At 43.1% G+C, this 72089-nt stretch overlaps 1 protein-coding gene across 2 annotated transcripts; it reads left to right on the forward strand.

Moving 5' to 3' along the window:
• Nucleotides 1–1299: 1299 nt before the first annotated feature.
• Nucleotides 1300–40876, forward strand: elavl4 (ELAV like neuron-specific RNA binding protein 4). 2 transcript variants are annotated; one of them, XM_039001912.1, is made up of 8 exons: nt 1300–1308; nt 2921–3007; nt 6469–6709; nt 19989–20092; nt 26012–26165; nt 35078–35303; nt 37632–37670; nt 40549–40876. In XM_039001912.1, exons 1-8 carry the CDS (start codon nt 1300–1302, stop codon nt 40874–40876), a joined length of 1188 nt encoding a protein of 395 aa, XP_038857840.1. The 2 variants fall into 2 exon arrangements, with proteins under 2 accessions (XP_038857840.1, XP_038857839.1); XM_039001911.1 differs by having other exon boundaries at nt 26012–26163; nt 35067–35303.
• The last annotated feature ends 31213 nt before the right edge of the window (nt 40877–72089 follow it).

Raw genomic sequence — 72089 nt, forward strand, 5'->3', positions numbered from 1 at the left:
CAGAGAAGGGAAGAAAAAAAATCAATTTGGCAAAGTAGATGCGGATCGATGTTGGTGGAGTCAGGCGGGTGCGGCGCAAGGTGTTCCAGATTACTTTCCTGATTGATCCGACCCAGCTTCCGTCTGACCTGCAGGATGACTGGAGAGGCAACAAAAAATAAAAAGACAGAGAAAAAAAATCTATAGCATGGAGGGAACTTCACTGACCTGGAGTTAAGATACAAAAATCATATTAATGTGTCTGAATCGCTTTGATAACTCAAGTTCCCTCTTACTCTGAAGCACTTTGAGGAGTTGGTGCATGCTGGGGTTTCAATGGTTGAGTTTGTGACCTACCCTCTCCTTGAAATGAGCATTTCAATTGATCGAGGACACTATGACCTTTCACTGTATTAGTGTACTTGTTAGAGGACAGAATTACAGAATACTTTACTGTACGATGGACAACCCTTTGATTAAAAAATATGAAATATTTAACAGATTGGATTTCATTCCGTGTTTTATGATTGAACATGTCCATGTAAACAGGAAAATCTAAAAGGATAATTTTACTGATAGTCTAATGAGTCAGTGTATAATATCCTGTTGGGGTCATCCTCTGTTCTAGCATATAGGAGAATGCTGGGATGTGGCGAGACATTGAAATCACAAACAACCATCCAACTGACCTCCATTTTGTGCCAGGCGCTATCAGTTCAATTATACTACTGCCGCATTCTGATCCACTGCCGTGTCTCCTCTCCGCATCCATCCCAGCAAAGTCACGGGAAATTGATTGTCTAAGCTCGTTTGGGCAGGGGAGGTCTGCCTGGCAGTAAAGTGGCGCTTTTACAGTGTCACCGTGGCAGAGGAGAGGCTTCTGGTCATGTGAGATTTGCTAGATGACGCAGGCTGCGGAGGGAGATAATGTCCTCTGTGGGCAGTTATAACACTTTCTACATGACTGCCATACCAGACACACACCGCTCACCTCAGGAGCTCAAGGAGATGGGGAGCCCTCACAGGGTGTCAAATATTTGACACACTAGAGAGTATATTGATTATATAATAACTCTGTCTAATGTCTGCTGCGCACAACCAAAATGTATTCCCTGAATAATTGAAATTGTACCCATGAGCGATTGCTCATCTGTTGTTGTTTTTTTAACGTAATTGCAATGTCCCTTCATTTGAATATTATTTGAGATGTTATCAGGAAGTGTGTGTGTGTGTTCATACTGGAGAGAGGCAGACAGACATAGAAAGAGGGAGAGAATCATTATTAGTGGCTGTATTGATACACTTGGCTGCATATCTGTTATGGTACTGGTTATAAAACAATAGAATGTAGATTTCAGCTACCATACGCCTTTATCTAATACCCACTAAAATCTCTCAATATTTCAGCAACTGTATGCTTGCTTGGAAATTGGTTTTAGAATAGATATTTGTTTGCATAGAGTTAATATTGTAGCTACAGTATGTAAATACAAAAGGAACACAAACTACCCTTTTGCTGAAATACTACCCAAAACCTCTCAGTAGAGTGGGTAGTACATCATTTGCTAAAATGTTTTGGAAACCATAGCCAATGTTTAGTCCTACACCTGCTTGCTGCTTTTCACCATGTTTTGGGACCTCATTTGAACATGCTGCATATTATGCTTACTTCGGCAAAATCATTCATTTTTAGACTCGCCCATTTAAAACTATCCATAGCAGTTGGGGTGAAAAATGCTTTTAATGTTTCACCTTTGTTTAACATCTCTTTTCAGGTTAGCTTTCAGAATTTTAAATGAGATTAAAACTCAATGGAAAAAAGGATGTTGCCAGTTCAATATGCCCTCTCCTTTAAAATGGACGTTGGTCCACCATGTTGGGCGACCTCTTATGTCCACTGGGTATCCAAGCCTTGGGGGCATATCTATTTAAGGCTGTCCAGCCCATGCTGGTTTCTTTGGCTAAAAATAGGGGTCTGTGTCATACCTGTATTCACTTTGACAAATCCTGTGTATATGATGGTTCAGGTTGACTCAAGCAGTGTATTGTTTCATCTGAATCCCTGTGAATGGGAAAATCTAGATCATAAGAAAAAGCTGGATCAAAATGTATATTACCATAAGTATTAATCCCCCAAAGATGAATGTGTAATACAGTGTGTTCTTTATATTCTAAAGCTGTAAGATGTTGCTATAACCTTCGGTCTTCACCTAAACTAAAACAGAGGTGGCATCTGGTAAAGGAAATGTACCCATAATGGCTCAATTTACATTCCCCAAATTATCAACCCAAACATCCTGACACACGCCGACCTGTCGGCATACACAAGCTGCCCCAACCTATTCCCCATTCCCCTCTCCAGCTGACAGTCCATTCTCATTTGGAACCCCAATAACACCCCCCAGAGGATGAATGGCCTCCTCCATCACCTGACCCTGACTGGTTACATCCCATTGCATTCCTCTACCTTCTCATCCCTCTGTCTGGGAGAGTAAATGAAGCAAGAGGTCAGCCTCAACATCCTCTACTCCTAAATTGGCTGTTTTAGCTACTGGTGTTACAGCTTCAGCGCTATATTGTGCAAAGGATGCTGCTGCCTGCAGCCCGCAGCTCATTTGAGGAGCTGTCTTTGTCAAGGGGCTTGTTTACTCACCAGGAGTGAGAGGGATATCCACATCATTAATGCTACAGAGGTCACCATAGTTCCCAAGTCAGGTCTATCCTCCTCTCCCCAAATAGACCACGTCATACTCAACACCAACATTACAGTAATTGTCCCTTATCTGAATTATACCCAAGTCTCAATAAGCAGTATTCCAATACAGAAACCAACCCCTACCTGGAAGGAAGCAAAGCCACCTGTGTGTTTTAGTGTGGCTGGTGACCGTAAGGCCTGTGTAGAAAAACAAGCATGTTAAATCTTGACCCTGAAACCTCCTAGGGATCGACAGAGACACAGTGGCGTCAGGCAGAACTCCCGCAGCTACAGGGCTGGGCAGAGAAGGGATTGCTGACACAGCCAAAGATGGTAAGGAGACAGCCACAAAAATGGCTTTTTACCCGACATTACCAATGGTGATGACAGTGCTGCTGAAGGAGCAGGCCTGTCTGTCTGCTAGGCCAGGGGGGAGGGGCCCTGATGCAGGCCGGCCGGGCAGACACACTGCGCCAGCTACTTTTTCTGCCAACCTAATGTACTGTGTGCTGGGAGGATGCTGATTGATTTATTGTGAGTGGAAAAAAGATGGAGAGTAAATATAGCTTTATATATAATATAAATATGTGAATCTTTACTATATTGGATGTAAAATTGTAATGCTTTAACCATTCATCAACCTTAATGTACATGTTTTAGGTTCTATAAATATAAATGCTCTAAAATTTGCATCCAAATGCTTTTATGTCGGCTATATATTTCCCCTTCTGTAATTTTGTTCTTGCATCTGGTGTGTTATTTATTGAATAATGAAGACAGTATAGGTAATGGAAAATGTATGCATTTTGTCAAGTTGTGATGTACGATAAGAGAAAATATTCCAGCCTTGCAAATCACTTCTTACCTCACTCCCAATGTGAGGTACTGTTTCATAGTCACATAAATACAATCTTATTTCAAATCTAAATAATACACAACAAAATCCTCGATAATAAAAACCCATGACATTAAATCACCGGTACATAAGTATTAAGGATAGGCCTGGATGATGTGTTTTTGTCGACTCACTCATCTAAAAGGGTGAACTTTAACCTCTTCTAATGGACCTCTATCCCCTCCGTCTTCCTCCACACAGACACAGCCTCCAGAGACACTGCCTTACTCACGCCTTGCATGACTCACACACATTAGATTCATGAACCAATATTTATTTCCTACACTCTGAACCCACTAAGGCCTCCATTATAGTCCAGAGGAAGCAGGTCCCTCCCACACACCATGCCCAGTGGCATTAATGGAGGCTGTAAATCCAGCATTGTGTTTCAGCCCGGTCAGGGGAAACAAGCTCTAATCTGAAGCTAGTGTTAGCTAGCTAGCGTTCTGTTGAATCAGTAGGCCCGGTGTCTGTCCTCAGGCTGACGCTAGAGCTCCTTTGAAGGCTTTGCTTGTGTGCCGTAGTGCCTCGGCCAGGAACCCAGAGAGACCATGGAGATATTGCCTTTCTTAGCACTGGGCTACTCTGTGGGAAAGCAGAGATACCCAGCCACTGAGGCACAATGGACAGCTGAGCATGGGTAGTGCCGGTGGCAGGAGGTAGAAATTATAATTGGTCAATCTGACTGACGGGTCTTGGGTAATTCAAGGTAGCCATTTTTTTCCCCTGGTGAAAACTCAAAGCACACGTCCCATGGAGTTGAAAGTATTTTTGACAGAATGAAGCTCAGCAGGAAGTGTAAACAAATTTAATAAGGCCCCCCAATCAACTTTGTTACTGCTAGGTACTTTATCCCTTCTTCCTCGCTGTCTCCATGGTCCTTCTTTGGTGGAGTGGTGAGGATACTGTCAAAAGCACAATTTGCATGCAGAATAGATCATGAGCGCTTTTAAAGAGGCGGTTCTCTGTTTGTATTCTGCTGTGAGCTCCAGGCATTATCTTGTGTATTGCTCCATTGTAAAGTAGACTGGTGTGTGTGGAATGAGAAGATGGAGGCTGAAATTATTCACATTCAAGTTTATTTATGATATACCCTCCTCCACTGTAGATAATGTATGTCTCAGGCTTGAGGTTCGTGTTAGAAAACCAAAGGAGAAAACAATAGAGTTGAGATCTACGTGACTGATAGTGATTGTTCAGAATATTGTGATAAAACATTGTCTATTTTAGTTTTTAGACCAGTTTTCAACAACATCATTGCTATCAAAACATTAACTTAGCTACAGTCAGATGGGGAAACCTTTCTAAATATGCTGGCTTTGAATAGAGGTACAAACTTACATGTTATATATATATAAATAAATAAATACACCCAAACCTGTGCTAAGATCTTTCCTTTTCTATGATTTTGATTCACTTTTGATTCAAGCAGCAGGAACATGTAACCTATTTTCCTCATCTTTTAGATCTTTATTTAAATGACACCAAATTAACTACAGTCAGTCATTTTAGAGGTGAGCTTTATACTACCGTTAGTTCATTTTGGTTCACCTCTGGAAGTGTTTACCTGTGTTTTTTTCCCAAGGTTCTTTGTTAAAGGTGCAATATGCAGAAATCGCTCTGCCATTTCATTGTTGGTAGAATTCTAATAGTTCATCTAGTTTATGTGACTAAACAAGCATTGTATAGTGTAGAGAATCATTGTACAATCCAAACCGCTGTGAAATATTTTTTCAATAACCAAAGATATATTTTCAGCTGTTTGAAGCTGGTGTACAAAACCTTAATTAAAAGACGCAAAAGCGAAACTTAAGAACGGGAAGCATAGAAATAGTGCACAGAACAGATCTACCGTTACTTAGACTTGCGTTCAATGAGAATGACAGATATAACTCACATTTCTGTGTGAATTTGGTCAGGTCGCCCAAAAAGTTACATTTTGCAGCTTTAATGATTTTGTATAGTTGTGTTGTACAGACACTGACAGATTAAACTCAGAGTCTACACAGCCACTCCCCAGTGTCTCTGGTACAGACTTTCAATAAAACACAGAAAAGTAAATCAGTGCTCTGGCTGTTGTTCACGCTGCTACATTTCCCTATGTCGTCTTCTTTAGTTAAAAGCCCATCAAGTTTACCTTTCAAAGAACCTTGTTTGGGGTGTTTTCACCCCCATGTGGGGCAGATGCTTTTAACAGCAGGCACCCTGAGGTTCCTATTCTGTCACCCTATATCTCCAAACACAAACACGCCACACCTCACACAGACCTTCCATAAACCTCTTAGGCTCAGCTTCTCTGTGTAAGTGGATGATGGAAATCAACTGACTGTAACCGAGAATCAAATAATACCATTAAACACACAGATTTTATGCTAATGGCTGAATATATTTGGTGGCAGTCTTGGGATCTTGAAATAAGTGTTTGCCAGTAGATAAGCACATCAGACTGCCTTTCCTCAGTGCCTCCTCCCTCAAGGGCCAGCAAGCTCTACTTCAAACACCTGCTCTTAAAGCACACTGCAAAACCAGCCGCAAATGTTCCCTGTGACAGACAGCAGTGCCCCGCTGAATCGCTCAAATTTTTACCGCTCTCTAACTGCACCAGCTATCAAAGCACAGAGAAGAACTCACAAATATCACTCATGTCTCTAACAGCTATGTCTGCATGAATATGTAGGAGTTTAAGTTGCATGTGTACATATAGTGTTTACTTTATGGTCTCATACTATGTGTTAAACTTGGTCTTTCTTTTGTCTGAGTTTTGATGGCCTGGAATGTAGATTCGATGTTTACTGTGTTTATGTGAGGTCCAATAATTAATCATGGTTCTCAGATTGAGACGCCGTACCTCCTACCTCCCCTTTGATTGTTCTTCTTCCCGAACCCTTCCCTCCCTCAGATAATCAGCAACATGGAGCCTCAGGTGACGAACGGCCCCAACGGCACCACGGCTAACGGGCCGTCCAGCAACAGCCGCAGCTGCCCTTCACCCATGCAAACTGGAGGCCCCACCGACGACAGCAAGACCAACCTCATTGTCAACTACCTGCCCCAGAACATGACCCAGGAGGAGTTCCGCAGCCTGTTCGGCAGCATCGGAGAGATTGAGTCCTGCAAACTGGTCCGCGACAAGATCACAGGTACGATGAAACACTGGCCATGGGAAGAAAGGAAGTGGGTGGGTGTGGTACAGGGTGGGATGGCATGGTGCCAGAGGCCTATGATCCCGGACAGTACTCCAGCTGGTTACTGCAGAGCAGGAGGATGGGGCTTGGCCTGGAGCTGGCCGGTGAGCAGCAAAGTGAAGAAACCCAGTGCTATGTGGCACAGGGGTGTTTAAGCAGCACTTCCCAGCTAATCATGCCTCTAATCCCAGCCTAGTGGCTGTGTGGGTGGTATAGCAGATGGATGGGGGAGGCTGCTCTGAGATAATGCCAGATAATGGCTTTCATTTTAGATCCTACTTAGTGACACTTCTTCCTTGATAATCTCATTAAAAAGGGCCAGTGTTGAAGAGCAACATCTACTCTTGACCATGAGAAGCAGCCAGGCTAGACAGTGGCTCAGGCAGCAGCAGGCTGATGGAAGTACAGGGCCATATTTTACAATAATGGCCCCGAGCTGGCAGGAAGGTAATGTGTAGTATATATAAGAATAGCACCTGGAAACCACACTCTCCACTCATTTTACATATATTTTTTCCATATGTGTGATGCACAGTAAACAGTGAGGCCTAACATTTTATATCGGAGAGAGTAAAAAGAGACATCATAGAGTAATAATATATGACATTTAGCAGATGCTGTTATCCAAAGCAACTTAGTCATGTGTGTATACATTTTACGTATGTGTGGCCCCAGCGGGAATAAAACCCACAAAATGTGGTGTTGCAGGCGCCACGCTCTACCAACTGAGGCACAAAGGACCACAAGATTACCAGGAAGCTCTCACTGACCTAAATGGGAAAGTAAGGCCATTTCTGAGAATGTTGAAAGTTCTTCTCTACCATACAAGGTCTCTGATGACTTAGGAACACAAAGTGTGTTATAAATATCCCCCTTCTACGGTGGATGTCTGTGTTGTGCTCCCATGGGTGCAATTTCGTCGTTGAAACTTTTAGACTAACAAAGCGTTTCTCCCTCTCAGTTGAGGGAATGCCAGGAGGCTGCATGCACAACCACTTGGTATCATTATCTGACTTTCGGGGAGGACCATTTTTTAAGCTTAATATACACCTGAGCCCTTTCTTGTGCATTTCCAAACATACCTTTCTAGACATTTGACCAGAATACCATTTAAAACACCACATTCTCAAACACCACATTCGGGACATTAATGCATATGGACCTGCCCTTTCAGTTAACTGTATGTACATTTTTTAAGTACAGAATGTGAAATTCCTTTACACTGCAGTTCAAAGGGAAGGAGGATGTCTGTGATGACAAGGTGACGAGAGCTTCCTAAGTCTGAGCGTTGTAAGAGACAGGCTTCTCTTTTCTCTGGACCGGGTGCTGTCAGCTTTGATGAAGCAAGAGCGGCGTGAGGTACAAGCCCACCCGGCCACTCTGCGCTCGTCTGTCAGGCCCGCTCCAGCTCAGTGAAGTGCCACCTCAGATTGTTTACCCTGCTCCCCACGCCTTTCTTGCTGCGCATGTAATACACCAGGGACCTGCAGGTTCATCTTTTATTGAAGGCAAACTTACACGCACATCGCTAGAGCCCACACATGCCCTCACTGACTCTGGCACATCACCCTCTCAACTTTCTCGCAGGCTGAAGACAAAACTAAAGAGAGACACAAAATGAGTTGTCTTGTGTGGCAGCAGGTTCCACTTTTCAGTGGGAAGGGAGTGAAGGACAGGGTGTTTGAGGTGTTGACTAAAAAAAACAGAAGGTTCTCCAACAGACTTGTGTGTATCTCTATAAAGACGGTATTAAAATCCTAATCCTCAGTAAAAATGCAAACACCTTCAGCCAGAGCTGAAGCATCACCGCCTCTGTCTGCCTCTAATAACATAAACATACACCCTTGGGGAGAGCTAGTGATATTCTTGTGGACCTGGTAACATATTGAATGACAACTTTTAATGGAATGCATTAGGAAAGTTTTAGTGATTCTGGTCATCAGCATACAGAGAATGGAAATGACTGATCAGGCGACGCCAAGGCAGGAATTGGATCATTGTCAGTTGCCCATTTTTCTGGATAATTTTGTGCACTGGCTGCATTTCTTTAGGAAAATTTATGCATTTGTATTTATAACCAGGGAAGCTAAAGTCATTCCGCTACCCAAGAATAGTAAAGCCCCCTTTACTGGCTCAAATATCTGACAAAAAATTGCGTATGACCAGATACAATGCTATTTTACAGTAAACAAATTGACAACAGAATTTCAGCATGCTTATAGGGAAGGACACTCAACAAGCACTGCACTTACACAAATGACTGATGATTAGCTGAGAGACATTGATGATAAAATGATTGTGGGGAATGTCTTGTTAGACTTCAGTGCAGCTTTGACATTATCGATCATAGTCTGCTGCTGGAAAAATGTATGTGTTATGGCTTTACACCCCCTGCTATAATGTGGATAAAGAGTTACTTGTCTAACAGAACACAGAGGGTCTTCTTTAATGGAAGCCTCTCAAATATAATCCAGTTAGAATCAGGAATTCCCCACGGTAGCTGTTTAGGCCCCTTGCTTTTTTCAATTTTTACTAACAACATGCCATGACTTTGACTAAAGCCAGAGTTTCTATGTATGCGGATGACTCGACACTATACACTTCAGCTACTACAGCGACTGAAATGACTGCAACACTCAACAAAGAGCTGCAGTTCATTTCAGAGTGGGTGGCAAGGAATAAGTTATCCCCAAATATTTCTAAAACTAAAAGCATTGTATTTGGAACAAAAACACTCATTAAACCCTAAACCTCAACTAAATATTGTAATAAATAATGTGGAAATTGAGCAAGTTGAGATGACTAAACTGCTTGGAGTAACACCAGATTGTAAACTGTCATGGTCAAAACATATTGATGCAGTAGTAGCTAAGATGGGGAGAAGTCTGTCTATAATAAAGCGATGCTCTGCCTTCTTAACAACACTATCAACAAGGCAGGTCCTACAGACCCTAGTTTTGTCACACCTTGACTACTGTTCAGTCGTGTGGTCAAGTGCCACAAAAAAGGACTTAGGAAAATTGCAATTGGCTCAGAACAGGGCAGCATGGCTGGCCCTTGGATGTACACAGAGAGCTAATATTAATAATATGCATGTCAATCTCTCCTGGCTGAAAGTGGAGGAAAGATTGACTTCATCACTACTTTTATTTACGAGAGGTATTGACATGTTGAATGCACCGAGCTGTCTGTCTAAACTACTGGCACACAGCTCGGACACCCATGCATACCCCACAAGACCTGCCACAAGAGGTCTCTTCACAGTCCCCAAGTCCAGAACAGACTATGGGAGGCACACAGTACTACATAGAGTCATAACTACATGGAACTCTATTCCACATCAAGTAACTGACACAAGCAGTAAAATTAGATTTAAACAACAGATTAAAAAAACACCTTATGGAACAGCGGGGACTGTGAAGCAACAGAAACATTGGCACGGACACATGCATGCATACACATACACATACAGTGGGGCAAAAAAGTATTTAGTCAGCCACCAATTGTGCAAGTTCTCCCACTTAAAAAGATGAGAGAGGCCTGTAATTTTCATCATAGGTACACTTCAACTATGACAGACAAAATGAGAAAAAAAAATCCAGAAAATCACATTGTAGGATTTTTTATGAATTTATTTGCAAATTATGGTGGAAAATAAGTATTTGGTCACCTACAAACAAGCAAGATTTCTGGCTCTCACAGACCTGTAACTTCTTTAAGAGGCTCCTCTGTCCTCCACTCGTTACCTGTATTAATGGCACCTGTTTGAACTTGTTATCAGTATAAAAGACACCTGTCCACAACCTCAAACAGTCACACTCCAAACTCCACTATGGCCAAGACCAAAGAGCTGTCAAAGGACACCAGAAACAAAATTGTAGACCTGCACCAGGCTGGGAAGACTGAATCTGCAATAGGTAAGCAGCTTGGTTTGAAGAAATCAACTGTGGGAGCAATTATTAGGAAATGGAAGACATACAAGACCACTGATAATCTCCCTCGATCTGGGGCTCCACGCAAGATCTCACCCCGTGGGGTCAAAATGATCACAAGAACGGTGAGCAAAAATCCCAGAACCACACGGGGGGACCTAGTGAATGACCTGCAGAGAGCTGGGACCAAAGTAACAAAGCCTACCATCAGTAACACACTACGCCGCCAGGGACTCAAATCCTGCAGTGCCAGACGTGTCCCCCTGCTTAAGCCAGTACATGTCCAGGCCCGTCTGAAGTTTGCTAGAGAGCATTTGGATGATCCAGAAGAAGATTGGGAGAATGTCATATGGTCAGATGAAACCAAAATAGAACTTTTTGGTAAAAACTCAACTCGTCGTGTTTGGAGGACAAAGAATGCTGAGTTGCATCCAAAGAACACCATACCTACTGTGAAGCATGGGGGTGGAAACATCATGCTTTGGGGCTGTTTTTCTGCAAAGGGACCAGGACGACTGATCCGTGTAAAGGAAAGAATGAATGGGGCCATGTATCGTGAGATTTTGAGTGAAAACCTCCTTCCATCAGCAAGGGCATTGAAGATGAAACGTGGCTGGGTCTTTCAGCATGACAATGATCCCAAACACACCGCCCGGGCAACGAAGGAGTGGCTTCGTAAGAAGCATTTCAAGGTCCTGGAGTGGCCTAGCCAGTCTCCAGATCTCAACCCCATAGAAAATCTTTGGAGGGAGTTGAAAGTCCGTGTTGCCCAGCAACAGCCCCAAAACATCACTGCTCTAGAGGAGATCTGCATGGAGGAATGGGCCAAAATACCAGCAACAGTGTGTGAAAACGATGTGAAGACTTACAGAAAACGTTTGACCTCTGTCATTGCCAACAAAGGGTATATAACAAAGTATTGAGATAAACTTTTGTTATTGACCAAATACTTATTTTCCACCATAATTTGCAAATAAATTCATTAAAAATCCTACAATGTGATTTTCTGGATTTTTCTTTCTCATTTTGTCTGTCATAGTCGAAGTGTACCTATGATGAAAATTACAGGCCTCTCTCATCTTTTTAAGTGGGAGAACTTGCACAATTGGTGGCTGACTAAATACTTTTTTGCCCCACTGTATTTAGTAATGTAGATATGTGGTAGTGATGGAGTAGGGACCTGAGGGCACACAGTGTGTTGTGAAATCTGTGAATGTATTGTAATGTTTTAAAATTGTATAACTGCCTTAATTTTGCTGGACCCCAGGAAGAGTAGCTGCTTTGGCTAAATGTGGATCCATAATAAATACATTTATTTTCTCTCGTGTTATTATTTGTATTTCATGCAGGAACAGGAATTGATTGTGCCTGGGATTTTATTCCTGATAAGAGAGAGACTTTACATACTGAGACAGTCATCATGTTCTCCACACAGTAAATAATTACTGCACTGTAATACAAGACCCCTCTTCCTCACAGAGGGGGAGGCAGCGTAGCCTAGTGGTTAGAGTGTTAGACTAGTAACCGAAAGGTTGGAAGATAGAATCCCCGAGCTGACAAGGTACAAATCTGTCGTTCTGCCCCTGAACAAGGCAGTTAACCCACTGTTCCTAGGCCATCATTGAAAATAAGAATTTGTTCTTAACTGACTTGCCTAGTTAAATAAAGGTGTAAAAAATAATAATGTTCTTCCCTTGAAGAGACCGTCACTCGAAGCCCAAGGGGTGGACACAGTTTTTATCCAATGTCTGCTGTGTCCCCTCTCCATTTTAGTTACCCATTTGTTCCTATCATGATTGCACTGGCCATTGTTTGCCAGTTTAGATGCCCATTTTTGGTCACTTTTGGGTGGTGCCATTTTGAGCCTGGCTGTATCACGGGCACAATAGGTTAAGTTACAGCGTATATCAAAGTCTGTATGGACTGACCAACGACAACAATGATCCCTGTACAATCAATGCAGTCACCTTCCCTTAATTTAACAACTGGGACAACTGATGCAAATTATACTGACAATGCAAAAAGAACAAGCAGATGTGTATGAAATATTCATCCTACTTGATGTCTGCTACGACGTAGTAGGCCCTGAAACACCTCGCTGTGCATCTGAGAGCAGAGAGAGTGTGAAGACCTGTGCTGAACTCGTGTTCGAGTCTCTCCAATCCTCTCTGTGATACACACAGCTAACTTATTGGTCTGACAGGGAGGAGATGAAAATTTCACTTTTTCACTCAGTTTACTCTCATCTCTTTGTTGATACTAAAATATACAGGTAACTGACAAAATAATGGAAACACTTGAGTAAATCAGGGATACCAAGTATATTCAAAGCAGGCGCTTCCACACAGGTGTGGTTCCTGACTTAATAAGGCAATTAGCATGCTTAGGGTCATGTATAGAAATGCTGGGCAGACCATTATTTTGGCTACCATGGCTATGCCCCCATTTGTATTTATTAGGGATCCCCATTAGCTGCTGCCTTGCTCTTTTACTGGGGTCCAAACACATTAAGGCACTTACATCACACATAAAACAAAATATAAAACAGTACGTCATATAACATTTTTACACCACTACAACAATGTATGTGTGCACATCTGTACCTTTATGGATGTCTCTTCCATTGGATGACCATGCCCCCATCCACAGGGCACAAGTGGTTACACTTTAGTTATTTAGCAGACACTCTTATCCAGAGCAACTTACAGGAGCAAGTAGGGTTAAGTTCCTTGCCCAAGGGCACATACAGATTTTTCACCTAGTTGGCTTGGGGATTTGAACCAGCGACCATTTGATTACTGATCCAATGTTCTAAACTGATATGCTACCTGCCGCCCCTGTGGTCACTGAATTGTTTGATGAGCATAAAAACGATGTAAACCATATGCCATGGCTGTCTCAGTCACCAGATCTCAACCCAATTGAATACTTATGGGAGTTTCTGGAGCAGCGCCTGAGACAGCGTTTTTCCACCACCATCAACAAAACACCAATGATGGAATTTCTCGTGGAGGAATGGCGCATCCCTCCAGTAGAGTTCCAGACACTTGTAGAATCTATGCCAAGACGCAAGTTTTTCTAAGCTCGTAGGGTTCCATCATTTGGTGTTTTGTTGTTTGGCAGTTACCTGTACATTCAAAGGAGTTCACAGTCAAAGCCAATGCTGTTTTATTTACTTCCAATACATGGTTTGTATTGTTGGTTTGTTGCTGGAATTGTTTGTTTACCAAGCTCTTGCGCAATCAAACGTTCCATAGTGATGAGCATCAGGAATGAATGTCAGTGCTTTGCAGAGTGGAACACAGTGTGTATTCACCCTCCTCCGGTTCACATGAATCTCACTGGTTCATATAACAATTAATATGATGCAAGCGTGCATAAAATAGCTTCCTCCGTAGAACGCTGATGATAAAAACAGTATGATATAAAATACTTAGTATGACAATGAGGCTGGTAGCTCTTAAATTGGACCAAAGTGAAAGATAGAAAAGAAACTCTGCACCACCTTAGACATACTAGCAGATACCTATTGACTTCATTTCAAATCGCTATCATTTGTGAAATCCAGAATACATTAATATGCTGTAAGACAGAAATCATAGAAGGTAAAAGAAGGCATTAATATAGCTGGTATGGGACGAGATTAACACACATCTGACATCTTCCCTTAAGCCAGGTATTACAGACCAGCCAGGCCCATAAGTGCAGATGCCTGGAACTCAAAAACTTAAATGTGTGTTTGCAATACATTTTTAGAATCTCAGGCAGAAAAACACCCTGGCTGTCTCCTTTCTTCTCCCCCCACTCCCTGTGCTGCTTGAGTGGCCCATACATGGGAGAGGGAGAGTGGGCCTGTCAGCCAGTCCCCAGATCTGGAGGACCATCGCACTCCTCCGGCTCTAGCTGCTGCTGTCACTGTTGTCATATCCAGGCCTGACGTCATGGAGGTGGGGGTTCCAGATTCAAAGGGGTCCTCTCTCCTGCTACTCTGCTATCCTCCCAGACATCCTACACATTTTGAGCTTCCATCCAACTCGCCTCAGGCAGCAGCCACCGATTGGGAGGAGGGACTGGGGGTGGGTGGGAGACTCCTGCATATTACAGTTGCTGCTACCTTGGCAACCCCAGAGAACAGCGGAGGGGAGGCAGTGTATGTGTGGAATGTTTATTTGGTCAGCAATTTAGTCACACTAATGTAAGCACATAGCTACAGTAAGGCTGTATTAGTGTTTGAATGCCATTATAGTCAAATGTTTATATTATGACCTAATGTTTGTCAACTGTTCAGTGTTATGCCATTGCTGTATGTATAAAAATGAAATATGGCCAAAAATGCAAATAGAAAATAGTGGCATACAAAATGTGCTTAATAGCTCTGAGTCCACGTTTGCTGTAATCAAATTACTTTTGCTATTAACGGCCAGTTAGAATGAACTGAGCCTCTGTCAGTTTTTCGTACTAGAAGCACTTACCACAGCTAAGTGGTTTATGTAGATTTAAAGTGTGAATTAAAAATGTATATTCAATCATATCATAAAACTGCACATTAGGTAATTCTACTTTCTTTAGGAGATTAGCAAACAAAACCTAACTTCTTGAACTTTAACAACATAATACTGAACTGGGAACTTCTAGAAGTTTGTATATGTGTAGTTTTCGGAATTTAAGTTGGTGACTACTCCCGCAAATATTTTGGAGAGTGCTGGTCCGTCAAAAATAGTTCCCAAGTTGCTGTTGCAGCAAGGGTAAAATGTCAGGGAACCAACACGATGATACACATCTGTTTTGACAAACTGGAATATTTTCTTCCTCCAAATCTTAAATGTGGCTAAATTTAAGACTGACCAAACCAATATGCCTGTTTCTACCTTAGGAACCTGGTGCTATCAAGGTATGTTACCGTCAGCTGTTCATAGCACTGTCATCCTGTGCACAGTGCACTTTCCCCCTCTTCTCTCTCATCCCATGGCATCTTATATGACAGATTGAAGCCATTTTCACTGACAGGGATGGAGTGGGGACTCCGAGACACAGACCGAACATGGAGGCTTAGAGAGAACAGGTTGTCAGTCGTTAATACAGAGCATCGCAATGTTGTCTTAACCATTGTGAAATATTAATGCAATTCATATTTTTATGAAGGGCCCAATCACAGAAGGATATTGTTTACTGCTAGGTTACAGATCATATCTTGTGTACAGACATGCATGTTAATAAATGGAATGGAGGTACTGTAACTATCTACAGGGTACTTAAAGGTAATAAATACAATTTTATTGGTCGAGTACACATATTTTCCAGATGTTATCACGGGTGTAGCGAAATGCTTATGTTCGTAACTCCAACAGTGCGGTAATATCTAACAATACAAAACAATAGGAAGGAAGACCATAAGTGTATGGAAGCAATGACACAGGAGGCTCCAGCGGGCAACTCTCTTTCCACACGGTGTGTGTGTGTCTGTGGTTCTCTGTGCAAGTCACCACATCGGGAGAGGCAGAACACCCGCTGGAAACACACTCATTTTATCATCTCACACATTCCGCAACCTGCTGCTCTTCAGGAAACAAATAATGGCTTAGTCATACTGTAGCACCACCAAGAGGAGCCACTCACTGGAAATAGCAGTGATTTGCCAAGGAAAAAGATTTGGTACACTGCCTATTTCCCCCTCGTATTTATTCTTTTACTGTACGTGGAGCGGTGAAGACCTGGTGAGGTGGTCTCAATTACCCCGGCCCGCTCTCTCATCAGTAGTGGTTAGGGCTAAAACGGGACAGCTGTTATGAAGCATTATGGCACTGCTGTGTTAATGTCACAACTAATGAGCTCAATTATCCCCACGCACGCCTGCTACGAACAAACGCACCACTCTGGATCACAAAGAGGGGGGATCCACTGTCACACACAACTATTGGCCCTGTGCTTTTAGCTCAACTCATCCTAATGAAGGAGCTCAGCACGATCCCACTACTAACATTACTAAGCTGTTTATTTATGAAGAATATCCATTTTAATTGATGTTAAGCATTGTCTTTTTAGTTTGTACATGTTGTTCAAACGCCTCCAGATTTGGGGATGGTATTGGATTGCTGTTGTTAGGAGCTGAAAGTCATGGAAAATGAAGATCTATCCTCATTAAAAGCTAATTAAAACTGCAATGCATCATTTTGGTTTGGAGTTTTAATTGACAATTAAAATGTGTAAGTTAATGTATCCATTAGACAAATTAAACGGCATAGGGATAATTTCCTGTTTGCTGTTCCATTAGAGGGTATTTATTATGCTATCTTAATGGCATTTTCAGCTTCCTGGGATGCCTTTTTTTCCCAGATGTTTGTCTATAATTATCCTTAATGGCATTTGTACAATCCTTCAAAATGGCACTCAGCCTTTCTAGTGACACGTGGATCTAGATTCCTATATATAACACAGTAAACAACCAGAAAATAAGCCTTTATACAAAAAGCTAAAACATTTTAGTGCTAAAACACCTGCGCTATCCTGTACAGCAGGGGTGTCAAAGTCAAATGGACGGAGGGCCAAATAAAAAATTTAGCTACAAGCCGAGGGCCGGACTGTTCGAATGTTCATTGAAAAATTTTTAAATGACGCATATAGTCTAGTGAACCTAATTGAACCTACTGAAAACCTAACAAATATATTCCAATATGATCAGATAAATAAAGCAATATTTTCTTATGGCTCTGTCAGTAATCTTTAATTTTCAACAGACACAAAAGACAAATTTCCTTTATATAAAAATCCCCATAACATGAACATTAAATGAAAGAAACCGGTATTCAAGGCACCATCAGTAGCCTATATTTTCTATTTTAGCAAAAGTGGGCTAAATTTACTTCAAAGAAAAAAACAATAATAGCAATTTTCTATCATCCACTCAACTGAAATATTTTTAAAATATAATTGGATTGAAATACAATAAAATAAAGTGCAAAAATCTAGCCTTTTGTAGCCTTTGTTCCATGTCCATATTCTTGTTTTTGTCCGCGTGTTTCGTTTCATAATGTCGTCTCAGATTATACTCTTTCAGTACCGCCACACTTTCTCCACACAGAAGACACACAGGTTTTCCAGCTACCTCCGTGAACATATACTCCGACTCCCACCTTGTTTGAAACCCCCGGTTCTCAGTGTCCACCTTCCGTTTTGCCATTTTTGATGGGTATCTGAAAGTTAATTTTACTGTGATGCTGACGACTGCTGTGCCAATAAATATTGAAATGAAGCAGCCTACTGCTCGGTGCGTCACCGTTGCATTGTGGGAAATGTAGTATTGGTGCGTGTAAAAGATCTGCGGGCTGCCGGCTTGCTGCGGTCTGCGGGCCGGTTCTAATAATAAATCAAGATCATCCCAGGGGCCGTAAAAAACCTTCTCGCGGGCCGGATGTGGCCCGCGGGCCTTGACTCTGACATATGTGCTGTACAGCTATGTACTGCTCTTAAAGTAGTAGCTTTGCTGTGCTGTGTAGAACAGCGTTGAGGCATGCTGTGCTGCACCGTGCTGAGCTGTGCTGTTCTGAACCGTGCTGTGCTAGGCCTGTGTATTTATTTCAGTCAGGCATCGTGCTGGGTTGAACCTGCTGGGCTGCGTGCGTGCAGAGCAAGTCGTTGTTGTGAAAGGCCAAGACAAGTTTGCCTGCCAATGTTGGCCCACAGTCTGCGCACTACCGCTTTTTGACCTTGTCAGGGTGTGTGTGTGTACACGTTCTATTTACTGTGTACGTTTTAATGGTATATTCTCATCAGCGGTCCATAGTTTGCAACAAAAAAAAGTTTTACATGCAGTATGAGTGTATGTTTCTGTGCGTTGGCGTTGTGTCTCCGGGAAGCAGCCAGCCCATGGACCCCTGCTGTGGGCTACTCTGTTACTGGTGGGTGGAATCCCCTCATGGAGCTGCCTCGTGCTAAAAGCAGCTGCCTCACCCCATTTCTCCACTCACCTAGGGAGTGGTGCCAGGGGGTAGGAGGAGGGGCACACCCAGATCTCCCATCCAGCCTTGCCAAGGTGGGCACAGGGACTGGTGCCAACTCCCAAAGACACACTGGTGTAGACTGCATCACAATTGGAGTGAGGGATCACAAACAGAGACAGGTCCTTGTGTTCATTTGAAATCCATTCACACACGGACACGCGTTTATAGTATGTATACGGTACATGTGCCTACAAACATATACAAGCACACATGTACTTTAGAGAGTTGCTTGGCACAGCGGACATGACAGTGTAGGGGCTCTCATGGCCTCTCAGAGCTGAGCTGAGCACCGGAGACTCTCTCCACACACAGCTCCTGCCTGCCTACCTGCCTGCCCGCCCAAGTGCAATGTAACTGTATCATTAATCGCAACCCAGCACATCCAGGCAGCTCTGCATGAGTGCGCTTCGGAAGCACACTTCATTTCAGCTAACCTTTTGTAAGCTATGCTTGTCGAGCCTCAAGTTCTCCTTGTGAAGCAGTGGAAGGGGGAGGAGGAAGGTGATAGAGAGGGGGGAGCCGCTCTGCAGTTGGCTAATTATTGGCAACCCACATTGAGGAGTATGAGAAGAGATGTCTTTGCGAAGGCACTTTGATATTGAATACACATCCACAGGCCCACGGATGTATTGGCGTTAATGGCATAGTTCTATTTTAGTGTCCAAACTTTCCGAGGGGTGCTGTCAGATCAGTGTCAGCGAGATGAAGGGTAAAAATAGCTGTGAACCACAGAGATTCTCTCCAGGACAGGAGGTTTTTAATGAACAATGGGGAAATGATAATCCAGGGTAATCCACTGAAAGTGAGGGAGAAGCATCGTGTTTGATGTGAGAAATACAGCTCCCTTTGGCCCAAAGCTGCAGCTTGCCTTGGATGCTATTTACTTGGTGCTAGAGCAGCGCTGTTTTACATTTGAGATTCACTTTGTCTTTTCCACTGTGGACTTGCTGCTGTCTGTTTCCATTAATGGCTATAAGTACGTTGCTCCACTTGGACTTGCCAGGCACTTGTGTAGCAAGTTTGTTTATTTTACTATCACACAGCCACAATAGCTTTGGGCATTTGTTGAAAGTCAACTAGTTCATCAAAGCCGGCTCTGCCTGAAATAAATATCCAGAGATGTCAGGAAAATGTTAAATCAAAACAAATCTGGTATTAATGACAATGTCAGACGTTTTTCAAAAACAATGACATTTTTTCGCTTTCAGTTGTGAAGACATTACTTGGACTTAGAATGTATCTGTACCAATTCTGAATGTACTGGGTAGAATTATGTATTGTAAAAATGCTCTTTCTGTTTTACAGGGCAGAGTCTGGGCTATGGGTTCGTCAACTACATAGACCCAAAGGATGCAGAGAAAGCCATTAACACATTAAACGGACTCAGACTTCAAACCAAAACTATCAAGGTAAGTCAGATTGGTAAAAACTGTTCTGTACCCTGAATATCAATTCACCCAGCGGCCATGTGATTAGGAACGCACTGCTTCAGTGCCCATGTAGGTTTTAGGAATGTTGGGCAGTGACTGAGGCTTCTGATAAGCTAGAGAGGAGATTCATACCTATTTAAATACATGCAGAGAGAGAGAGAGAGTGAAAGAGTAGCTGAATCAAAGAGCATTAAAAGCCGTGAGGTATAACTAATATGCTAATTCATTTCTAAAATGTCAAAATGTAAAGGTGAAACTAGAAAGATTTTCAGACAGTAGGGAAAAAACATTTATTACATGCTGCCCAAAGTTAAATAGAGGACTCAAATTAATATTACATTTTATTAAAGGTTGGGAAGTCAAATAAAGATGAAGGGAAAATGGAGAAAGTATAATTTCATAAGTAGTATAGTTTTATTAGTTTACTCAATATCCATTTTATATAGTCGTTTGTCTTTACTTGTTGAGCAGGATTATGATCGCTATCCCCTCATATGGCTCCGTTATGCTGTTCGCTTTAAGCCATACTGTAATCTGCTCTGCTACCATAATCCAAGCCCTTTCAGTAACATATTTCTAAATCTAATCAGATCAGATTACCCTGCCGAGCTGAATGGGAAAAGCCCATACACAATCCCCAATCCCTCGACAGCCCTGAACATGACAGGTCAATATTGTAAAGGGAAACAGCCACACCAGATCAACACAGCCCAGCCTGTTTTTAATCCAGCACAGTGCTTTGAAGTTGGCTCTTGAGAGGCTCTTGGGGAGACAGCCAGAGCTCTCTGTGTATGTCTGTGCATGTCAGTGTGTGACAGTCAGTATGACCCACAGTTACTCTAGCGCAGGTCTCACCCACTGAGCGTAGCTGACAGGCGTTAGGATGAGTCACTGGGTCCGTGTCTGTAGATTCCCGCTGCCACTCTCCCTCACTAATGAACTCTGCTGAGATGGAAAACCAGAGGGCCAAGCTAGCATCCAGGCCCCCAACCCAGGCTACTGTAGCAGTGACGCTCCCCAGTCCTCCCAAGTCCCCACGCATCAGGCTTGTCTTTAGGAAGCAGCCCACTTAGGAATCACCAGCGTGCCATGGCCTGTCCCCTTGGGCTAGAGAGAAGAGCCTACTGCTGTTTCTCATTGACGCTGCCAAAACTCATAGCATATTCAGAGCTACACGCACACTCCTCACTTCCTCAGCTCTTGTACAGCCTCTTCCTCCCACAGCTTGTGTGTAATAAAACGGGAGCGATCTTCCGTGTCTATCATCCTGGAGCACACAGTCCAAAGAGCAAGTACACCAGTGAGCGATGTCCTCTCCCCCCACACGCACTGTCCTCCCCTATCTCTCTCTTACAAATACACACACAGCGTTCCACATCGTTCAGCTTCCTCTGTCTGTCCATCTTATCCAGTCAGACGGAGCAGCATCTTCGACTTCACCCTAGCTCTCAGTGATAGCAGCAGATTCCCTCTCTGCATGAGAGGTTTAGGCCAGCCCTTTTGTCTGTCTCTCCCTTTCGATTTGAGTTTTGCTCTTTTTATTCTTGCCACTGTGCGAAACCCATTATTTAGACTGTGCTACCCATATCAATAAGGCCTTTTCTGAGTAGCACTGAAGAAAATGCCCCTTTTACAACTTCTCATAAGTGTGTTCAAGGTCATTATCTACTTAAAATATCCATGCAGTGCCACAAGCCTTTCTTTCTGCACCAGAGGTTATCTTAAGCAGCCATGAAAATGAAGACAGACTTCCTAATAGCAGCAGACAGCTCTGTCTTGCAGCCGCCCAGTGTGAGGCTCTCTGGTGGGAGAGAAGAGAGAGCTGCTTGCGGTGTCATTGAACTACAGTTCATACGTCGATGTGCAGAGAAAACATTTAGAGCCCTCTTTTCGGGAAGACACTTGACATGAAGAGCTTAGTGTCTTTGATATGACTTTCCAGTTTCACACCAAGCCTCAGCTGATGAAACCTGTTTTTTATGCAGTACAATACTGTAGTTAATATGTAGGCGATCGTGTACAGTAAGCCTATGGGAATATCCATCCATATGTGTGTACACATAATACTCACAGACACATCACTCCCTATTCCATACACACTTTTCCCTTCTAGTACCCTCATAACACTAGTACCCTCAGTGCTCCCTCACTGTAGGGTGTAAACAAAAAGGAGCGGCTCTGTTCGCCACAGAGTTTCACACACACAGGTGGTGTCTTTCTGGGGTATGTTTCTGTCTTTTAAAGCGTGTGGTTTCCTCCTCCATGACACCTCAGAGTTTCTCAGCACAACTCTGCTGCTGCTACCCTGTGGAGGTGTGAGAGGAAGGAGCCCACTGGAGGTGAGAAGAGCAGGGCTACACAGTCTCTCTTCACACACACACACACACACACACACACACACACACACTTGTTACAGCCATTGGGCCATTGGAGGTGTTGATGGATAAGACATCTGGGGCGGGCTGACAGGGAGAGAAGGAGAGAAAGTGATAGAACCAAAGGGGAAAGAAGGAAAGATGGTTTGAAAGAAAAGAAGGGCCACAGGGGAAGCTAACTGCCAATGCTTTTGCCTTCAGAGATCAACAGCATTTTTTGTTATTATGCCAAGATTTTTTTATTTGTACAAGTACATTTTTTAACCAGGCAAGTCAGTTAAGAACAAATCCTTATCTAAATTTTTTTTATTTCACCTTTATTTAACCAGGTAGGCCAGTTGAGAACAAGTTCTCATTTACAACTGCGACCTAGCCAAGATAAAGCAAAGCAGTGCGACACAAACAACAACACAGAGTTACACATGGAATAAACAAACATACAGTCAATAATACAGTAGAAAAAGTCTATATACAGCATGTGCAAATGAGGTAGGATAGGGGAGGTAAGGCAATAAATAGGCCATGGTGGCGAAGTAATTACAATATAGCAATTCAACACTGGAATGGTAGATGTGCAGAAGATGAATGTGCAAGTAGAGATACTGCGGTGCAAAGGAGCAAGATAAATAAATAAATACAGTATGGGGATGAGGTAGTTGGATGGGCTATTTACAGATGGGCTATGTACATGTACAGTGAGCTGTTCTGACAGCTGGTGCTTAAAGCTAATGAGGGAGATATGAGTCTCCAGCTTCAGTGATTTTTGCAGTTCGTTCCAGTCATTGGCAGCAGAGAACTGGAAGGAGAGGCGGCCAAAGGAGGAATTGGCTTTGGGGGTGACCAGTGAGATATACCTGCTGGAGCACGTGCTATGGGTGGGTGCTGCTATGGTGACCAGTGAGCTGAGATAAGGCGGGGCTTTACCTAGCAGAGACTTGGTGACAAAATGGATGGCACTGTGACTAGACTGCATCCAATTTGTTGAGTAGAGTGTTGGAGACTATTTTGTAAATGACATCGCCGAAGTCGAAGATCGGTAGGATGGTCAGTTTTACGAGGGTATGTTTGGAAGCATGAGTGAAGGATGCTTTGTTGCGAAATAGGAAGCCAATTCTAGATTTAATTTTGGATTGGAGATACTTAATGTGAGTCTGGAAGGAGAGTTTACGGTCTAACCAGACACCTAGGTATTTGTAGTTGTCCACATATTCTAAGTCAGAACCATTCAGAGTAGGGATGCTGGACCGGCGGGCAGGTGCGGGCAGCGATCTGTTGAAGAGCATGCATTTAGATTTACTTGCATTTAAGAGCAGTTGGAGGCCACGGAAGGAGTGTTGTATGGCATTGAAGCTCGTCTGGAGGTTAGTTAACACAGTATCCAAAGAAGGGCCAGAAGTATACAGAATGGTGTCGTCTGCGTAGAGGTGGATCAGAGAATCACCAGCAGCAAGAGCGACATCATTGATATATACAGAGAAGAGAGTCGCCCCGAGATTTAAACCCTGTGGCACCCCCATAGAGACTGCCAGAGGTCCGGACAACAGGCAATCCGATTTGACACACTGAACTCTATCAGAGAAGTAGTTGGTGAACCAGGCAAGGCAATCATTTGAGAAACCAAGGCTGTTGAGTCTGCCGATGAGAATGTGGTGATTGACAGAGTCGAAAGCCTTGGCCAGGTCTATGAATATGGCTGCACAGTAATGTGGCTGAGGTGCACCCATGATCAGCTTTTAAACCAGATTGCATAGCGGAGAAGGTACGGTGGGATCCGAAATGGTCGGTAATCTATTTGTTAACTTGGCTTTCGAAGATCCTAGAAAGGCAGGGTAGGATAAATATAGGTCTGTAGCAGTTTGGGTCTGGAGTGTCTCCTCCTTTGAAGAGGGGGATGACCGCGGCAGATTTCCAATCTATGGGAATCTCAGACGATACGAAAGAGAAGTTGAACAGAATAGGGGTTGCAACAATTTCAGCAGATAATTTTAGAAATAGAGGGTCCAGATTGTCTAACCCGCCAGATTTTGCAGCTCTTTCAGAACATCAGCTATCTGGATTTGGATGAAGGAGAAATGGGGGAGGCTTGGGCGAGTTGCTGTGGGGGTTGGAGGGCTGTTGATCGGGGTAGGGGTAGCCAGGATGAAAGCATGGCCAGCCGTAGAAAATGAGGGCCTACCCTGGCCAAACCCTAACCCGGACAACGCTGGGCCAATTGTGTGCCGCCCTATGGGACTCCCAATCACTCCCTATGGAACTCCCAATCACACCCACCTGGAATCAAACCAGGGTCTGTAGTGACGCTTCTAGCACTGAGATGCAGTGCCTTAAACCGCTGCGCCACTCGGGAGCCAGTGTTTAATGACTTATGTCTTTGAATGAATACCCTGGATGGAAAAGGTTCTCCAGTCAGCAATGGTAACAGGATTAAACTCACATTTTGAAATAGTAAAACCAGATCGCAATCTAGAAGCATTCAACAAAGGACAGGAACTGTTTCAGGAGAGAGCGAACATGGCATGACTGCAATATCAATGTCTAATTTGCCAGTTAAAGATCATGAAGAACACCCTGTCAATGACAAACAGAACAGCCTTCAAATAGTAGCTTCCAATATAGTGTAATACTACAGTTTATATGACCTTTTAAAATAAGAGTTAAGGAAATGGTACCATCTAAATTAGACTGAGGGAGGTGAGTGTGTGTGCTCTGACAGAATGAGAGCTGTGACCCAGGCTAACAGGAGAGATGACAGCCAAGCATCGACAGTCTGTGTGAGAGTGGGAGTGTGAGGGACTCCGAGTGTGTGAGAGAGGCGCTGTCCAAGGTGCTGGTGATTGTGGCACACTGAAGAGAGGGTGTTACAGAACTGTGGAGGGGTCTGTGAGAGAAGGCACCCACCTCATTCAGGTTGCATAGTTATAGTTAGTACAATCCATCCCCATACAACCCCCCCCCCCCCCCCCCCCCCCCCACCAAAATAGGATTTCCAAACTACCTCTTTTCATCTCTTTCTCGCTCTCTCCCACCCTCATCCACAGGCTGTAAATACACCTTCTCTCCCATCTACTGTATGTGAGAGTGGATTTGTTTTTATGTAAGAATTAACAAGAGCGATATATTTTTGTCCAATACTTCCATATTAATGATGAGAGTTCGATGGGGATGAGGGTTCGATGGGGATGAGGGTTCATGTGTGAGCCTTTTGCTACAGTACACAAATATGAATGTTATACAACAAATAAAACGGAAGATAAATTGGTGCCTACCTAACTTCCTCACATCTCTTCTGCATGGGGTCTGCTAGGCTAATGTGTAAGTGGCTTTTAGAGTGAATCTGCTGTAACGCAAGTTATGTGCTAATTAAAACAAGCTCAGTAAGGTGAAGCCCTGTGATTCAGGTCATTAAAAACAACTTGCACCGACATCTCTGCCAATGCCTTGGAAAAAATACAAACCAATGCTCTACGCTCAAAATGTTCTCATAGATGCTACAGTCATTTTTATCTCTTACCTATCTCCTAAGGTGTCATATGCACGTCCCAGCTCAGCCTCCATCCGAGACGCTAACCTGTATGTGAGTGGTCTGCCAAAGACCATGACCCAGAAGGACCTGGAGCAGCTCTTCTCCCAGTACGGGCGCATCATCACCTCCCGCATCCTGGTGGACCAGGTCACAGGTATCCATGGGGAGCCTTTTCATTTATATACATACAAACTTACGCATGCGCAAACACACACACACACACACACACACACACACACACACACACACACACACACACACACACACACACACACACACACACACACACACACACACACACACACACTCTAACCCTCTAGCCAGCAGAGCACACATGCATTGGCCTAAACATGATAACACACACAAATATGCACACACACATATATACATAAACGTATGTTCATCTGAGTCATATACACCCTACTCACAACCCGAGCACAGGCACACAAAGAGATTAAACCATGATGCCAAAACATGCAGCATGACTTCCATTGCACAGCTCTTAGATCCATTTCAGAGGTTTTGTCTGCCTGCGGCAGGCTCCAGTGTTATGTGTACTGATGAAGCAGAATGAGTACAACACATTGTAAGCCACACTCATTTGCCTAAGCAGAATAAATCAGCCCTGACACTGGGGCCCTCCACACACAACAGAGCAGGATCAAATTTAGAGCAGGTCTGTTTATTTGCAGCTATGCTTCCACAAGACCTGTTCCACACAGCCCTCGGGATCACAAACAACAGCACAAAAAGTAAAGGCAGTGGAAAACACATCTGTTCATATAACTACAGTACTAGCCAGCTAGATATTCCCATTAACCTTGTCTCATACCACTGTCATAAATAAATCAACCTCTGAATAGCCTAAATGGAATGGAATGTCTGACGCATTCTGTGGAGCAGTATTTAAAAAAAGAAAATGTCTAAATAATTAATGGTATTACCATGCTTGCACACAGTTTGTCTTAATAGACGGAACAGTTTCCCAAGCATGTTCTCCACAAGCCCAATGCTCATCCTGCTGGTGTACCAACAGTCTCTTCTTCTCCATTGTATCCCAACCACACTGTTGAAGGGAACAGTAGGCAGGATCATAACCTTACATGTCTCACAGTGCCAGAACCACTCCACAGAGAGAGAGACAGGCAAATCTTCTGCCTCAGATGCGTGCACACGCACAAGTTCTCTTTCTCCTTCTCTCTCTTTCTCCTTCTCACTCACACGTACACACACACACACAGTGCCTGGCCCACCAGCACATACAGGCCTTACCCGGCCCAGAGAGGCCTCCCCTGAGGCAGGGGGATCTGCTGAAGGAATTTCTAATTAAATTTTAGTTGCTGGTGATTAAGAAACAAGGAGGGTTTTAGAGGAGCCCGAGAGCTCAGAGCTGGCACATCACACGTACTGCCATAAAGAGAAATGGACCGTAAATTAAAACTCTCTTGCGACTCACACAAGTGTAACTGTGGGGTGAGAGAGGGGAAGAGAGAGAAAGATTAGTTTAAAAGCTTTGCCTTTGTCCTTTACTTTTTAGTGGTTAACCATTCATATGTATAGGACAGTTAATCATGCATTGATTTCAACATCATTACACACACACACACACACACACACACACACACACACACACACACACACACACACACACACACACACACACACACACACACACGGCAATATCATCAACATAATTTGATATTCCAAATCAGAATTCCCCTCCATCTGTTCAGTTTCAGACATTACTGTGGCTCAGAGTGAGCACACAAGCTCCAAAGGCCAATCTAGGAATCGGTTTGGTTTGGACAAATGTGCTCAAACCCACTAATTAGGAGATTTAGTTCATTTTCACAGACCATCAACGTGATGCATATTGCAGTCAGTCTCCTGCTCAGTATCATCAGAAAGAACTTTGAGTCACAGTTTGCATAGTTCACAGAGTCAGAGAAGACAATGTTCTGTTACAAATAGTCCAAGGATGGCGGACTGAACTCACATTGACTTGACAATGAGTTGGGACTGGGGAATTATGTTATTACAAAGCCTAAGCCCACATTTATTGCCACTGTCCTGATCATGAAGATTCTGCTGTCCATCAAGAAATAACCCCAATGACCTTTTTAACCAATCAGAACATCACACGGTAGGCCAGTCGCTCATCCACACTGATGCAGGCCTGGCAGTCATTGCATAACACATCAATCATGTAACCAAAGTGTTTTGTCAATATTAGTATCTTTCTCTTCTCTCTTTCTATTGATCTCTGCAGAATGGATATGTGTATTTCCCGTCTATCGGAACAAATATCGCAGAGAAGCATTTTTATATCGCATCACTCTCTCTAACCTTTGGGGAAAGTTGTCGGATCATGATGTTCAATGCGAACAGAAACTCAATGTGAAGGAAATATAATACGGAGAGGCTTTGATCACTAGTTAAATATTCTGAACATCTCTGCAGGGCCCAGGCACACAGCAGTCAGTCAATACACATATCCTCAATAAGGACAATACAATTGATCTGGAGAGCTTTCTATTATAAGTTACGCCTAGTCACACAGACCAGAGCATGCAAAACATTCATACACACTACATATATTAAAACCCCGATCAATCAGTATGTGGCTTCCTCTCCATAGACACATCTACACTTTTACTGTGGATGTTGATGATGAATGTTATAATACATTCTGGCTCATGTAAAATCCCCACCATGTGTGGCTGAAGATCAAGGCTACATACTGTATGAGCAAACCTGATTTATTTACAGATAAAATAAGACCTTGTACAACTCATCTCTTTCCTGGTGTCTCTATAACCCACCAGAACCCATAACATGGAGTGTATTGCATAGTTACCTTGGCCTGCGGTCACACATAGAAGCAGACAGATGGCTTTAACTCTGCTTTTACTGAGCGGAGCAGAGAGCACCTAAGCTCTTCAAAGGCTTCTTTCCCACTGCCTTTTCAAAGACCATCTGTATCTATCCCCACAAACTAAGTTACATAAAACAAGAACAGGTCTTTCTCTCCATCTTTCTCTCTCTCTCTCTGATTAGGAGGCATGGAGAGTTTTTTTTCCTAATGTATTTAATGTGTAAGTTTAACAAACATTCCATACAGTTGGTACAGCCACTTCAAAGAGCGGAATGACAAACGGTAGCAAAGCGCTCAGGTTTGGAGCGGAGAGAGAAGGCTTTCATCAGCCGCCTGGACAGATTCTCAGATCCCTCCAGATTTCCCAGAGGAATGTTTGCCGAGCGAAGTGTTGGGGAGCACCGTGGTAGTGTCCGGGTGCAGTGGGATGCAAAAAGCTTTGTCAGGGCACTGGCAGCTCCTTGCCACTGTCTTCCCTGGTTGTGGTTATTAATAAACCAGCCATTCTCTGTGTTCATGTGTGCTCGGAAGAGATAAGTACAGGTAGAGTTACATAAGCCATGGCTGATTACTGTGAATGAAACTGCCTATAGCCTGTAGTACATTGTGGCCTAATGCTGTATGGCCTGTGATAAGTGCTGGAACCGGCTGAAGCTGCCTGCCTGCCACCGTCTGTTTCCCAGCTTTCCTCAGCCTGCCTGTTTGCGTTACTTTGTTTTGATATGCAAAAAAAACATCTGGAAGCTCATTATGTAAATGTTGAAAAAGCTAGTGGGGGGGAGGAAATACTCCACAATATCAACACTGACAGTAATTCAGTAAAAATTACAGTAAAAGTAAAAAGTACTATTAAGTAGATAACTACTGGGATTGTTTTGTTAGATTTGTGCCTGGCTTGAGGGAACCCCTGATGAAAGCCAAAACGTATACCCTACATTAGATTGTATTCTGAAGCGACTGCTGTCAACTGTCTGACACACAGACCTGTTTGTATGGAGTCTCTCTGCTAGGATATCACAGACACTGGTTCAAAGGTCATGATCACCTGACCTGTTGTGGTGTAATTGCATTAGGCCCTGCTGACGTTACAGTGCAGTAGTAGTGTTTCTCCTCATGCCCAGAAGGTCTATACGGCAGTGAAAGGAGAAATGAGAGGAATTACTGTTAGTGGGGTCAAAGACCCTCACACCTCTCTCCACAGCGCTACCATATAGGCACAGAGACCCTCACACCTCTCCACATACACAGGGACAGACCTAGTTCTCCAGAGACCACTGCACTAGCCCGCCACTCTTTACACCCCTTCCTTAATGGACACCACTTCAAGTCATCACTTCATTCAAGTGGCTGGGGTGTTTTTCTCAGATCCCACCCTGAATGTGGGTTTGCAGCCTTCAGCTGTATGCTAAGCCCTGCTGTAGTGTAGATCTTTTCAAACAGCTGCAGCCTGGTGCAGTTCAAGGCCAAGGGACATACATAGACTACTGCTGCTTGTCTGCTCTCTTCACCAGAGGTGTGGTCGTATCCCTACATGAGATGAGTCCACAGGGTGTAAACATGTATTTCATTGCTCTAGAAACTCAAAAATACTGTAGTCTTTAAGTCTTATAATGTCCTGACTCTTCCACAAGGGGCATTCTTGACATGAGTAGCTAGTGGGTTTATGGAGAAAAAAAATAAACAACTATGCATGAAATGAAGTTGGGAAACAAGGCACAACTATGATTGTATTGGATTGACAAATGTTTATAAAATAATTAAAGTGAAAGTGACAAACCAGGGTTCGATACTGCGACCATAACAGTTCCATTTGCGACCGTTTGACTTAGCAGTGCGACACATTTTTTATTGGTGACAAGGGTGCCGGTGAATTTTTTTTATTTTATCTAGTCCCGTTCGTTTTTGCTTCACTTTTATCATGTTTTATTCATACAGTAATGTGCAATTGACCAAAAATAAACCATATTTCTAAAGAGGCAACAACTGCACGGGAATGCCCCTGTCTTTGTGTGTCACGGCTCGACATACAGGGGAGGTTTCGGAAACTCTCTAAGCCAGGCAATCATCCCCGTCAGTGGCCCGCTTGGGCCAGTGATTTTTTTTTTTTAAAGACGGATTACCAAAACTGTTCGTTCGTTGTGTCGATTATTTATCATACGCGCGGCTGCACACATATAGCAGCTCATAAACAGCTGGTTGTTGTGTAGAGCAACTCACCGAAGACCAACAGCGGTAGTAAATATGTTCTTAATTATATTTACCAGTAAATGCTAAGGCAAGAATGGGTATGCAAACCAGATATTTAAAAGTTCAAAGTCTTGGTTGAATATTTGCGATGTGCAGTTCAGTCATTATAGCCTACCTTGAAAATCAGCCCTTTCCTCTAAGGCTCTCTGGTCCTTGAAAAGTCATTGAAGTTAAGGTAGCCGATTTAGAAGTTCTACTGCTCTAATATAATTATTCCGTGATTTCATTTGTGATCAGTTTGAGAGATGCAGCCGCTTTCGTTTGTTTCAATTGAAGGGTGTTGCGCTTCTTGCAGTTAAACCATGTGCGGTTATTATAAGCAAGATAGCCTCATCGCGAACCATTAGCAGAAATCAGCTAAAGCGCAGTTGGAACCTGGTGTTACATCAGTGACGCCTCGCAACACGTCAAACCAATCAAATGCCTTGCTTGGGCAGAGCTCCAAAGGTGCTCACCAGATTAGTACCGTAGGAGCAACAGTGCGTGAAGACTAAACATGTCAACAAAACCAAGCACACTTTAGAATGTTTACAACACGCTGGTTTTCACAGCATTTATGTTATTTCAAGATGAGCTAAAGCTGCAGCAAGAGGGGAGAAATGGTCTACAATGCTGGCCATATCAATATGTTTTTATTTAGACGTTTCTGAAGTGATATTTGGCTGTAAAGGCTAGCATTACGGACAATAAGTAGCTAGCCACATTGAAGTTCGTTTTGAGAAAAGTCAGCTAACCATGTAAGCTACCTAAGTATAACTAACTAGCTAGCTACTAGCTAGTTCAATTTCTCTCATGTTTATAAAGCCAACAAAATGTTAATAAAAACAGCATATTATTGACCTAAAAGGTTAGCTGTGTTAGCCCAGTCGCTAGCTTATCCAGGGTCAGTGATACGTACAGTAGAGAAACCATATTTTAGAGTGTAAAAATAATGTCAATGCATAATGCCATTAGGTGGTAATGCATACTTTTTCGTATACATTGAGTTTTTTTCTATAGGCTATTACAACAATTAAATATAACATTTAAGTCCTTGAATTGTAATTTCCAAGGTCTGTATGAACCCTGTAGGGGGAAAGGGGGATACCTAGTCAGTTGTACAACTGAATGCATTCAACTGAAATGTCTTTTCAGCATTTAAAAACTTCTTCGGGATCGGTGTCCCATCCATGGGACGGTTGAGCTAACGTAGGCTAATTCGATTAGCATGAGGTTGTAAGTAACAAGAACATTTCCCAGGACATAGACATATCTGATATTGGCAGAAAGCTTAAATTGTTGTTAATCTAACTGCACTGTCCAATTTACAGTAGTTATTACAGTGAAATAATACCATGCTATTGTTTGAGGAGAGTGCACAATTTTGAACATGAAAAGTTATTAATAAACAAATTAGGTACATTTGGGCAGTCTTGATCCAAATTTTTCAACAAAAACATTTCATAGATGATGGTACAAAAAAATACAAAAGCACGGTTGTTTTTTTCTTTGTATTATCTTTTACCAGATCTATTGTGTTATATTTTCATACTTTCCTTTCACATTTCCACAAACTTCAAAGTGTTTCTGTTCAAATGGTACCAATAATATGTATATCCTTGCTTCAGGGCCTGAGCTACAGGCAGTTAGATTTGGGTATGTCATTTTCAGCGAAAATTGGGAAAAAAGGGGCAGACCCGTAAACCCAACCCCTCTGAATCAGAGAGGAGCGGGGGGCTGCCATAATCAACATCCATGTCTTCAGTGCCCAGAGAACAGTGGGTTAACTGCCTTGCTCAGGGGCAGAACAACAGATTTTTACCTTGTCAGCTCTGGGATTTGATTCAGCAACCTTTTGGTTACTGGCCCAACACTCTAACCACTAGGCCGCATGGTTCTCCAACTCTGTTTTACCTCCAACCCTAATCTAGCGCACCTGATTCTAATAATTAGCTGGTTGATGAACTGAATCGGGTTAGTTACAACTGATGTTGGAGCGAAAACCTATAGGAGGGTACTCTCCGGGAACAGGATTGGAGAGCCCTGCTGTATAGGCTACTTGCATAGCCTGTAAATGAAAGATAAAATCACCTGCTATTGGAATTATGCACGCATCATTTGCTTTCCTGTCAGATCTTGACCCGGGACAGTATTTTTTCATCCGGACCAGTAGCTTTCAGTTGGCACTAGCCCGGTGTGCCTCTGGCAAATTTTATCTGAATGACAAGCCCTGCTGTGTGCGGTGCGAGTAGGGCCTATAAGTCTACCACTTTGTGTATCTGTTAGCAATGCTAATGATAGCCTAACTGTTTTTAGGTAGATGGAAAGGTAACTTTTGTTTTACTGTGATATCGTTTTGGTATCAAGTATCCTTTTTCCAGTTCTGCACTCTAGAGGATTTTGCAGAAAACATGTCAAAAAACATGGCACTTTGAAATCTGCAAAAAATACATTTAGCACTTTATTGTAACAGTATCTTTTCTTTGCCATTACAGTAAATCTCTCCAAGTCAATGTAAGAACACAAGGGCATGCTAATTTAAAAGATAGCTAGTCATTATTGGCCTGGTTCTGTATGGAATGCAGGTACATTATGGGACAGGTCATCATCAATTATTGAAAAAAAATGTTTAAACATTTTGTGCAACCAAATCGTGATGGTGCCACCAACTGAAAAAGTTAGTGTAGAACCCTGCAAACAAATCAACATAATGTACAAAAACAGTATACACTTGTTACCACCTAGGAATATCAGTATGACACTATTTTCTACCGAAGCAGCAGTGACCCTAGTTTCACATCGGAGCCAGAGCTGTATGCCAACAATTCAAACCCCTTTGGAATAACAGACTGTGTTTATTATTTTCTAGCAGTGACAACCTAATTATAATGTACAGGTACAGGGAAGGCAGGGAGGGATTGGGAGAGTCTGTCAAGAGCTGCAGCAACCCATAAGTTAAATTATTCAGCATTAGAGTGAATGAAAGCATTCGGCATTGGAGAGATTGTGTGTAAATGTTTGTTCAGGGCTGCACATATCAAAAGAGTCTGATTCGAGAAGAAAATGAGACAGCAGAACAGAAAAACATCAATAAGCGCAAGCGTTGTTGTGAGAGAGAAATGACAATAAAAAGTGTTTCTGTGTGTGGTGTAGAGATGTGCACACACAGTATTATGCAAATAGTCCTGGCAGCGTGCTGTCGCTGAGCGAGTGTCCCCTGGGCCAGTCAGCCAGCCTCATTAAAAACGAGCAGCACGCATTTATGGAGACCAAGAAAAGACCTCCCGGGCAGTACGTCTCTCCAAATGTTACTTTCAGGTGGCGGTCAAAAAACATTGCCTTGGAGACGACTCAAATGTCGCCGGCGACATGGCGTGAGGCCTGAGTGTGTGGCCATCAGCTAGGAGGAGAGCAGTGTGTGCTGAGTCCAACACACCTCACGGAGAGTAGCCTCAACGAGCTGTGCGGAGACACAGCACTACAGCAGCTAGCACACAAACAACACAACAACATTTCTGCATCAGCAGGCATCAGCTCCTCTATATCCTCCTCTCATGCTCTTTGTGAGAGAGGAAGACAAATTCTGTCTCTTTGACAGCACAGGAAATCATGGTGGTGCCTTCGCTTTTCCCTCTGCTCTGTACTGTCTTCTTCAAATAACACAATCCCTCTCTCTATGGAATACAAATCATGTCCAACTCGTTGTATCCCCTTTACAAAACGTTGCTTTCAACGTTATTAAAAGCAACAACAGACATCATCTCTGTACCATGTATGAAAGAGATAATAAGGGCTGTTAGTGTGTGTGTGTGTGTGTGTGTGTGTGTGTGTGTGTGTGTGTGTGTGTGTGTGTGTGTGTGTGTGTGTGTGTGTGTGTGTGTGTGTGTGTGTGTGTGTGTGTGATCTAACCGGAACCACATGAAGTAAAAGGACGCCCCTATGTTTGTGATGTGTTGGCCCCACAGGTGGTTCGCGGGGTGTGGGGTTCATTCGCTTTGATAAGAGGATAGAGGCTGAGGAGGCCATTAAGGGGCTGAATGGACAGAAGCCCTCTGGAGCTGCTGAGCCCATCACCGTCAAGTTCGCCAACAACCCCAGCCAGAAGACCAGCCAAGCCCTACTGTCCCAGCTGTACCAGTCCCCCAACCGCCGGTACCCAGGCCCCCTGCACCACCAGGCCCAGAGGTTCAGGTAAATACCTAGGGCTCACAACAAGGGTCGGGAGGTCAGGTTCAGCCATTGGGCTATTGGTTCAAATATATGTTTCTACTATTATAATTACTGTAGAGTAGAGTATGGCATTTTATTGTCTAATTGCAATGATCAACCACCTTGTAAGTCATCAGTCACCAATACGATGTTTGATTCTTTGTGCATTCAACCAAGAAAGCATTTTTGTTCCAAAGAGTGGGTTTCCTGGAGCTCCACCCATAACTGAGAAGAACTGTTTACAAGAGACAGTGGGGTTCTGTCGTTCACAATGTCTCCATCACATCACCTCATCACCCTCCTTATTCCATAATGCAACCAACTGTCATCCCCTCTTTCCATCCACTGTTCATTCCCAACACATACTTAGCCTGATACTCACCGATTCCAGACTGTAGTCCCAATGAGAATATATGAAAATGATCATCTGAACCCAAAAAATATTTAAGATTGTGGAGCAAATTATTATAATACAAAATTATATATATTTATGAATAGTTAGACCAACAAAGTTAGAAATATACAACATGATTTTCTGTTCAGTAGAATCCAGGGTCTAAGCACTGCAGATCCAGAGCCAGCTGCCTGTAATACACAAAGTCAATTTTCAACCTCCTCATCATTACAACCAACAGCCACAGGGCTAAACCTAATCCACAAACTCAGACAGAAATGTATCACCTATCTTGTCAATGTTGCCCATTTGCCACCAGTCAATATAATGCCTGTTTGTCTGATCCATCTCTAAGAAGGCAATATAATCCTTTAAGCAAAATATTGTAGATTTACTAGTATTGATGCTCCACATTACTAATGACAGTAATCGGTCAATTAGGCTTATAATATTTAAGGTAGGAGCAGGTTTAAATTTAAAATACTTTTTTTAAACGGACGGTTACCATTTACATGCATTGAGAGGCACGACTTTTGTATGCTGTGGGTTTGGAGAGGGTGTGTGAAAAGCTGGCATCCAAGGCAGGTTGTTTTTTTACAGCAGTAGCCCATCAGATGTCTCCAGCACAGCGGCCTGAAGCCCCTCCTCAGAGCTTCCAGTCCAATTGACTAATTTACCCACAAAAGCTGATTGCTCAGTCCCAGCCCGCATAATGGCCTAATTGCTGCTTTAATGAGTCAACAAATTTTTGTTCTTTGTTTAGATTTTTTGGTCAGGTTCACAGACGGCATCTCTGCCCACTGATGACCTGCAGCACAGACAGTGTTTTGAAAGGGAGAAGTACTTTAGAATGGCCCCAAGTTCCCAACCCTTCCATTAGGCTGAAAGGCTTACTAAGACATGAGACAGTGCAGACCCATGTGACAAATGATGGTCATTGCGTGGCCACGCAAGGCTCACTCAAAAAGCCTCTGATTTATGTGGCTGAGTGGCTTCCATCCTTGGCCCACTGAGCACAGTGACTATCTGTCTGCAGGACCGGTCTGATTTTTCCTCCCAGCCAACTGACTAGCAAACACCATTCCATTTGACATTCTACATGGACAGGTGTCAAAAGAAAGCACCTTTTTTTGGTCAGTTACTATTCAGTAGTGTTTTGTTAGTCCAAACCATGCAACATTATTCCCTGATTTGTCATCTTCCTCTCTTAAAACCTTTACCATCTCTCAAAAAATGCCAAACCATTACACTGACAGAACTCTGGAGATGGGGATATATCTATTTTTTTAGAATTATTATACTATTTAGTAGTATAATATATGTTAAATTTGTCTCTCAACCTTCTTGAAAATGACAAGCTTAATGCCAAAGTACCTGAGGGGCAATTGGAATAATGATGCAAAGCAGTTTTCATAGTTTATGACATAAATAATAATTATTTCATTCTGCTGTCAGGATCGACATTGAATTTGAGAAAGACAAGATTTCAAAACTTTCTTTGACATCAATACTATGGTTTAACTCACAATTATAAATAACTTATAAATGATTTGACCTCAACACAACAGCACAGATGTACAACGGAACCACTCTGAAAGCCCCGTGCAGCATAAGAATGTGTGGAGCGTGAGAGCGCTCTCCATAGGGCCTCATGCTAAAAAAAGAAAATGTCGCTGTGTGCTGGCTGATTGGGCCACAGAGTGGCCTCTTGTGTTAGCGCTGTACAGTACTGTTGCTAGCCTGCTGCTTTGTTGCTGTGTGAATGACACCACCCCTGACTGGTGGGGCTCCTCAGTGTAATGGCCCATCTCTGGATGGCTTTCTTCTTTGAGTGAGGCAGGGATGTAGAATTAGTTCCATTGAGTGAGTCAACCATCTGCCTGGCATTAACCCCAGAACCCTCCTTCTCTTTACAGGCTGGACAATTTGCTTAATATGGCCTATGGCGTAAAGAGGTAATTAAAACTTCACCGAATGCCAGATGTCCATGTTGACAAAATGATTTCTATCCTGTTTTCTTCATTTTTAGAAGTCACTTGCATTCGAATCAGTTCAAGGTTATTCTGCCTTGATTTTTTTCTTTTCTTTAGCCTTGTTTAATTTGAATCCACCAACCACTAGTCCAAAAGGAAAACAATCGTCTTTTGTTTTCTAATGTTCAATTTGCTTTGAGTATAATGAGTGCTGACTTTTACATTTCGATTGCTTTGAATAGTTTCTGTGTATATTTCTGTTCTCTTGTGTGTAGCTCCTGTTTTTAGGCGTGTTTTTATACTGGATTCAGGTACTCTAGCCTTACCTCTGTCCAGCTTTAGATGTTACGTTGGGATCAAGTTCAGTTTGAAAACACTAATATCAAAGCAGTGATACAATAACAAACCACCCAATTCAATAGGACTTGCCACAATGGTTGTAATAATACATTTATTACAACATGTTATTACAGCAGTAAGCAGTAGTGATGGGGTGTTGGGGTTAAGGGGTCAGGGGTCAGTAAGGGGCAAGATGGGAGAGGCTGGAGACACCTGGATCCCTGCAGGAAATGCTGTTTCGCTGCAGCCAGCTCAACTTCTGATCACCTCTTTTTGCTCATAACTTTTGCTTTTGCTACTGTTGATGTAACATGAAGTGAAGCGGCTGTGAGACATCATGATATCAGCTGATGACATTTTGTTGCATGTTAGAGTAATCAGTGAGTTCCTTTGATGTCCACTCACTGGAATGGAAAGGCTGTGATCCCAGATGTAGCATGAAAAAATAAGCGTTTGCTTTTTTAAATTTTTAAATGGAATGATTAAATAGCTTTTTCTGTGAAAAGAGCAAATCCACTGAATTCATCGGTTTCCATAGCAGTGATTAGCAGCAATTCTTGCTCTGCAGAATCAGAGAGTGAAGGCTCAACTATAAGACGGTGACAGAATGATGCATGGGAAAGACTCTTTAGCGCATAGCTCTACCTCAATGTCCCAGGCAGCAACTCGTTTGTCTAATATACCTCTATTTGTACTGGGGGCAGGAAACAATTAATTCAGTTGAAGGGGGATGCAAATGTTCTGGCCAAGAAAATGACAACAAAAAGAAGAGAAGACATTTATAATATTCACCAGTATGCTGCAGTGCCTGCTGGTTCAACAACACAGTACCAAGGCAAAGACTTTTGAAAATGTACAAACTGTCAAAGCAGTAGAGTTTTGGATACAGAAATCCAACAAGCCCTGCCTTTAGAACAGCCTCTTGCTTGCTTGGCACATGGTTTGAAGTGGTGATGATTAATGAACAAAGGCAAGCGTAGTAGTAGTCAGTGTGCTTTAGAAGTGAGCAGTGGAGGTGGGAGCTAGGGGAGGGTGGGATGGCTGCAGGTCAGCCAGCCCACCCTTGTTGCTATGCAACTCCTCTCCTTTTCTATGGAAGAACCACACAGTGTGTTTGATCCTGCCCTGTTAGACACCACTGTAGTCTCCTCCGTGGCTCTGTTAGCCAGCCTGATTGTCTCTCACCCTCACACACTCACACATACCTGTATTTGCATCGGAATTACTATGGAGGTGTTATTTCACCCAGACAGAGAGATCCGAATACAATTGAACGTGTTAGAAAGGCCTTGACGTGACTAGAGGTTTTAAGACCCTAGTGAAGGGAAGACTTGCTGTTAGAAAATATACATTTTACACAGGGACTGTAATGAGACATAAACAAGAACCAAAAAGGATATTGTGTTGGCAAAAATGTTAAAGCTCAAGTCGTGGCCAAAGTACTGATGAAAGGTCTGAGTGATTCTTGCCGATACTTAGAGGCTCTGTGGTCTGAGCAAGACTATCGATCACTGTCATCCTCATCCGCCCCACAACAGATGACTGCAGGAGTGGGTGGATGGAAAACACTTTGTTCCTAATACTACTGGGTTGTAAAGTGTTTCCATTTTCCATTTAGTTTGCTCCTTCCTTCCTCCCTTCCTTAAGAAGGGAGGCTTCTCCGAGACAGCTGCAGTAAAGCGGAAATCTCAATTAAAGCATACCCAATAATGCCTATAGTCATTCCGAGAGGTGGCATAAGAAATTAACCTTTTATCCAATTTACCTTTTATTTAAAGTGGAAATTTCCTTTAAGCGGAAAGGCAATTAAGTGAAGTCAACTGAGCATTCAAATCTCTATCACAAAAAGGGAGAAGATTACAAGGCGAATAAGTGCAGATTTACTTGGTTGCATACTCAATCTCTGATGAATTTCAAAATCTTTTAATTCAGCAAGTTCCTGTAATTTAGCTCCCAATAGAGGCACTCAGGAAGACCGAGGGAGAAAAGCTTCCCCTTTGCATCCCTCCCTCCCTCGGATGCTGCTGAAGCCATTTCCCAGCAGGCCCCCCACAGAGCAGTCAGCCTTGAGAAAAGGCCACTCAGTCAATATGGAGGCGCACAGAAGGGAAATAGTCTAGCAGGAGGATACAGTACACAGACAGACCCTTAGTCATAGTGCATCATGTGCACTGGGTTGTACTTGTAATAATCAATGTAGGATGGTCAGGAATGCTAGAACTGTTTGGTTGATACTGTATGTGGGTGGGTGCTTTTATTTGTCCTATTTCATGTGTTTTTTGCATATCGCAACTCTCCCTGAGACACACTCAGAGAGTGGGGTCATGGGGAGGTTCACTTTGGACACTTGGAGGGGAACTTGAGTGTATAGGGAAATGCCTTGGCCTACAATCTCAATGCTTGTAAATCCATGCACACGCAGTTGGTTTTCTATTTCTCTCAATTGGGCATTTGTTTCACTTAACATTGTACTATTTCTCTCCCTCCCTCTCTCTTTTTCTCTGTCTATCTTGTGGTGCAGGTTTTCTCCCATCACCATTGACAGCATGACTAGCCTGGTGGGCATGAACATCCCTGGCCACACAGGCACTGGCTGGTGCATCTTTGTCTACAACCTGTCTCCAGACTCTGATGAGAGCGTCCTGTGGCAGCTGTTCGGGCCCTTCGGAGCGGTCAACAATGTCAAGGTCATCCGCGACTTCAACACCAACAAGTGCAAGGGCTTCGGCTTCGTCACCATGACGAACTACGATGAGGCAGCCATGGCCATCGCCAGTCTCAACGGGTACCGGTTGGGTGACCGCGTCTTGCAAGTCTCGTTCAAGACCAACAAGACCCACAAGTCCTGAACCCTTCCTCACTCCAAATCCCCTGTCACCACTACCACTACCACCTTACAGTCGCCCAACACAGCAACTCTCCAGAAGGAACACAGCAAACAAACAAACAAAAAATAACTTGAAATGGCTTATACTATAACTTTGGAACTATAAGCCAATGTTGCCTAAGTATTACAAAATGAAAGATTAAAATATCCATGATTTGGAACCCCTGTGATTCTACAGGATTCCTGTTGTATATCCTTTCTGTTCTTGTGGTTGTTAAACAATTTTCTCTTCTATGTAAACAGTAGCAAAAACCAGTCCCCTTATTTCAAAGAAGAGAATGTCCTTTTTAGATTTAACTTTCTTGGTCTTGATTGAGGATTTTTTTCTTTTTTAAATCCGGATCCACTGTCGTTAGAATTATGCCTCCCTGACAGAAGAAGGGAGGGGGCTCTTTTTTAAATTGGTGACCATTCATTCATTTTTTGTGTATATTAAAACCCCCTAACAATTCTAAGGGATGACACAATCCTGTTTTCTCTGATGCAGAAAAAAGAATTTCTAACATTTGTTTGTTTTGTATTGCAAACAAAACACGTCTTTCCTCACTGGGGTTTGGGAGATGGGGAGAGGGAAGGGATGGGTTAGAATTCCTGATGACAGGTTAAGTGATTTAAAAAACACTGTTGCCAAAGAGAAAATCTCTTTGCTTGAAAATGCGTTTAGAAAAATAAAAAATAAAGAGAAGAAAATCTATTTTTATAATATGATAATTAAAATAATTATTGAAGAATTTTTACAAGAATCTGGATTTGAAAAAATAGAAAAATATTTTGACTGGCTAATTAGGCGGTGGGGGAGGGGTGGGCGCCACCTTGTCTTGTTCGTTCTGCCGTGGTACTTTTTAGGAGCAAAGGTTGTTTGTTTTTAGGAGAAATTGATCGGCGAGGATTTTGTAGATGGAAGGTTTTGTCAAGGGATGCAAATTGAGGCGGGTGATCGTTGTAATTTTTCATAGTGCGTAATTATTCAACAGCGATACCCAAAAGGGAAGGGAGAGGGGTCTTTCAAGGCCTAACCATCCTCACAGTTGAGAGCCCAAAGCAAGAAGACCCATTGTCCACTTGTTTTCTTTTTGTCATCAGCCTATGGGATATCAGTAATGAATATATACACATCTATCCATTTAGAAAACATACATTATCTATTGTTTTCTTTGCTATAATTTTGTGGAATTTTAAAATAACTTCCTTTAGCGATCAACAGTAGGTGCTATATTACATGATTCACATATCTTAAATATCCACATTTGTTGTTCTATGTGTTGTTCAGAGAAAAAATACTTCGATGTTGGCATTGAATTGAGCTGCTGTTCTTGTTTATTTTTGTTGTTGGCCCCCATCTGGTTAGACTATTTCTTGCTGAAATACCAGATGACAGACTTTGGGCCGTGTAAGAATCACTTAACAAGTTTTCTTTGGCTTGCTGACTTTTAGGTTACTTGCTAAGTGTGAAGCGTTGTCAAAATTCAGTAATAATTAGCTAGTTCTGTTAGTCTAGATATTTGTTTCCTCAAAGGATCTATTACAACTGTGTCTTTATTTGTTGTGTACAAATAGATAATATATAGTCTACATTTGTTTTACAATATCTATATCTATATAAGTTGTCACTGTCTTTTGTTTGAGCTTGTCTTTTTCATATGACAACTTTATGAAGTGATGGTTCAGTTACTTAGAAAACACGTGAGGAATCCTGTTTAATATGTTGTCATGTCGCTTGTAAAAAAATATTTAAAAAATATTTGGAGAAAAATTTTGGTATCTGCCGCGGCAAAAGAAACCGAACAAAAGCTTAGAAAATAACTATTTATTCATTTATTTATTGATCGATTGATTGTTTCATTGCTTCAACTATTTATTTATATTGATTATTTATTTATTTTTATATTTATTTGTTCTGTTGTCTGTGTATTTGCGTGAATCTGGTACAGGGAGGGGTGACGTTTCTGAGCAAAAGGGAACAAAGCGACTAGGGGAGAGGCTCTTCCATTAGTCCACTGCACTGAGAACTTTTAGTACGTTTGTGCTTTGTACCGATATTGTACCGATATAAATTACAATATAAAAAAATCTAAAAGTTGAAAACTAAAAACGCTCTTCCCTTATTACTAGAAACAGTTACTCGCTATGCATAACCTAGTTGATAGTTCAATTTGCTATTGCTTTTTTCTTGTCTTGTTAAACAAAATCTTGAAATCTTTTTCAATAAAGTTTAGTCTTAATATAATGTTATAACAGTTGTTCTGGTTCAATATAACCTGTGATAAGTTTGTGTCGTTTTAAAGCCACTCCGCACCCTCCCTCCACACTACCGCTTTGTGATGAAACTTTATGCAAAAATGTGGGTCTGAAGCATAATTTTCAGTTTTCAAACATTTTATAACATCCAATTTTGGAGGCTCAGGCACCTGTATTCGATGAGCAAATGTCCATTGTATTTGAGGGTCATTCATTGCACTGGACTAATCAGTCAACTCACCTAAGAGTCAAACTTATTTTTAGAGAATCATGTTTGAAAATTACAAAAGAACATCTCTTTAAAGAGATCTTGATCATTGTACACTAACTATACTTATGGCAGTTGTTGCTATTTAAAAATACTGAAGGTATTTAATGGATTATACCCATTCTATATTTTATATACTATAATATGATATATATTTTGAAAGGTAAAGATAGGGAATGGTTCCTGAAGTACTGAATTGGATTTTGTTGAGCCAGGAAACATGAGGTGTAGGAAAATTGTAAACACTCAGACACATGCATATATATATACTCTCTCATAACCACATCTTAGCCAGACCATCTGTCATCATCCAACCACTATACAGTTCTGACCTCAGAACACCAACAGACCCCTTTTCATGCTCCAGAACTGTTTGGAGCTTGAATTATGCAAGACCCCAGTAGAATGTTGTTCTGATGTGTGAACATATTTCCTATGTCTTTTGAACTGTGTTCATGCTCATGAGTGTGTTTGTGAACACGTTTGTGTGTGTGTGTGTGTGTGTGTGTGTGTGTGTGTGTGTGTGTGTGTGTGTGTGTGTGTGTGTGTGTGTGCGCGCGCGCGTGCGTGCGTGCGTGCGTGCGTGCGTGCGTGCGTGCGTGCGTGTGTGTGTGTGTGTGTGTGCGTGCGTGTGTGTGTGTGTGTGTTTGTATGGGTGTTTGAAACATGGGGATGCGTCACCTCGGTCTATGCCCAACCCCTATGGCTCACACATCTCCTGTAGCGCCTTCTAGTGGCAGCCTGCCAATAGGAAATCAACAGCCAGTAGTGTAGGAGGGAAGGTTAAGAGAGGAACAAGGCTCTTGTCATTTTTCATTTTCTCCTGAAATGTGTTTGTTTACTATCTGAAAATCTATAAACTATCTTTAAAGACAAAAAAGAAGAAAAAATTTCAGAGCCTAATTGGTCTCTCCTATTTATGTTATTCCTTATCAATTATCAATTATTATTATTGCTATTATTCTTAGTATTCTTATCCTTATTATTAATCCAATTACTGCGATGAATGACTTCATGTTATCCTTGCTAGTTTAGGTCATTTCTGAAACTGGAAACAAAAAAATCTTGCTGTAAATGTTTTTTTTTTCTCCATAAAACTGTTGTGTTTGAATTATTTGTACTTTTGAATGTTGGGACAATAAAATGAGGTGTTGAAGAGCGTTGTTGTTGATTCTCTTGTATGCCGTTATTAAGTGATCAATTGCACATGGTATTTAGCTTTACTCCAAACTCACATCTTAGAAGTAGTGTAATATATTAGATCAGGGGTCTTCAACTCTTACCCAACGAGGTCTAGAGCCTGCTGGTTTTCTGTTCTATCTGATAGTTTATTGCACCCACCTGGTGTCCCAGGTCTAAATCAGTCCCTGATTAGATAGGAACAATGAAAAAAATGAGTGGCTTCGAGGTCCAGAGTTGAGTTTGAGGTTATTAGGTGCTAGATCCCGTAGATCCAAAGTGATGTCAAATAAAAATGTATTTGTCACATGCGCCGAATACAACAGGTGTAGTAGACCTTACAGTGAAATGCTTACTTACAAGCCCTTAACCAACAATGCTTTAAGAAGTTAAGAAGAAACACGTGTTAAGTCAACAACAAAAAAATAATTCTAGGCATAGATAATAAACAGAGAGTAGCAGCAGCGTAAAAGAGGGGTCTGGGTAGCCCTTTGATTAGCTGTTCAGGAGTCTTATGGCTTGGGGGTAGAAGCTGTTAAGAAGCCGTTTGGACCTAGACTTGGCGCTCCGGTACAGCTTGCCGTGCGGTAGCAGAGAGAACAGTCTATGACTAGGGTGGCTGGAGTCTTTGACAATTTTTAGGGCCTTCCTCTGACACCGCCTGGTATATAGGTCCTGGATGGCGGGATGCTTGGCCCCAGTGATGTACTGAGCCGTACGCACTACCCTCTGTAGTGCCTTGCGGTCGGAGGCTGAGCAGTTGCCAAACCAGACAGTGGTGCAACCAGTCAGGATGCTCTCGATGGTGCAGCTGTAGAACCTTTTGAGGATCTGAGGACCCATTCCAAATCTTTTCAGTCTCCTGAGGGGGAATAGGCTTTGTCATGCCCTCTTCACGACTGTCTTATCGTGTTTGGACCATGATAGTTTGTTGGTGATGTGGACACCAAAGAACTTGAAGTTCTCAACCTGCTCCACTGCAGCCCCGTCGATGAGAATGGGGCCAGCTCGGTCCTCCTTTTCCTGTAGTCCACAATCATCTCCTTTGTCTTGATCACGTTGAGGGAGAGGTTGTTGTCCTGGCACCACATGGCCAGGTCTCTGACCTCCTCCCTATAGGATGTCTCATCGTTGTTGGTGATCAGGCATACCACTGTTGTGTCATCGGCAAACTTAATAATGGTGTTGGAGTCGTGCCTAGCCATGCAGTCGTGAGTGAAAAGGGAGTACAGGAGGGGACTGAGCACGCACCGGTGTTGAGGATCAGTGTGGCGGATGTGTTGTTACCTACCCTTACCACCTGGGGGCGGCCCGTCAGGAAGTCTAGGATCCAGTTGCAGAGGGAGGTGTTTAGTCCCATGGTCCTTAGCTTAGTGATCGCTCTCGCTGCTGGTGATTCTCTGATCTACCTCTACGCAGACGACACCATTCTGTATACTTCTGGCCCTTCTTTGGACACTGTGTTAACTAACCTCCAGACGAGCTTCAATGCCATACAACTCTCCTTCCGTGGCCTCCAACTGCTCTTAAATGCAAGTAAAACTAGGTGCATGCTCTTCAACCGATCACTGCCCGCACCTGCCTCCCGTCCAGCAACACTACTCTGGACGGTTCTGACTTAGAATATGTTGACAACTACAAATACCTAGGTGTCTGGCTAGACTGTAAACTCTCCTTCCAGACTCACATTAAGCATCTCCAATCCAAAATTAAATCTAGAATCGGCTTCCTATTTCGCAACAAAGCATCCTTCACTCATGCAGCCAAACATACCCTCGTAAAACTGACCATCCTACCGATCCTCGACTTCGGCGATGTCATCTACAAAATAGCCTCCAACACTCTATTCAACAAATTGGATGCAGTCTATCACAGTGCCATCTGTTTTGTCACCAAAGCCCCATATATTACCCACCACTGCGACCTGTACGCTCTCGTTGGATGACCATCGCTTCATACTCGTTGCCAAACCCACTGGTTCCATGTCATCTACAAGTCTCTGCTAGGTAAAGCCCCGCCTTATCTCAGCTCACTGGTCACCATAGCAGCACCCACCCGTAGCACGCGCTCCAGCAGGTATATGTCACTGGTCACCCCCAAAGCCAATTCCTCCTTTGGCCGCCTCTCCTTCCAGTTCTCTGCTGCCAATGACTGGAACGAACTGCAAAAATCTCTGACGCTGGAGACTCTTACCTCCCTCCCTAGCTTTAAGCACCTACCTGGTTAAATAAAGGTGAAATAAAACTCACAGCTCACAGATCACTGCACCTGTACATAGCTCATCTGTAATTAGCCCATCCAATCTACCTCATCCCCATACTGTATTTATTTATTTATCTTGCTCCTTTGCACCCCAGTATCTCTACTTGCACATTAATCTTCTGTACATCCGACCATTCCAGTGTTTAATTGCTATATTGTAATTACTTTGCCACCATGGCCTATTTATTGCCTTACCTCTCTTATCCTACCTCATTTGCACATGCTGTATATAGATTTTTCTACTGTATTTTTGATTGTATGTTTGTTTATTCCATGTGTAATTCTGTGTTGTTGTATGTGTCGAACTGCTTTGCTTTATCTTGGCCAGGTCGCAGTTGCAAATGAGAACTTGTTCTCAACTAGCCTACCTGGTTAAATAAAGGTGAAATAAAACAACTTAAAAAATTAAATTCAAAATTAGCTTTGAGGGCGCTATGGTGTTGAACGCTGAGCTGTAGTCAATGAATAGCATTCTCACATAGGTGTTCCTTTTGTATAGAGATTGCATCACCTGTGGATCTGTTGGGGCGGTATGCAAATTGGAGTGGGTCTAGGGTTTCTGGGATAATGGTGCATCTCTAAAGCAGGGGTAGCCAGGCAACCCTGTTCCTGGAGTGTTGCAGGTACCGCAGGATTTTGTTTCAACTAGGCACCACACCTAACCAACTGAGCTAATTGATCAGTTCAGTGATTGCCTAAATTCAACACACCTGGTCTTCCAGTTCAAGAAGAAGTCCCTGTGGCACTCCAGGACAAGAGTTGCTTTCTCCTGCTCTGAAGCTTCACCTAACTCAGGGGTGTCAAACTCATTCCACGGAGGGCCTATTTTCTTCAGGTTTTTCTTTTTTTCTTTCAATTAAGCCAGAGACAACCAGGTGTGGGGAGTTCCTTACTAACTAGTGACCTTAATTCATCAATCAAGGACAAGAGAGGAGCAAAAACCCGCAGACACTCGGCCCTCCGTCGAATGAGTTTGACACCTTTGACCTAACTGCTGCCTTGGGAATACTAAATATCTATTTCAATATAGATTTCATAGAGAAGTATTCACTGCTCAATATAAAATATTTCACTATCATAACTGCTTCATATCTTTCTCAAACACTCGAAACTGATGCATTTTGAACACCATGAAATACACTATATTGTAATAGTGATGAGATAAAAGGCATTTGTCCTCTGTCTTGTAGACAGTCACATAAAACCCAGTCAGGTGGCACGTGGAAAAGTGAAATTGTGAGATACTAGTGCCCCCTGCATCCCTGCTGAAGTATTATTTCTAACATCAGAGATTATCACCTCTCACATTGTTGACATTAACCACGTTTCCATCCACAGATTTTATGTGAGTAAAGTCATACCGTATAAAACAAAATCACGACAGCTGTGATGGAAACAGGAAGTTTCGGTACAATTGTATAAATGTCCAAATCTGTACGTTCAACATGGTGGGATCTTTTTGTGTTGGTAAGATTAATAATGTGAGAAATTGCAGTGGAAACGCCTTTATGTGCAAATATTGATATAACAACCATTATATCGAAGTAAACTTGGAGTCACGTGATGACATGACAGTCACGTGGGACCATGACCCCCCCCCCCCCCCCACATTCTGAAATGGCATTTTTGTCCCCCCCAGTTTTATCATTGCACTGTGATACAAAATGCGGCTCCAGTGTGCTTTAGGACCATGCGAACGCCTCAGAGTGGTTGGGTAGGCTGCTTCAAGTTTCAGCCAGCTCCATTTAGGACCTCACAGACACCACAGAGCACAGGCATCACACAGCGTGCAGACAGGCTGTGTGAAGGCAAAGCTTCTGAAAGGTTGGCGTATAGGACCAGCACAGGAGAGATGAACAGATGCAGCTGCTGTATGTGTTGTGCTTTTTCTCTGAGTTGTAAAAGCAAGCAGAGCAGAAACGGACTACTCTTTAGTTGACTGATTTAGCTGGCATGGTAACTGCTGTTTGACAAAAAAACTAATATTTACTCCAGTGCTGAGCTAGTTGTGTAACTGACATGTTACGTTAGTTAATGTTTCATCACCCTCTCGACTGAAGTAAATGAACTACTAGCAGCTAGTTAGTAGCTACCACAGCCAGTTCAGCTCTAGCTAGCCTCTAGCTATCTGTCAGGTAGCAGTATCTAACAGCTGTTGTGTGTATGGAAATGTTTTGTAGCCTTAGTTTTGTCCCGTTTCAACAGAAGTAAATTTGATGATGTGTCATTGTACCATTAGCTAGCAGAGCTAGCCAAAAGTTGGCTAACGTTAGCTAGCTAACTCACTAACTTTAGCTATTATTTTTGCCTCAATCACACTAGACCTGAATCAAATGATGAAACCAGCGGCCAAACGACTGAAGACCGATATTCTAATGTTTTTCAGCCCAATGTGAGCTTTTATTAGTCAGTATAACAATGTAACATTATTGATCTGTCAGTCTCCCTAGCTAATTCCCTACTTTTCACACTGATACTGTATAAACAGCTCTACAGGCTTCACTGTCATGGTGCACAGTCAGTATGCAACACTATGCTCATCATGTCTTAGAAGGATCAGATGGTGACAGGTGTCCCTGCAAGGTCAGACAGCCAAGGAAGACCAGTCTACAGAGCTCAGGTAAATTTTGCAGTATATTATAACAATCAGTGAATGGATACAAAGTTCCATTTCGAGTTGATGGGTAGGCTATAGTCTGGGATCTTCGAATAATGGTAATTTCCATTGTTGAAAAATAGATTCTATTCATGGATAATATAATGTATTAAAGAAATGTAATGTACACCTATGTAATTCTTTGTCATGCTTCATCTGAGATGGGTCAGATGGTGACAGGGGTCTCATCAGGGTCAGGCAGCCAGGGAAGACCAGTCTGTGATGGAGCTGAGGTGAATATTTGCAGATACAACACTTTATTTTCTCTGTGCAGCAAACACTGGACAAGCAAGAAGCTTCAAAGATTGAAACTATTTTAAGGCAGCCTGACAGACCTCTAAAGTTGATTTCCAAAATGTAGCAAGGGTTGATAGAGGCTTTTCCTGATGACACACGTGTAAAACAAAAATGTGAGGAAGAGCTAGGAGACGCTATTGATGATGATGAATGGTACAGATACAGTATGTTAGAATGCCCAGTCATGTTCATATAATCTCAGACATAAATTAGTGCAGTTTAAGACCATCCATAGAACATATTATATGCAGGTGAAACTGAATATCATGCACTCAGAAATGTAATTATTCTGCTGGAAGTGTAAAACACAAAAGGGGAGATATTTGCATATGTTATGGTCTTGTGAAGGCTGGAGGAATTCTAGCAAAGAGTGTGTTCTTTTATCTCAGCATGTCTACAGATTCTCCCTTCTCTCTGTTTATGTTTGCTTGGAAATGTTGATACTGGAGACTGTTATCAGAAGAAACTGTGTAACCTAGCATTTATAGCGGCTAACAAATGCATTGCCATTAATTGGAAGGTTGTTTATCCTCCCACAATGGATGGAAGAAATGTAAACGTATGCATCACTAGATTAGATTTATTACAAGATTGCAGGTATACTGTGCAACTTTCAACAGGTCTGGATGCCTTATACAGAATACAGTACGACAAAAGGAGTCTATATTGAAAACATGCCCACGTCAGGGGAGATACCTATTTAGGCAATCCCTAGCTGCTGGGCTGCTCAGTCCTGGCCCTTGAGGTCTGCCGTATTGTTGGTTGACACTCTGGCCTTGGCCTATCACACCTGAAACCAATAATGAATGTTTCACTAAGATCGTAAAGCTGAGTGGGGTGTGTTGGGTTGGGGCGCTGCAGTGCTGTGGACCCCTAGGGACAGGATGGGGTGGTCCAGCTATATTGTGTGCAAGTAAAAAGAGCTCTACAGTACTACTAGACCTATGACATGAATTATATGGCGGGTGTACTGTTTCTGTGTGTTAATGTGTGTTTTTCTAAAACTGTAGTTTTCCAAACCTTTCCTTAAGACATAAAAAAAAAATTGGGAAGGAAGTTGTGTTGGGGAGAGACTGGTGGGGGTCGGGCGTGCAGGCAGCTCAGGCTGGCTTGGTGGTCTGGCTGACATTTTATAAAGAGTATGTGTTAATAAAGACAATCGAAAGTCTTTGTACTTTATTGGTGTGTTCAATTGTTAGGCAATTGGTTAAAGGTGCAACACAATATTGATTATTTAATTATCATTGATCTAGTTCAGTCTTATCAATCACTTAAACATATTTAATAATGATCTCTTACGTAACTTGATTGAGCATTTTTGCTTACTTTATGTTGTTCTAAATAGAGACGGCTAGAAGGGCCATGGGTCATATTAGATTTGTAGAAATGCAGGAAATGAGCTTAAGATGCCCACAAAAATGGGAGGACCCCCAGATCCCCCACCAAGTTATGCCCCCCCCCCCACACACTTCTAAACCCAAAGTTGCGCCCCTGCCTCCCACTATGACTCGGGGGACCATGCAGTTTATTAGGCAATAGATGAAATATATGATGATGAACTTCACAGGTTGTCAAAGTGCACGATGATCTTGATGCTCCTTTCCAATAAATATTGAGGGTCTTATTCTGGTGACATGATGATCGATGCTTGACAGTTGTTTGACCAATAAACTTATCCATAATATTCTCATCATGTAGACTAGCCTATCAGCACAGCCTACCTGCACTGTATCTGCGAGATGTTGGCATGTGCTAAAACCAGAGTAGGCACATGTGCTATTTAACGCAACAGTTTTTATGACAACTATCGGTAGAGTTGAAAATGCGATGGAAACATATTGAACTTTAGATGTTGTATTCTGTACATGAAAATTTAAGCAACAAAAATAGGCCTACATTTCGTGTGCACTACGTCATCCATCACCCACAGTCTTTTATTTGCAACAAGTACATTTGATGGAAACACATCTCTGGTGGGAAAATGCGCATATTGTTTTTATGCAGAAAAATCTGTTGCCTATTAGATGAAAACCTAGCTACTGAAATATAGCCCAATCTTGTCTGTTCATGTGAGACATTTTCCTGACACAATAATCTCTTAAATAAAAACAAAGGCCATTATGGGTGCTGATGAGATTATGGATATAAAAGGTGCTGTCCATCCAGCTTTGTGTTTTCCAGTTGTTAATGGTTTAATGAGGCAGGAATCCCATCAAGGCCGGGTTCTGAGAACATGAGTCACTGTTCCACTGCTCTGGAGTCCCCTTCAAACCAGCCTTCAGTCTCTGCCTTTAGCATACTGATGGAATAATCTGACCATTAAATTTACCAACTAGCTCTCACAGTCTCACGTCAGAATTAGACGTTCTTCTATGTTCCTCAAATGTCAAATTTCAAAGTTGTTGCAAACGTCAAGTTTCCAAGTGTTTAAGTAAAGGCATTAACTCCAAATGTTTAAGGTTAGGGTTAAGTTTAAGCACTAACTCCAAAATCTTAAATTTAGGCATTAACTCCGGAAGATTAAGGTAAGGGTTAAGGTTTGGGAAAGGCTTAAAACAAAACTCTCAAAAACAACATTCTATTACTGGATTCAAACTTGCAACCTTTGGAATCAGAGGCAGATGCTTACGCCCATCCGCCATCCCCTGCGCCCATTTGCCATTCCTGTACACAACGCCCTAGCAAAACCTACTTGAAGGTAAGAGTGCTCACTGATGCCCCTAGTGGCCAGTTTCAACATCATCTCCCAACATCCCCAATCATAGATGGACGTAGAATACCGACTTGTACCATGGGTGACCTGACTGAAGTTTAGCACTGCCCAGTTTCTCAAACAAACTAACTTGTAACAAAGGCACTGTAAGGGTAACTTCCCTAGATATCCCTCATCCCCTCCAGCTTGGACTCTGATTGGTGGTGGTGCCATATGATCGTGGATCTCAGGTTTATATAAACCTCTGATCACACGTGTTACGTCGTGTGAATGTCAGCATCCTGCACTGGTGCAATAGAGAGCAAAGCTGCCAAAAGAAAAGCCTGAAGCTGCCTCAGTAGGAGACACGTTTTGACATGAGGTTTTTTTCTGCCCCAAATATAAATCCATATGGCAGTGTGGCTGCGCCCCTCTTCTCTCCTCGCCCCTCTGTCACCTCCCCAGGCAGCAGACGTCTTTCTCTGCGCTGCGTAGCGGCATGGTGGCTGGCACCAGCACTGGGCGCCCTATACTGCCTGTTTGTTTAGAGACAGACGGTGTGACTCCACTGTGTTCAGTTCTCAGCTCCAGGCCTCTGCTAAAGCCCCTCACACTGGCCCTGGCACCAAGCAGCACATGCTGGATTCTATCTCTCTCTTCTTCCGTTTGGCTTTCATCCTCCCAACGATAAAGTGGAACATTACAAGAGTGCACTGCATGGCAAATTACACTGTTGTGCTCCCAACCTGAAGATATACCCAAGATCCTGAGATACAGTTTATGATGCTCTGATAAGAAAGTGCTGCAGAAAGCAGCTCGTCAAAAACATAGCTCGTCATATGCCTGTAGTTCCATCATCAAATATAATTTATCCTTTCCCAAAGCAAGGAATGACAGTGGCCAGAAACGTCCCATAGATCTGTATATCTCAGCTCAGCAACCACAGCATCCAACCATCTGTCACAGAGGGCGGCCATGTTCGAAAGCCAATCATCTCATTCCAAGGCCCCTAGAATCCCCGCTCCGCATTCCAACAGCAGGCTGGGACACAACCCAACGCCAGGTTCGCATTCATAGACAGACAATGACAAACTATGACACATGTATCTGTCAGCATACACACCAGCCACACCTTGCATACACACAGACCCTGCTTTCAAAACATGACTTTCGACTGCCATTGATGTAACTTTGGTTTCTACAACAATTACTTACCACAAGTCCAAAGAGAGACACCATGCTATGGATCAGACAAATAGCAACGCTGCTAAAAATACACTCCTGATCAGCTGTTGGAAAAACAATGAGAAAAGGTTCCATAATCCACAGCTAGTAAAGATAAAACAATGCTGAGTTCCATAACATGATGGATATAACTTTGCTGATTTCTCAACAATAGGGTATAGTCAGTGTGGTATATCTCATTGGATTTCTGAACCATGCATGTGCACACTGAACTTTTGAAGAGGGTCGAGACAGGTTAGAGTCAAATACTGTATTGCTTGCCTTGGTTCTAAATCCCTGAGGCCCATCAGGTTTCAGAACAGACCAATTTCAAATGGTGGTCATGAAGAGAGGATTTAATAAACCTCGAAATATAAGTGTGCCATAATCCTGTCCTTTCCTCAAATGCTGAGGAGAATGTAAGTGATAATGAACCTTTGAAACAGATATACCGTGATCCACTGACTTTATGCTGCATTTGAAATGATTCAAGATAGAGTTCAAAAAGGCAATGGACAGCAGGTTCTAGTGGAAGTTGACAGGACATAGTGATAGTTACAGTCTGATGTAGCACACAGTACACAGGCCTTTCTGTCTGAGGTCTCACCCCACTTGTTCACTGTGTTTTAACACCTGTCATCACAGGTCCAGCTTAGCACCTCTACGCTGAAAACAGCTCTGGAAATGGGTGACCTGTTTGAGATGACCAAATATGGTGCCAGCTGTGTAAAGCTGCTAGAGGCATAAAAACATCCAAACACCAGCCACAGGCTATGATTAGATTAAAACACTGCACATATTCAGTTGCCTGGCAGGTACTGGCTCTTGCCTCAGGCCTAAGAGGAACCTATCATCAGCACTGTGCGTATAATTTGAAATCAGTGGGTCAGGCACAGTGTGGATTTAATTTGGCCCTTGGTCCGTGGAATAGGATGTTGTTGTGACACACACACACACACACACACACACACACACACACACACACACACACACACACACACACACACACACACACACACACACACACACACACACACACACACACAGAGGCAGCCAGGCGAGTAGTGGTTCGCCTGGTGGGCACCCTCGTCCTTCCTGCTGTCACCACTGTCTGTCTGTCATGAATGCTTCCCTTCCAGGTCAATAGACTCAACACCATCTCACCTCAGTTTCACCTCCAGGTCTAATTAGCCATACATACCGTCTGTAATAGGAATAGGATGTTGTTGTGACACACACACACACACACACACACACACACACACACACACACACACACACACACACACACACACACACACACACACACACACACACACACACACACACACACAGGTCAATAGACTCAACACCATCTCACCTCAGTTTCACCTCCAGGTCTAATTAGCCATACATACCGTCTGTAACCCCCCCCCCCCCCCTCCTCCCATACTCTGGCCTGGCCACATCACTAATCTACAGGGATTTAGATGATGTGATTTAAATTTACAGTGATCTTCAACCCTCACTTAAGTTTTGGTATTGCTTTGTTTGGTGTTTATTGATGTGGTGGACATTGAAATCACCTCATATTTTCCGTGCTGCGGACATAGTGACATTAAACGGAGTGAATTTAATGACATCTGTGGGAGATCATTGAGATAGATAGTTTTTAATAATCTGGTTTTAGGAAAAAGTCTGAAATGGATACTCATGGTGATAAAAAGCAGAGTGAGTGCTGTGGCACTGGTCACCAGATTCAACAGCCCACTCCACCAGGCGGAGCAGAGAGCTGTCAGACCACCAGTGCTGTTAGTCCTCTTCTGGCCAAGACCAGGGGAAGTGGTAATGGATATGAACTGCTCTCCTGGTGGAGTACTCACAATTAGCCGCTAGTACATTTTACAGAGGGTTCCACTCTCAGGCATTGGGTCAATTACGGGTATAATGCACAGCGCTGGAGTACAATAAAATCTTGACCCTCTTGATTTAGTGCAGCCAAATCACGGTGACAGGGTATTTGCTATGGTCCCTCCCTGCTTTGACATCTGCTCAGCAACAAAGTTTCCTCTTTAGGAAATGAGTGGGACTGTTGCCAGTTCTCAGAGTCAGCTCTTATGCATTGGCATGGTCAAATTTCTTAACACAAAGAAAACGCTTCGTCTGCATTCGTCCTGGCCGACTACCACATAGGTCCTGCATTAAAGTATGCAGTATTGAGCTGGTATTTGATTCACTGACCTCCTGTGCGCTCATGCCTTGCAAATGTAATCAAGTGCAGCTCTCGATGCCATTCCCCGGAAAAACAATTCTGGCATGTACTGTACATCCATGGAAAACGTATAACCCACCACCCCATCAAACCTCCCCAGAAGTACACTCTATAAGAGAGACTGAGTCAGAGCCTACAGCTCTGAGCCCAGAGACTGGGGCAGAGATACAGACAGTATTACTGCACAAGCTAGAGAGAAACATCACCAGCCCTACAGCCACTAAATCAGCTCTGCTAGTCTGGAGGCAGGACCAGTGGGTCCAGTGGAAGAGCCTTGGAGAGAGAGATCCCTAGTTGCCAGTGATTTCCTGGCCTCCTCTGTGTTCCTGCAGTAGAATGTGTGCACACCACACATCATTTGGAGGCAGTTCACACAGGACCTCCCGCCCTCTACCGTGCAGGTGGAATTTCACATGCATGGCTGAGCTTCTTGACTGCAGCCAGTGTTGCTAGGCGACAGGCGATCCAGCAGCAGAGGGGACCTGACATTAGGAAAAGCAAATTGACCACAGGAGGGCTAATCTGGCGTGAAACAACAGCTGGCCAGGCATACTCCATCAGCAGGGTCAGGCAGCAGCAGTCACTGTCAAGGTCCAGGGACAGGCCTCCCCATGGGCCAGCGTACCCAGTGTGCCAGGGCCCCGGCAGGCTGCAGCAGGCAGAAGGAGTCCTGCTATGTGATCCATGTTGGAGCTCAAATAAGCTCAGGGTTTATATGCCTGTAGAGCTCAGCGATGACAGCGGTGGGTGTGCAATGATGTCCGAGGCAGGAATCTGTGTTGATGTTGAGGGTCTGGTGTGTCTGGTGTCTAGATGCTGCTCCATGGGACAGAGTGCAGAGCAGAGATACAAACAGCTGAGGAATGGCAGCTAATGAATATCATCATCCCGTCAGTCTAATGTTTATTCAAGGACATACATCCTCTGTGAAGTAACTCAAGTGCAAGAAGTGCTGGAGAAGACAGCCAGAGTGCTGAGATAATTGAAGCAGAAATGATTGGGGATGAAAACAGTGACAGATCACAAACTGACAACCACCTATATAAAACGTTCAGGAAATTAAGCCTATAACAGGGGCATTAGTTCTTAAGTAAATGCAAAAAAAAGCTTGAAACCTCAGGATCCTGTCAGAAAGTAAGATGGTCTGTAACCATAACAAGGAAAGGGGACATCAAAATGCACTATTTGTCTGGAAGTGTGGAGAGCTCTTCACCTCCAGACTAGTAGTCAAAATCAGACATAAAGACAGACAGACAGACAGACCGACAGGGTCTCCTGGAGTGGGTTGTTTGTGTGAATGCATGGCTGTGACGAGAGGGTGAGTCTACCTCAGTAACACAACAACTGAGCGTAATGATGTGCTTCCCTGAGTCAAAGCAGGCAGGCGGGGGGTCTCCCTCTAGTCAGAATACTGTCTGACTAATCATAGGGCAACCCCACTAGTAGACAATGGGCCAACAAACCGCCCTCATCAACCTCCCATTCGCTCCATGTAGCCATCAGCCCAGGAATTATCTCCCTTTTTAATTCCAGGTCTTCCTTATTAACTTAACATCAACTGCATAGAAATAACTTGGGATGGAAAGTCAGATGGATGTCTACAACAAAGAAACATAGCAGTAAAACATGGTGGCTTCATCTGAACCCCTGTACTGTTTGATGAAGTAGTACAGTATATCTGTTTCTTTTATACATTGATTTTGTCATCAGTGACATTACAGCCATACTGATTTGGAGGTGGTCAGCTAAGTTCATCTTCGATGTATTCATCTATCAGAGTTTTAATCTGTTTTTTATTACTAGCTATCAAACAATAACGAGATAAATCCATCCACATTATTCTCCCCAGCAGCAGACCCTGCACTGCATCTTGCCAGCTAATTAGTAGAAGATAGAATACATGGCACTAGCATTTGGGGTTGGGGTCCCCCTGGAGGTTGGGCCCCCCAGATAGCATATGAACACGTCCTAAGCCATGAATTATTACTTTTAGAATGACAGGAAATTAGATTTAAAACTGCAAAAATGTCTCACAGCCTCATGGCAAAATGTGTGGAATTGTAGGAAATTAGCTCAGGAATTCTTGAAAGTTGGGATAATCCTTTATTTAAAAAAAAGTTTAAAAAAAATAATATATGTATTTGTATTATTTGAGCTTAAAATGTACATTTACGGGAATTTTATAAACAAAATATTTGTCTTTTAAGTGTTCATGTATTTCAATATTACGAAGTCCCATGTCGGTTCTATGCCTGGAAAGAACCTTGTCCGGAGCAATTTCAAAATCTCCAAAAACGTGTAAAAAATAAAAGATATAAAAAAGCCAATAATGGATATGAACTGGAAAATGATCTTATATACAATAGATTCTTGCAATAGCCCTCTGTGACTTCTCTCAAAACTGTGATTCCTAAAAGATGTGTCCGGAAATTTGGTCAACTCTATCAGTTTGTTTAAAATCCTAAATTAATCAGGAATGAAAAACATCAGCTATAACATAGAAAATACACACATACATGTTTTTCTATTTGTTGTGTATTCTACACTATATATACAAAAGTATGTGGACACCACTTCAAATAAGGGGATTCAGAAATTTCAGCCACACGGGTTGCTGACAGGTGTATAAAATCGAGCACACAGCCATGCAATCTCCACAGACAAACATTGGCAGTAGAATGGCCTTACTGAAGAGCTCAGTGGCACTGGCATAGGATGTTAGTCACAAGTCAGTTAATTACATTTTTGCCCTGCTAGAGCTACCCCAGTCAACTGTAAGTGCTGTTATTGTGAAGTGGAAACGTCAAGGAGCAACAACGGCTCAGCCGTGAAGTGGTAGGCCACACAAGCTCACAAAACGGGACTGCCAAGTGCTATCCTCGGTTGCAATACTCACTACCGAGTTCCAAACTGCCTCTGGAAGCAACGTCAGCACAAGAACTGTTTGTCGGGTTCTTCATGAAATAGATTTCCATGGCCGAGCAGCCGCACACAAGCCTAAGATCACCATGCGCAATGGCAGGCGTCAGCTGGAGTGGTGTAAAGCTCACCGACATTGGACTCTGGAGCAGTAGAAATGCGTTCTCTGGAGTGATGAATCGCGCTTCACCATCTGGCAGTCTGACGAATCTGGGTTCGGCGGATGCCAGGAGAACGCTACCTGCCCCAATGCATAGTGCCAACTGTAAAGTTTGGTGGAGGAGGAATAATGTTCTGGGGCAGTTTTTCATTGTTTGGGCTAGGCCCCTTAGTTCCAGTGAAGGGAAATATTAACGCTACAGCCTACAATGACATTCTACACAATTCTGTGCTTCCAACTTTGTGGCAACAGTTTGGGTAAGGCCCTTTCCTGTTTCAACATGACAATGCCCCCATGCACAAAGCGAGGTCCATACAGAAATGTTTGTCGAGATCGTTGTGGAAGAACATGATTGGCCTGAACAGAGCCCTGACCTCAACTCCATCGAACACCTTTAGGATGAATTGGAACACCGACTGCGAGCCAGGCCTAATCGCCCAACATCAGTGCCCAACCTCACAAATGCTCTTGTGGCTGAATGGAAGCAAGTCCCCGCAGCAATGTTCCAACATCTAGTGGAAAGCCATCCCAGAAGAGTGGAGGCTATTATAGCAGCAAAGGGGGGACCAACTCAACACAACAAAATGTGGAATAAGTCAAGGTGCATGAATACTTTCTGAAGGCACTGTAAAGAGGTGTGTTTCTTTCCAAATCATGTCCAAACAATTGAATTGGCCACAGGTGGACTCCAATAAAGTGGTAGTGACATCTCAAGGATGATCAAAGGAAATTGGATGCACCTGAGCTCAATTTGGAGTGTCATAGCAAAGGGGTGTGAATACTTAAGTAAATTAGATATTTAATTTCCAGTAAATTGGCAAAAATGTCTAAAAACACGTTTTCACTTTGTCATTACGGGGTATTGCGTGTCGATGGACGACAAAAAACATGAAATCAGGCTGGAACACAACAAAATGTTGAATAAGTCAAGAGGTATGAATACTTTTTGAAGGCACTGAAGTCCCTGGTCGTCCTTTTATCAACACAGTGGGGAAACTACCAGAAGTCAGATAGATTCTCATTCTCATTCTCCTTTACCATGCAGCTGCACCACTAAGTCATACATAGCAGTGGTTCTCAACAGGTTTTGCCACGGGACCCAAATTGAACCAGGTCTCAGTTGCGATCCAATATTGATATTAAATGTACCAATTATATGACAAGGGAACAACAGTCCCACCTTTTTCATTGTCAATAACTCCATTTTGACCACATTCTTGATGAAGAATGTTATGCTCATTGGTTTGAGACCACAAAATCAACCAAATCCGCTAAATAGCGTTGCTAATAACTCTATATTGAAAATACTGGGATTGAAGAAAAATGTACTTTGTGACTATGCAGATTCTCTAGTGTGTCCTCACTATTTTGTCTTTTCCTTAAAGCGGCAATCTGTAATTCAAAGAATAGCAAAGTGAACACTCTGCCACTGTTTTGGTAAAAAGCTGAGTGATTGGGGCTGGAGAAATGTAAGGATATAATTAATGTACAGTAATGTAATCTGTTTATTGCACTCTGCTGTACTTTTTTTCTAAAGCTTTTAGGTACTCTCATTCACCAACCCTTGTCATCGTCATAAAGTTTTCAAGTACATAAACTTCAATTTCATATTCTTCACATACTCGCAAGCCTATGCCAAACACACACACGCACGCATGCAAACTGGCACATGCCAACTAGTGCATGATAGACTATATAATCTAAATGGCCACTGGAGGCTGTGTTAAATGTCCCCGGGGGCTCGGAAGTCATTACACCACTAAAGGAGCCATATGGTCAGAAAACAAACAAAAACGACAAATTTTCTCCCAAAAATAAGGTCATGAGATGCTTTCTCTTGAGTTGAAGAAAAACAGATGAAGTATCCGTGTTTGCAGCTGTAGTTCTCTAACTTGTGAGAAAAGGTCAATAACCTCTAATTCCTCCCAAACCCGGATCCGGGAGCACCCCCATCAGTAAAAAAGCTGACTAGCATAGCCTAGCATAGCGTCACAAGTAAATACTAGCATCTAAATATCATTAAATCACAAGTCCAAGACACCAGATGAAAGATACACATCTTGTGAATCCAGCCATCATTTCTGATTTTTTAAATGTTTTACAGGGAAGACACAATATGTAAATCTATTAGCTAACCACGTTAGCAAAAGACACCACTTTTCTTACTCCACCATTTTTTTACTGCATCAGTAGCTATCACAAATTCGACCAAATAAAGATATAAATAGCCACTAACCAAGAAACAACTTCATCAGATGACAGTCTGATAACATATTTATTGTATAGCATATGTTTTGTTTGAAAAATGTGCATATTTCAGGTATAAATCATAGTTTACCATTGCAGCCACCATCACAACTCTCACCAAAGCGACTAGAATAACTACAGAGACCATCGTGTATTACCTAATTACTCATCATAAAACATTTCTTAAAAATACACAGCGTACAGCAAATGAAAGACACAGATCTTGTGAATCCAGCCAATATTTCAGATTTTCTAAGTGTTTTACAGCGAAAACACAATATAGCGTTATATTAGCTTACCACAATAGCAAACATCACAACAGCATTGATTCAAGCCAAAAATAGCGATAACGTATAAACCACCAAAATATATTAATTTTTTCACTAACCTTCTCAGAATTCTTCAGATGACAGTCCTATAACATCATATTACACAATGCATATAGAGTTTGTTCGAAAATGTGCATATTTAGCGGCACAAATCGTGGTTATACAATGTGATTAGTGGCCAAAACTTCAAGCAATCTGTCCGGCGCCATCTTGGAGAGGCACCTATTCTAATCGAAAACTATTCATAAACTTGACTAAAAAATACAAGTTGGACAGCAAATGAAAGACAAATTAGTTCTTAATGCAATCGCTGTGTTACATTTTTAAAATTAACGTTACTTCAGCATACAGCGTGCGCTAAAGCGAGACCGCACCGAAATTCATGGCGGAATTATTATTTGACATTTGTCAACATAAATACGAATTAACAACATAAAGATTGCTTACTATTTGCCGAGCTTCCATCAGAATCTTGGGCAAGGTGTCCTTTCTCCAGAACAATCGTCTTTTGGTTGAAAGATGTCCTCTTCTCATGTGGAAATAGCAGCTAACGATAGCCACCCACTGGAGAGGTGTCCAACTCGTGAAAGCGCATCACAAAGAAATCCAGGAAAATCGCAATAAACTGATATAAACTGCTATAAGTCGGTTTAAATTAACTACCTTATGATGTCTTTAACAACTATAACGAATAAAAACATGACCGGAGATATAGAACTGCTAAAACGAAAGCTTTGCAGGAGGCCATCGTGATGTCCCTGCTGCGCCAGGCGCCCCGTTGAAAAGAACGGTACTTCCGTTCCACGGTCTTATATAGGGCCCCAGATTGCGCAATCCACTCCATTCAAATTCTCCCCGCTTACTGACATCTAGAGGAAGGCGTATGCAGTGCATGTAGCCCGATGGCTTACATGGGGACTTATAAACTGACCTCAGAACAGGGACCTCGATTTCTGAAATCTCACTCCCTGAAAGGAAATGTGCTGCAGAATGAGTTCTGTTTCACTCAGAGAAATAATTCAAACGGTTTTAGAAACTAGAGAGTGTTTTCTATCCAATAGTAATAATAATATGCATATTGTACGAGCAAGAATTGAGTACGAGGCAGTTTAATTTGGGAACTAATTTTTACAAAGTCGAAATGGCGCCCCCCTAGTGTCAAGAGGATAACCTGCTGTCATCCTTTGTTGTGAATGCATGAAAGTTGACTTGAGGGTTTTGAACTTGGGCCGAGTTTCAATTGAAGGGGTGTTATAGCGCAGGATGCTATTCAGCCAACAATGCAACTTTTAAAGGAATTCTCTTTTTTTTGTGGAGATCACGTTCATGGTAAATGCTACGTATGTCTGCACAAGTGTAAATTATTTTGAATCCCTGCCTTAATCTTACCAATTTGTTTATTCATTTATTTACTTGGTGCAATGCAATTCTCAATTAACATCAAATATCTTTCTAGTCCAAAACCTGATTTTACAATTTTAAGCCCATACATGTCACGCCCGGACCTTAGATATCTCTGTTTTTCTATATATTTTGGTCAGGGTGTGACTAGGGTGGGTACGCTAGTTTTTGTATGTCTAGGGTTTTGTATGTCTAGGGGTTTTTGTATGTCTATGTTGGCCTGATACGGTTCCCAATCAGAGACAGCTGTTTATCGTTGTCTCTGATTGGGGATCATATTTAGGTAGCCATTTTGCTCATTTGTGTTGTGGGATCTTGTTTTTGTATAGTTGCCTTGTGCACTGCAATACTGCACGTTTGTTAGATTCTTTGTTGTTTTGTTGTAAGTTTCACTATTAAAGAATGTGGAACTCTACGCACGCTGCGCCTTGGTCCGATCCTTTCAACGAACGTGACAGAAGATCCCACCACACACGGACCAAGCAGCGTGTTCAAGAGGAGCAGGGATCCTGGGCCCGGGAGAAAAGAGAGTGGAGGACATCCTGGACCTGGGAGGAGGTAATGGCAAGGGACAAGACCCTGCCATGGAAACAGGCGGAGGCAGCGAAAGAGGAACGGCGACGATATGAGGGGACACGGCTAGCACGGAAGCCCGAGAGGCAGCTCCCAATTTTTGGGGGGAGGGGGGAGGAGGGGCACACGGGGAGATTGGCGGAGGTAGGGTTTAGACCTGAGCCAACTCCCCGTGCTTACCGTGGGGAGCGTGTGACTGGTCAGGCACCGTGTTATGCAGTGATGCGCACGGTGTCTCCAGTGCACATTCATAGCCCGGTGCGCTCTATTCCAGCATCCCGCATTTGCCACGCTAGAATGGGCATCCAGCCAGGACGGGTTGTGCCGGCTCAGCGCTCCTGGTCTCCAGTACACCTCTTCGGACCAGGATATCCTGCGCCGGCTCTACGTACTGTATCGCCAGTACGCCTTCACACCCCAGTGCGTCCTGTGCCAGCGCCCCGCACTTATCGAGCCAAAGTGAGCATCCAGAAAGGACGCATTGTGCCAGATCCACACTCCAGACCTCCAGTGCGCCTCCACATTCCAGTACGTCCTGTGCCTCCTCTCCGCACTCGCCCTGAGGTGCGTGTCATCAGCCCGGTGCCACCTGTACCGGTCCCACGCATCAGGTCTCCAGTGCGCATCCACAGTCCAGTACATCCTGTGCCTCCTCTCCGCACTCGCCCTGAGGTGCGTGTCATCAGCCCGGTGCCACCTGTACCGGTCCCACGCATCCGGTCTCCAGTGCGCCTCCACAGTCCAGAGCTTCCGGCGACAGTTCCCAGTCCAGAGCTTCCGGCGACAGTTCCCAGTCCAGAGCTTCCGGCGACGTTTCACAGTCCGGAACCTCCTGAGACGGTCTACGGTCCGGAACCTCCTGAGACGGTCTACGGTCCGGAACCTCCTGAGACGGTCTACGGACCGGAACCTCCTGAGACGGTCTACGGTCCGGAGCCTCCTGAGACGGTCCCCGGTCCGGGGTCTCCAGCGACGGTCCCCGGTCCGGGGTCTCCAGCGACGGTCCCCGGTCCGGGGTCTCCAGCGACGGTCCCCGGTCCGCGGTCTCCAGCGACGGTCCCCGGTGCGGGGCCTCTAGCGACGAGCTGCAGTCCAGAGCCTCCGGCAATGATCCACGGTCCGGTTCCACAAAAGCGGAGGGATTAGTGTAAGAAGGGGGGGCTGCGTCCAGAACCGGAGCCGCCACCAAGGGTAGATGCCCACTCCCCTATAGGTTCAGGTTTGCTGCCGGGAGTCCGCACCTTTGGGGGGGGGTACTGTCACGCCCTGACCTTAGGTATCTCTGTTTTTCTATATATTTTGGTTAGGTCAGGGTGTGACTAGGGTGGGTACGCTAGTTTTTGTATGTCTAGGGTTTTTGTATGTCTAGGGTTTTTTGTATGTCTATGTTGGCCTGATATGGCCAGCTGTTTATCGTTGTCTCTGATTGGGGATCATATTTAGTTAGCCATTTTCCTCATTTGTGTTGTGGGATCTTGTTCACTATTAAAGAATGTGGAACTCTACGCACGCTGCGCCTTGGTCCGATCCTTTCAACGAACGTGACAATACAGTGCATTAGGAATGTATTCAGACCCCTTTCCACATTTTTAAAGTTCCAGCCTTATTCTAAAAATGATTAACAATACCCCATAATGACAAATGAAAAACAAGTTTTTAGAAATGTTTGCAAATGTATAAAAATAAACTAAAATATAACATTTACATAAATATTCAGACCCTTTACTCAGTACTTTGTAGAAGCACCTTTGGCAGCGATTACAGCCTCGAGTCTTCTTGGGTATGACGCTACAAGCTTGGCACACCTGTATTTGGGGAGTTTCACCCATTCTTCTCTGCAGATCCTCTCAAGCTCTATCAGGCTGGATGGGGAGCGTCGCTGCACAGCAATTTTCAGGTCTCTCAGGGATGTTCGATCAGGTTCAAGTCCGGGCTCTGGGTGGGCCACTCATGTACATTCAGAGACTTGTCCTGAAGCCACTCCTGCGTTGTCTTGGCTGTGTTCTTAGTGTTGCTGTCCTATTGGAAGGTGAACCTTCGCCCCAGTCTGAGGTTCTGAGCGCTCTGGACTTTGCTCCATTAATCTTTCCCTCGATCCTGACTAGTCTCCCAGTCCCTGCCGCTGAAAAACATCCCCACATTATGATGCTGCCACCACCATGCTTCACCGTAGGGATGGTGCCAGGTTTCCTACAGATGTGACACTTGGCATTCAGGCCAAAGAGTTCAAACTTGGCTTCATCAGACCAGAGAATCTTGTTTCTCATAGTTTGAGAGTCCTTTAGGTGCCTTTTGGCAAACTCCACGCAAGCTGTCATGCGCCTTTTACTGAGGAGTGGCTTCCGCCTGGCCACTCTACCATAAAAGACCTGATTGGTGGAGTGTTGCAGAGATGGTTGTCCTTCTGGAAGGTTCTCCCATCTCCACAGAGGAACTCTGGAGCTCTGTCAGAGAGACCATCAGGTTCTTGGTCACCTCCCTGACCAAGGCCCTTCTCCCCCGATTGCTCAGTTTGGCCGGGCAGCCAGCTCTAGGAAGAGTATTGGTGGTTCCAAACTTCTTCCATTTAAGAATGATGGAGGCCACTGTGTTCTTGGGGACCTTCAATGCTGCATAAATATTTTGGTACCCTTCCCCAGATCTGTGCCTCGTGCGAATCCTGTCTTGGAGCTCTATGGACAATTCTTTCAAACTCATGGCTTGGTTTTTGCATTGACATGTAGTGTCAATTGTGGGACCTTACAGTATCTTTGGAAAGTATTCAGACCCCTTGATTTTTTCCACATTTTATATTTGAGATTCTTCAAAGTAGCCACCCTTTGCACACTCTTGACATTCTCTCAACCAGCTTCATGAGATAGACTCCTGGAATGCATATCAATTAACAGGTGTGCCTTCTTAAAAGTAAATTTGTGGAATTTATTTCCTTCTTAATGCATTTAAGCCAATCAGTTGTGTTGTGACAAGGTAGGGGGGTATACAGAAGATAGCCCTATTTGGTAAAAGACCAACTCCATATTATGGACAGCTTAAATAAGCAAAGAGAAACGACAGTCCATCATTACTTTAAGACATGAAGGTCAGTCAATACGGAACATTTCAAGAACTTTGAAAGTTTCTTCAAGTGCAGTCGCAAAAACCATCAAGTTTTATGATGAAACTGGCTCTCATGAAGACCGCCACAGGAAAGGAAGACCCAGAGTTACCACTGATGCAGAGGATAAGTTCATTAGAGTTACCAGCCTCAGAAATTGCAGCCCAAATAATTGCTTCACAGAGTTCAAGTAACAGAAACATCTCAAAATCAGCTGTTCAGAGGAGACTGTGTGAATCAGGCCTTCATGGTCGAATTTCTGCAAAGAAACCACTACTAAAGGATACCAATAAGAAGAAGAGACTTGCTTGGGCCAAGAAACATGAGCAATGGACATTAGTCCTGTGGAAATGTTCTTTTGGTTGGGAGTCCAAATTTCAGATTTTTGGTTCCAACCTCCATGTCTTTGTGAGACACGGTGTGTCCACAGCATTCTGCAGCAATATGCCATCCCATCTGGTTTGGGCTTAGTGGGACTATCATTTGTTTTTCAACAGGACAATGACGCAACAAACCTTCAGGCTTGGAAGGGCTATTTTACCAAAAAGGAGAGTGATGAAGTGCTGCATTAGATGACCTGGCCTCCACAATCCCCCGACCTCAACCAAGTTGAGATGGTTTGGGATGAGTTGGACCGCAGAGAGAAAGAAAAGTAGCCAACAAGTGCTCAGTATATGTGGGAACTCCTTCAAGACTGTTGTTAAAGCATTCCAGGTGAAGCTGGTTGAGACAATGCCAAGAGTGTGCAAAGCTGTCATGAAGGCAAAGGGTAGCTATTTGAAGAATCTCAAATATAAAATATATTTAGATTTGTTTAACATTTTTTTGGTTACTACATGATTCCATATGTGTTATTTCATAGTTTTGATGTCTTCACTATAATTCTATAATGTAGAAAATAGTAAAAATAAAGAAAAACCGTTGAATGAGTAGGTGTGTCCAAACCTTTAACTGGTACTGTATGTAAATAATACACAACTGAGATATACAACTGAGAGAGAGAGACACAGCTGCATGTGAGCTCACATTTTCCACATGTTTTTTTACAAAAGGATAGATTTGGAGTTAGATAAACTTGGATTTTTCAGCAGGGACATATGCAGGATGCTACCCTCCACAGCATGGCCTTCATTCCAGATCAAAACTCCAAACCTTCAACCTAATTTTGGACAAAATTACCTGGAGGGATTATGGCTACCAAGGATTCATTTTTCCAAGATATACAGAGGGTGCTCTGGCAAACAGCAGAGACCTGAGGACACCATCCAACCTGGAACTGAGTGAGTAGTCTTTGGTCTGATGCTATTTTGAAAGCCAAGAAGAAGAAAAATGTAGTACATTACAATGATAAATTTAACTTTATGGGGACTGAATGCTGAGTTAAGGCTGCCAGGCTTGCTAGGACAGACCAGATATAACTTCAATTAGCACTGGGTTGTGAAGTGAGAGGTGTCAAGGCCTTTGAGTCCACCAAGTGGCAGGAGTCTCTCGCAGCCTGCTCCACCCAAATCCAGAGTCCTCTGAAGCCCCCTCTCGCTGTTCAGAGACCATCCACTGGCATTTGCTGCAATAAATCAGCCTCTAGAAATAAAACCTTCTCCCAAGTGGGTGTGACACCTACTCCTGTTGCCTGCTGCACCGCTGCTTGGATTCCACCTGGCGATCTGTTCACCGTCTGCCCTGGCCTGTCTCCCTGTCTGGTACAGGTACCCCCACCACACTCCCCCCTCTCTCCTGAGCTTTCGCTCGCCTCCAGCACACACACACTGTTGGGCTGAGTGACTCTGAACTAACAATGGCTAGCCCCAAGTCGTTATATATTACATTTTTTACTTGTGCATTTTTCTATTTTGCTATTTGCCTCATGACTCCTGTATGCTTTGTTGACTATGAACTTTCTTGTTTACGCAACTGTGGGACAGACTATGTTTGTTCCCACACTCAGGACTCTGACTCTCTATTGGTTACACATACTTTTGGCCTCCCATCCTATTCTAACCACCTCTCGCCGGCTTTGTATTCATGTTACCTGATGAAATTGCTGTACAATATTTTATTTATTTTTTATATTTTATTTAACCTTTATTTAACTAGGCAAGTCAGTTAAGAACAAATTCTTATTTATAAGATGATAACCTTTTTCGGCAAGACAGATCTTCCAAATATGATCTTGCTGCCATCCAATGCACATTAAAATGTCATAAATCACCACTGCAGAGCTCTCCTTGTCCTCTGCCGTGCCTTGATTGTATTTTTGCTGATGATATCTGGAAATGTGCGTGTACACCCTTGCCTATCTACTGTTGCTAGCCCCAATTCTGACTTGTGCACTGATATCTGCTTCACTGATTTCTGCACTCGTAAAAGCCTGGGTTTTCCGCACGTTAACACTAGAAGCTTATTACCTAAAATGGATCAATTGAAAGTGTGGGTTCACAGCTCCAATTCAGATGTGTTGGTCATTACTGAGACGTGGATAAGGAAGAGTGTTTTGAATACTGATGTTAATCTTTCTGGATATAACATTTTTCGGCAAACAGATCTTCCAAAGTTGGGGAAGTGGCAATCTTTACCAAGGATCACCTTCAGTGCTAGCTTGTCTCCACCAAGTCTGTCCCCAAACAATTTGATATGCTGGTTTTAAGCATTAAACTTTCAAATAGCTCTTTGTTGACTGTTGCTGGGTACTATCGTCCTCCATCAACATCAGCATGTACCCTACCTGCCCTAAGCTCTCTCCTGGCCACTTACACTAAGTCTGAATTTGTCCTGCTAGGTGACCTAAACTGGGACATGCTTAAACCACCTGGCCGTCTTAAAGCAATGGGACTCCCTAAATCTTTCTCAGCTTATTACCAATCCCACAAGGTATGACTCCGAACACCCAGAAAAGGTTACTCTCCTCGATGTTATCCTCACAAATAATCCTGATAGGTATCAGTCTGGTGTTTTCTGTAATGATCTTAGTGATCACTGTATTACAGCCTGTGCTCGTAATGGTTGCTCAGTGAAACGACCTGTCCTGATTTGTCATAGACGCTTGCTAAAAAACTTTAATGAGCAAGCCTTCCTTCATGAACTGGCCTCTGTAAAATGGTATAGAATCAGCTTGATCCCCTCTGTTGAAGGTGGACCTTCTTTTTTTTTTTTTCAGTGGTATTGTTAACAAACATGCCCCATAAAGAAAATGAGAATTAAAAACAGGTTCAGCCCCTGGTTCAACCATGATCTTGCAGAATTACTCCACCTCAAGAATTGCATTTGGCGAAAGGCTCGGCACACGCATACTCAGGCTCACTGGCTCTCGTTCAGGCAAATGAGAAGTAAGTGCACTCAGGCTATCCGGAAGGCCAAAGTTAGTTACTTTAAGGAGCAGTTCTCTCTCTGTGGGACTAACCCCAAGAAGTTCTGGAAAACGGTTAAAGACCTGGAGAATAAACCCTCCTCCTCACAGCTGCCCATGTCCCTTAATGTTGATGATGTGGTTGTTACTGACAAGAAGCACATGGCTGAGCTCTTTAATCACCACTTCATTTAGTCAGAATTCCTATCTGACTCAGCCATGCCTCCTTGCCCGTCCAACATTTCCTCATCTCCCACTCCTTCTAATGCGACTAACCCCAACGCTCCTCCCTTCCCAAAGTTTCCCCCTGCAGGCGGTCACTGAGTCCGAGGTGCTAAAGGAGCTACTTAAACTTGACCCCCAAAAAACATCTGGGTCAGATGGTTTAGACCCTTTCTTCTTTAAGGTTGCTGCCCCTATCATCGCCAAGCCCATCTCTGACCTTTTTAACCTGTCTCTCCTCTCTGGGGAGGTTCCCATTGCTTGGAAGGCAGCCACGGTTCGACCATTATTTAAAGGGGGAGATCAAGCTGATCTGAACTGTTATAGGCCTATTTCTTTTTTGCCCTGTTTATCAAAAGTATTGCAAAAACTTGTCAATAATCAATTGACTGGCTTTCTTGATGTCTATAGTATTCTCTCTTCTATGCAATCTGGTTTTCGCTCAGGTTATGGATGTGTCACTGCAATTTTAAAGGTCCTCAATGATGTCCCCATTGCCCTTGATTCGAAGCAATGTTGTGCTGCTATTTCTATTGACTTGGCCAAAGCTTTTGATACGGTAGGCCATTCCATTCTTGTGGGCCGGTTTGTATTGGTGTCTCTGGGGGGTCTTTGGCCTGGTTTGATAACTCTCTCAAAGAGTGCAGTGTATAAAGTCAGAACATCTGCTGTCTCAGCCACTGCTGAGACAGACACATTTTGTCGTCACTTCCTCTTGAACTTGCAGACGTGTTGCTGTGCGTTTTGTTGCCAACCTTACTTTGCTACCTGACAACTTTACGGTTTTTACTTTTTAATTACCGTTTATATTTTGCTGTGTTGCTGTGCGTTTTGTTGCCAACCTTACTTTGTTACCTGACAACTTTACGGTTTTTACTTTTTAATTACCGTTTATATTTTTAGTTTTTCCCTCAACTTTTTTTTTCATTCAACTTTTTCACTCCGGACGCTTTATCTGGACATGGTTCGTCAGCACCTTCAACAGCCGAAGCTAAGTAGTAACATTAACATGATGCCTTCTAATTGCAGTCGCTGTACTCATAATATACAGGAGAACGATCGCCTTACGGCGAGGATAGCTGTGCTGCAAGCCCAGCTTCAGACGCAATCGTTAGGCAAGGGTAATTTCAGTGTAGGAAAGGATGAAACAGTGTCTGTGCCACCAGTAAGTACAGATAGTAGTATAAATCCCCTCGCACAGTCCCCGCAGCCGGACAACTTTCTCATTGTTTCTGGAGGGAAATGCTGTAGGAATGCTCAACCGGTGTCGCTCATTCAGCCGACAGAAACTTTCAACCGGTTTTCCCCATTAAGCAGCGAGTCGGAGTCTGAGGCCGAGCCTTCTCTGGTCTCTACTCCTCCCGTTACGGGGTCTGAGACGCCGAAGCTTCCCACCATTAGCTCTGACAAATTGAAAACCCTAGTCATTGGCGACTCCATTACCCGCAGTATTAGACTTAAAACGAATCACCCAGTGATCATACACTGTTTACCAGGGGGCAGGGCTACCTACGTTAAGGCTAAGATGGTGCTGGCTAAAGCTAAAACTGGCGAGTGTAGAGAGTATAGAGATATTGTTATCCACGTCGGCACCAACGATGTTAGGATGAAACAGTCAGAGGTCACCAAGCGCAACATAGCTTCAGCGTGTAAATCAGCTAGAAAGATGTGTCGGCATCGAGTAATTGTCTCTGGCCCCCTCCCAGTTAGGGGGAGTGATGAGCTCTACAGCATTCTCACTACTCAATCGCCGGTTGAAAAGTGTTTTCTGCCCCTCCCAAAAGATAGAAGTAGGTAATTGGCCCTCTTTCTGGGACTCA

This window comes from Salvelinus namaycush, chromosome 10 (genome assembly GCF_016432855.1).
Source record: "Salvelinus namaycush isolate Seneca chromosome 10, SaNama_1.0, whole genome shotgun sequence".
Classification (NCBI taxonomy): Eukaryota; Metazoa; Chordata; class Actinopteri; order Salmoniformes; family Salmonidae; genus Salvelinus; species Salvelinus namaycush.

Excerpts from the sequence above, each read along its gene's own strand:
- elavl4 (XM_039001911.1), top strand. Across the intron at positions 26,164-35,066 it reads ATCCTGGTGGACCAGGTCAC|TGGCCCCACAGGTGGTTCGC; the intron begins AGGTATCCATGG and ends TTTGTGATGTGT. Across the intron at positions 37,671-40,548 it reads ATGGCCTATGGCGTAAAGAG|GTTTTCTCCCATCACCATTG; the intron begins GTAATTAAAACT and ends CTTGTGGTGCAG.